This window comes from Chamaea fasciata, unplaced genomic scaffold, assembly GCF_029207755.1.
Source record: "Chamaea fasciata isolate MVZ Bird 193981 ecotype frontalis unplaced genomic scaffold, bChaFas1.0.hap1 SCAF_10, whole genome shotgun sequence".
Classification (NCBI taxonomy): Eukaryota; Metazoa; Chordata; class Aves; order Passeriformes; family Sylviidae; genus Chamaea; species Chamaea fasciata.
The window spans coordinates 2,179,345-2,249,733 of NW_027094095.1; the positions used below are offsets into that span (position 1 = coordinate 2,179,345).

Sequence of the window (70,389 nt, forward strand, 5' to 3'; positions counted from 1 at the left end):
AGTACTGCTGGCCAGAGGGGTTTTCCCCGGCTGGCAGGGACGAGCACAGGCAGGAGGTCCTCGCTGGTGCAGCACAGCATCAGGAATTCCCAGGGGATGCTCTGGGATGTGAGAGGGAACTCAGCCACAGCGGCTCTGGATCCTTCACTCTGGAAGTTCTTTCAGTGCCTTCGCCCAGGGACAGAGGGCAAATTTTTCAAGAGCACCTAAAAAGCTCAGGAAGTTGTGATGCCCCCAGTCTTACAAATACGCCCCAGCACCAGGGACGGGTGATGGGACCCGAGCAGGCTCCAGATCCTGCTGCCCCTCCTTCCCCTCGCCAGGAAGGCAAGGCCACAGCCACAGCAGCTGCAGGGGCACCATGGCGCCATGAAATGCCAGGGGCCTCCCTCTCTGCATTTCCCTCATCAGCATGACCTACGTCCTCCAAATATTTTCTCACCCCTCTCCAGCTCTGGCAATCCGTTGCCTGTGAAGGCAGCAATGCTGGTGCCCAGGATGACTTTTGTAGTAGGGCACCTGGGTTGCTCCACGCTGGCAAAGGTGTGCAGAGCCCTGCTGCGAAATTCAGGAGATCCTCATCCGTCTTCCCAGCTAAAGCGAGTTCCAGGTAGCTCTCAGATGTGTTTTGGGTCCTTGTCAGCTCCAGCAGAGGAGACCAACCACAGCCTGGGGGTGGGTGGGGGGTGGGTGGTTGTTTACCAGCCCACACACTGATCTGGGCTCTGTTCATCATAGGTCAGGGAGCAAACACACCATCCAGACTGCTCCAGCAGCTGAGAACTGCCTCAAAAATGCAGCCCACAGTTGGAAAACAGGACACAGTCAGGCCTTCCTTTTTTGGGCACAGAAGTTCTCCTTTTCCTCTCCTAATTTGGGGGCATTCTGGGGAATTCTGACATTATGGCTGTAAGAGAAAATGCAGCATTTTGTTTTCCACAAGAACTGGTAGTTTGCCAAGAGGACATATCTCTATGAGAAATCCATACCCTCTCCTGTGCCTCCAGCTGAACACTTTTAAGCAGTGCTGAGCCAGCCCTGTGCCATTGTTGCTTCCCTCCACTCGCCTGCTCACAGTGAGGAAGAGGAGGAGGATTTGGGCTGGATTCTGTGGTTTTGCTGCCTGCTTTTCCCTGACTTTGCAGAAACACGAGCCCCTGAAAAGGACACAGAGGAGCATAATTAAGGAAGAGAGGAGCTCCAGATGACACTGGCTCTGGAGAGCAGTGCTTTCCCCTTGCTCTTGGTGCTCACTTACTGCATCTGTCTCTTGCTGGGGGCATGAGTCACATTGGTTCTGGTGATGGATGAAATTGGCTCCAATGTGGAACGGGAAATAAAAAGCCATTCACCGACAAGACATCTGCACAGGCATGGAGCTCAGGGCAAGGATCCTCTCTGCCTTTTTCTGCTCTTGCGCTTTTCGGAAGCAGCTCCCTTTTAATTAGATGGGACTCAGTTCTAAGTCAACTATAAATGATACTATCAAACTAATAGAGTGTGATCATATCTTGGCTTTTATTGGTCTGGGAGCCGCTGCTGGCTGCCATGGGAACAGTGTATTTCACAAAGCTCCTCAGCTCCGGCTTGTAGGCATCAAAAGGCGGTCAGGGGAGAGGTGATGGACCCCTGGGATGTCCTTGACTTTGCAAAGGACCAAGGAGTGGTTCTCCTCAGACACTCATCCCTTGGGATGTTTTCATCCCCTCTTTCCTGGTCAAGGCTGTTCTTCAGCATTGGCATCCATCTCCCGCTGCCCTCCCCTCTTGTGTCTTACTGCTCATTAGCCCCCTCGCTGCATCCAGACTGGGCAAAACCAAGAGCGAGCGAGAAGGAAAGCAGAAGAGAAAAAGAAGGACACACACAGCCTGCATGTGAGTGTGGGATGGAGCAGCATTTGCACCATACTGGGCTGCCCTCAGGACCAAACCCATTGTCCCCAGCTGTGCAGCCCACAGGAGCTCGTCCTGCTGCCCTGTACCTCTGGGGGATGTGAAAAACAGAGGCTTCCTGAAAGTTATCCGAGGGGAATGAGAGCAGTAGCAAAGGGGAGGCTTTTCCTGGTTCTTGCAGCTGCCGCACTCCTGCAGTGCCAGGTGGGGAGTTGGGCAGCAGCAGGAGGGCAGCACGGGGGCTGGAGCCTGCCCCCCGCATCCAGCTGGCGAGCAGCGGAGAGGGAGCAGTGTAGGATGCACCTGCCAAGGCAGGCACGTGGGCAGGAAGAAGAGACAGGAGAGAAATGCATGACTCGGTCCTGGCCATGGCTGATGTTCCAAGCCTGACAGGAGGTTGCAGGATCCAGGTCAGGCTCTTGGAGGATCAGAAGATGGCACAGTGGGTGTGCACCCTCATGGGCATGAGGGGCAGCTGCAGGGACATGGGATCCACAGGGGTTGGGGGACTCAGTGAAAAGAAGGCTTCTCTGCCAAGTGTGTTCCTGTCTTTCTGTGGCAAGAGATTCAGGTCCACTCTAAGAGCAGGGCTTGTGGGGAATCATGGCTGTGAGTGACCAAGGGGACAAGGGACAGCCTGGCCGTCATCCCAACAAGCTCCTCGGCTCAGTCCTGCCTGCTTCCCTGCTCCTGCTGCCCGTAACGACGCAGCTCAGACTGCTGCCTTGGCCTCACCTTGCCTGGTTAGCTGCTCTCCCCTTCTTCCAGCATTTGGGAAATTCTTCTCCAGAGAAAACCGACCCTGAGCAGGAGGGGTTTGTTCTAACAGGCTCCTTCCCTGCCGGCTGACCTCTTCTCCTTGACGTCCCTCTGAAAAGATGTGTCCATGCTCTGTGAACAGAGGCAGCGTGAAGTCTCAGGGCCCAGCCGAGATCTCAAACCACCCCCTGCTGCATTGACTTTTTTGCATGGGACTAATTTTTTAATCAGAGCGATGTAGAACACGATCAGAAGCAATTAAAGGCTGGCAGGCTAATTAGTGTCAATCAGCATGGTTTATGGGTATTGGCCTTGTCAATCAAACTTGATATTGTATGTTAGTGAGATTGCTTTTGGATCTCAGAGCTAATGCTTCACAGAGAGCTTTTCTTTCTTGAGATGTTTATTAAAATTGTAAAAGTCCTTCAGAAACCAGTTAAAGGACATATTTAATAGTCCTCTAGGCACTGACAATTACAGGTAGATCCTTTGCTAAATCCCACTTCGGGCTGCAGCAGATTAAATGCCAAGTTTGCTCCCGTGCTCCTGAAAACTGTGCTGGGTTCATCCCACCCCTCCTGAGGCTGTTGTGGTCCTGGGCATGTGTTTGCAAAAGTTGGGGCTGCAGGAGATGGGTGTGGCAAGCTGCTCAGCCCAAGAAAGGAGGGATTAATGGGTCATGATGGCAAGGCTTAAGCAGGAGAAGGGCAGGATTTCTTCCAGGCACACACTGGAAATGTGATAAGGGTCACTGGGTGGTGTTCAGTGGGATGTCAGGGAAAAAGAAAAAAAAAGCAGAAACCCGTCGTAAGCTTGATCCTGACAGAAGCAAATCCCCAGGGTATGTCCTTTGGAAAGGTTGGGTTTGGAAGCAAGAAGACCAACTGCAGCCAGGGCATTCCCAGCACTGCTGCTGCTATCTCCACAAGGCTCCACATTTTGGCTGACTGGGGGTATTGGCAGCGTTTCCAGGATCCCACATGAACCCACGGAAGAAGAGGAAAGCCAGCGATTAAAACACATCCCTTCTCTTGCAAGTCCATATGCCCCCGAGCCTGGTGCTGCCCTTTTTAATACAAAAGAATCAAGGGGTCGGTGTTAGGATGGCACAGGCACAGCAGCCATGAGTACACGCTGCCTTTCAAACCCTGAGCCCCACAGCATTCATGTTCTTTGCACTTAACAGTGTAGATGTAATTTTCTACTTGTAAGAAAAATAAAGGAAGAGCTCCATCAGGCAGAGCCCCTGGGAAGTGCCTGACAGAGGTGTGAGGTACAAGAGAGATGAGAGTGCCAGCCAGAGCCAGCCAGGGAAGCAATGCTCAGAGCTCCCAGCAGCCCAAAGCAGGGATGGCACGAGCCACCAGACTGACGGCATTGTCTTCCCAGCAGAAAACACCTGGCCTGCTGTCAGCATCATGTTTGGGAGGGCTAAGACTCACGGCAGCATCATGCCAGCTCCTCCCTGCACAGCCCTGGAGAGGGTTGAAGTGCTGGTCCACACCCTGCTGGCTTTTACAGGCCTCCCTGGGTCTGAGAAAGACTGATGTGCTGCTCAGCATCCTCATCAAATATTGCAGCTCAGCCAGCAGGTCTCTGGGTGGGCTACATTAAATTGGTCTCTGTTGGGGCTCGTGTTACTAAACTATGGAGCTGGATAATTGTGTCCTTCCTGAAGGGCTCACAGCCTTCCAGGTGGAGGTGTCTGAAGCACCATGGTGAGCTGAGAGCTCTGGTCACCAGCCAGCTGGGAGCTGGGGCACTGAGTCAGGCAATGCTCCCCAGCTCCAGCATGCAGGGAGCTGCTGCAGTGCCCCAGGAATGAGGAGAAAGCAGCCATGGCATGGCAGCAGAGGGATTTTTACCACACAATCAGTTCCACGGTACAAAGTCACATCTTGATATCGTAGTAGTAGAAGATCCTTTACCTGGTTATCGCCCAAAGACATACATTTTATCTAAGGGAATGCTTAATTGCTCCTCATTGGGCACTGCTTATGGAACATTAGGCATCAATAAAAGGCAACTCTTAAAATCCAGGCTGAATACCCTTCCGGCGGGTTGTGGTGGTTACAGTCATGGAACGCGGCTTTGCTTCACTGCATTTTTATTTTTTTCTAACTTTCCCATTTGGGCAAAGTGGGTGGTATCCCTGCCATAACCATGTCCCTGCTTCTCAGCCCCATCCTTTGCCCTGAAGCTTTCCTGATACAAAATGCCCCATCCCATCGGGGGCCACTGTGGACAGAACCACAAATTTTAATTCCTAGCTGATGTGGGAAGAGCCCGGCTCCAAGACAGAAGATGAGGCTGCATGATCCTTAGCAAAAACGTGGACATGCCAGTTGCTCTGAGGACATGGATGCTGGAGGAAGCATTATTATTCTAGGCTGCCATGCCTCCCTACCATCTGTTGCACCAAAACAAAGGATGCCCAAAAAAATTTCAAAATCCCCTGCAAGGGAGAACACTCTGGATGCCGTTTCTACATGGAGCTGTTCAAGACTTGCTAAATCATCTGTCTCCTTTCCCAACGTTTTTCAGAGCTGTCCTGCCTCACAGAGGTGGCTTTGGTGGCTGTGTCCCACTCACAGAAGTGTGATGGAAGTTCACGGTGCTCCAGCACAGCCAGTCCAGCTTACTGCCAGGAGGAGGATGAGACGGAAACCTACTGTCCAGACAACATCCCAGCAACATGGCTGCTGCTTCTTCGTGTCCAGAGCAGCTGGTTGGGATCAGGCAGGGATCTGCAAGCTGGCAGTTCTTGTGAAGCAGCTTGCTCCTGAGCTGACAGCACCATTTGAAGTTTTCGGAATTTCCTGATATGTCCAATGGAAAGGTGGTGCCCGCAGAACACCTGCAGGATGCTGAAGGCCCTTGTGCTGCCCCTACCTCCTTCTAAAATCTCTTCCTCCAAGGATCCATCTCCTCCAAAAGTTGATGTCCTCTTGCCAGGAGGAGATCAAGTGGAAAATTTTATGAGGATTTCTTCTTTATTTGCTGTTTGGGACTCTCCCATTATAACACACTTTCTGATGATGGCCCATTCCCCTGTTTCCTACTATGTGCACGTAAAGATTTATGCAATTCCAGGTGCCAGCCTCACTTGAGAGATTAACGAGAGATAATGTCTCACAAAGAGGTTTATTGAGTTCTCCGAGTTCACTCACCAGCTGTGAAGTGAAACATCTGAAAACAGTTTTTGAATACCAAGTTCTCCCTGGCACCAGCACAGGAAAGGGAAACAGTGCATTTTTCTGCTTGAGGTACTTATTCTGCTGGGCAGAGCTGGCTTCATGTGAGCAGCCCTGGGAGCTGGGATGTCGGGTTTTTAGCTGCCTGCTGGCCTGGCCCATCTGGGGTGCAAGAGGATGTGCCTGGCATGCTCAAGGTGCTGCACTGTGGCTTTCAGCATCCTCAGTCCCATGAGTGATGAGTTGCTATTTCATGGCAGATTTGAAGAGGCAGGGGAGCCCTGGTGAGCAAGGCCAGGGTGATCACTCACCTACAGCCATGGAAAGACACTAGAAAATGTATTTGTGCCTGTGGAACCCTGCAGACCTCATGTCTGCTGGCTTTATGGCACAAAATTGATTTGGTGTCACAACAATGTCCCTTCAAGGGTGGAGAAGGAAGGTCCTTCCTTGGATCTCAGTCTGCGCCGGTCACCACTGAATGTGTTTTGTTCATTTGCTTCTTGGGACACCAGGAAGCATCTTGCTCCTTCCTTGTGCCCTACCCAGAAGCCAAGTGCTGGCTCGTGCACCTGCACGCTGGGCTGGTCAGAAGGCAGAGCCAGCCTGGCATCACCCAGCAGCACATCTCCTGGCCATACAGGCAGAGCTGCTGTTGGTTGGGGCAGCTGGTTTTCTTCCTTGGTCCATGGCTCCTTTGAACAGAAGGCACCCCTGCCTGGGTTGGAGGAATTGGGTTGCAATTAGTGAACTGCCTTTAAAAAGATTCTGCCATCAGCAATTGGGCAGGTGGCTGTGCAAGGGCCTCTTGGGTGCATCTCAGTGTGCAAATGTTGGCCGTGAGAAGATAATTATTCTGCTCTCCCATCTCAAGCACCTTCCTACCTTGTCAATGGATCATTCTGCTAATTTTTATCTCTGTTGCACTTAGCATAACATGCCCACAATGCATTTGTGTTTTCACACAGACATTGGGGTACGTTAACTGGGAAGAGTCCAAGGGGAAACCCACAGCTCCAAGGACAGATTTTGGTAGATGATTTTCCCTTTCCTTCAACATGTTACAGCAAGTCCCCAGTGAGGCATGAGGGCTTTTCCTCTGGGATGCACCACTGGGGAGGACCTGGGCATCTTCGTCACTTATTTATTAACACTTTGACATCCCTTCCTTGAAGGTCACTTTTCTGCTGCCTGCAGGATTTTTCCTTGAAAATCGCCCTCCTGACAACATCCCAGCAACATGACTGCTGCTTCTTCATGTCCTGACGAAGAGCTTGCAGATATGTGTTTGCAAATGCCTTTTGTTGTAACATCGGGGAAGCTCACATAAAAACAAAACACACTATTTGCTCTTTCCTATAACTGGTCTTTGTCTTCAAGCAGCTGTAAAAGCAGGCAATCAATAAACCATGCCAGGGTCTTTTTAATGCTTTTTGAGCCATTATGGTCATAATGCTTCTTCAGGCTGCTGTGTCAATACACTCGAGACACTGGATATGTCAAAACCACATAAAATCTTTATTAAGATGAAATTAAATGAGCAAGCCCAAATGAACAATTTAAATGGATATTGTTCTTCAAGGATGCCAGACCCAAAAATCAGACACAACTGAAGAATTCAGGGCATTCAGTTAGGATTAAATTGGTGTGAAACTCAAACTTTTGCTACAGTTCCTGCTCAGGAGGAATTTAGGAGGATGGGAATTGCTGTCAAGGTGGTCTGGACACCTGCCCTGTGTTTTCTGTTGCAGCATTGGCCTGAGCTAAAAAAGTGAAGTAAATCTGGGGCGGGTGGGAGGAAAACAGTTATTGGCATGAAAGTTCAGTCTGTCTCTGCTCATCAGATCAACCCAGAGTGATCCAAAGGAAAAAAAATCCTTTATTTATGTATGGTTCCAGGTGCTTGGAGCTTCACCACATGGCACTGCTGAGAGTCCATCCTTGTGCTGCATGGCCCTGGTGGGTGTATTTCTTCTCCCAAATCCTCCCAAGCCCTTTTGGGCCCTGCAAAGTCACCAGAGCCATGGTCACATGGAGAATGTGGCAGCAGAACCGTGGGGTGCCTTCAGCTCAGTGACTGAACCCTTCTCCAGCCCTGCATAGAGACTACATAGAGCATCAGAGATTTTCACCTGCCAAAAGGAGGTGAGGACAAGCAGGACATGTGAGAGCTGCCAGCACCCTGGGAAAGAAAAGCTACAGCTCGAGCCCCACGCAGCACCCTCCCAGCACACAGCTGAATGCAGCAGCATGAAGCTGAGGCTGCCGTGGGCTGGATGTGAGCTCCCTGGAGGGTGCAAACCTGTGGTTCAGCCCAAGGCAGTGAGGAGGTACTGCAGGTACCATGAGGCTGTTGGGGCACGGTAGCTTGGGTCCGGGTTCTTTTCACAGATGGTGTCAGGCATGCAGCGGTTCAAGCCCCTTGCTGCCACTTCGCCCAAATTTTGGACAGGGGGACAGGACCCAGGTGGATTTGTTTGGGCTTGATGCATTCGAACAGCCTGCATGGCTTGCTTTGCTCCATTTGGGAGTTCCTGTTTTGCAGTTCCACAATGCCTGGGAGGTGAGTGGGTATGGCCTAGCCCTTTGCCACTGGCCAGCAGGTGATATCAGATCCTCTGTGCCTGTGCAGGAACCAGGACAGTTTTCTGGCCCTTGGGACCAGCCCGACAGAAAGGCTCGGAGGGGCTCAGGTTTTGCATCTCCAGAGGGTGCCATGACTCTGATGTGCCCTGCAAGCTACACAGTCAGCCTGGCTCCCCCAAAGCTTGTCCCTTGGAAGGAGGCATAGCCTCAGCACTGACCAGTGGGATGGTAATAGGTAGGACAGCACCACCTGGGTCCCCAAAGCACCATCAGCCTTCCCTGTCAAGGGCATGGGCTGCCTTGTGCTCGTGGCTTGGTTCTGATGGCAGAACCAAGGGACACCACCCCCGTGGATTTTCCACTGCAGCACAGGGAATTTGCATCCCTTCTGCATTTAAATTGTGCAGCTTTTGCTTCATCAGGTGGGATTCTACAGCTTGCCAGGAGGATTTCACTGTTCACAAAGGAGCTCTTTTTCTTCTCAGTGGAAAGCTGAAAAATTGCTCGGTTCCAGCCTATTTAGTTTTAATTGTTTCCTTTAGTTCTCATTGCCCAGAGCAAAATATCACCTTCCCCTAACAACCAGCCAGGCTGGGAGCCAGCCGCCCTGCCCAGCCACAGGCACATCCCTCCTGCTGGTCCTGTGGCTCCCGGGGGTCCTGTCTGTGATGGCAGGGCTGGATTTTGGGGACGAGGCGTCACCCTCACCAAGCAGCGGGCAGGAACAGCTGCAGTGCTGCCCTTGCTGTGCTGTCTCCATGCCCCAAGGGCTTTGCTGACTGCTCTGGCTGTCCCCACTGCTTGCAGATATCCTCCTTTCCCTACTAGCTCACCTCTCCCTGCTCCCCAGCCTTCCTCTGGCAGCTGCTGAGGAGGGGCCAGCTCATCATTCTTGCCTCCAAGGTGGCTTTGAAAAGAAAGGGCTGTGTTGCTGAGGCAGAATGCGATGCACACAGAGCCCTGGGGATCACGAACAGCAGAAGATGAGAAAAGCCTCTTTTCCCTCCCTTCACCAGTGTGAAGCACCTGTGGCTTTTTGGGAATTATGTGGTGCACTGCATGCCAGGTGAACATCTGGACCTGTGCTCTGGACCCAGGACCTCTGCTTCTGCTGCAGTTCCTAATGCAGCCCTTCTACAGGGACACCCCGCTCCACAAAGACAAAAACCTCACATCAGTAGTAGAAAGCAGGGTCTTGCAAGCTCAAGAAAAGCTTGTGGGGGCCTCCTAAACCTTCTTGGAAGTTATGGGACCAGGAGGATAAAGCAACATTCCCTTCCCATGCAGGCTGCCTTCAGGGAGCACAGCCAGACACCCCCAAGCAACATTGGCAAGAGATCAGGCTCAAGGGAATATTAACATATTCCAGTATAAGGCAAGGATGCAGAGCTAGCTATCGGGGTGAAACAGAACAAAAATACACGCAACCCATCAGAGTAACCCACCAGATCATTGATTTTATCCCCAGGATCAAAGATCTCTGCATCAGGGCTCAGTCTGATGCCAGGCACTGCCTCAGCTGGCACGTCCCAGCCCCCAGCGTTCACAGCACCACGCCAGAGGTTTCCCTGAAGGTTTTCTTCTGCTCAGTTCTGGGGAAGAACTATAAAACAAAGGCTCATAAATTAATTACCTAATAGAGCAGCAGAATGTTATTAGATACCTGGGAGTTAATTGCACTGATGCTAAGTGAATGTATTTTAAAGGCATCAGCAGAGATGTAATATGTAATTCCATAGGTATTCCAGAACAATTTAGCAATTTAATTATTTTCTGCTAATACCTTTTCAATCACCTGCTCACTTCCTCTCATGTTTCCTGAGAGAAAGGGGGAAGAAACTTTTCCAATTGGCCAAATCTGTTGCAAACTCGCTTTTGTTGGCAAAGATACTGCTTTATTTCTCAGTGGATTTAATTAACATTAGAGTTATCCCTGGGTGACAGGGTGGCCAAGCAAGACTGCGATTGCCTGGTCCTAAAATTGGAAGTCTGGATCAGGGATGGTTGAAATGCTTTGGACAGACTGTGATGGGCTGAGAAGATGGAAACTGAAATGATTTGTGGGTTTAGGTCAAATCTGGTAAGCAGAGCCAGGGGAAAATGTGGAAGAGAAATGTAAACAGCACCAGGCATTTTATTCCATCTCCTCGAAATGCAACATTTTGTTTAGAAAAAGCAAAAATATCCCATTTCAGCATGTTTGAGATGCAGGTTTTCTGCTTGTCTCTTTGTGCCTCCCCCCAGGGTCAGGCAGCTGAGACGCACCCAGCCCTGGCACAGCATTGCAGCTGGAAAAATGATTTATTTCCTTTCTGGGCCCACTGTTCAGTGAGTGTTGGCCACAGAACCTTGGGATGGCACTTGGGAGTCCAGGGGAGGTGGACAGAAGAGGAGACAAATGATTTGGGCTGTATGACAGCTGAGCCCCACCCTCCCCACACTGGCAGAGAAGAGACCACCAGAAGCCATTGCTCTCATGGGGCTTTTATTGTCTGGCTGGCCCTTGCCTCCCACCCTGCTGCCCATGGCTGAGCCCCTCATCACCACCCATGCCTGCAGAGGAGAGCCCAGCCCAGCTCATCCCCATCCCAGCCACCTGCCTGGGACAGCACATCCTTCCCAGTTCAGCCCAGCCCCACCCCAGCCACCTGCCCAGGGCAGCACATCCTTCCCAGCTCTTTTTCAGGGTTTGTTGTTTTGGGTTTTTTTTTCTTCTTTTTTTTTTTTTTTTTTTAATATTTATTTTAAAAATATAATAGCTGTGGAAAGCAGCCCTCTTTTTATAAACCCTTGATGCCAGAGTGAAATGCATCATCGCCATCCTTGTTCCTAATCCCTCCTGGGTGCCCGTGCCTGCCAGCAGCAGTGCTGGGGGGTGGGGAGGCTGCTCAGGCTGCTGCAGGCAGGGAGAGGGAGAGAGAGAGAGAGGGAGAGAGAGAGGGACCCTTCTAAAAATAGAAATATTGTGCTGAGTCGTTTGGAGTGAATGAAATACACGAAACACCAGCATTAGATTAGCTTTAGCTCATCAGATATTGCTCCCGGCAGAGTTGGCGCAGGGCACTGGTGGAGGCTCAGCCCCCCTCGGCCCCGGCCGGGGCAGTCACGCCAGCCCCAGCCCTGCTCCCCCCACTGCAGGGCTCCCTGCTCTTGCCTACCATGAGGACACTGACCCACAGGGCAGCCTGAGAGCCCCTGGAGCCGATATAAATAGGAAACTGTAAACACGACCATTGGAGATAAGAGACATCTACAATCACAGGGTTTACTGCTTCAAACATCCCACCCTCCCCACCCCCCAATCCGCACCCCTGTGCCCTTGTCCCCACTCCGTAAAAAGGTCTCCAGTAACAAAATCTTCGATCCAGGCTCGGAGTAAAGGTGAGGTGCTCAGGGAGTAAAAAGGGATGTTGCAACCTTAGCAGTCTTTGCTCAGGAGGGGAGATGGTGGCAGGAGGGGGAGAGGGGGTCAGCTGGTTCAGGTCCTTTGCAAGTCCATTTGGTTTGTCTGGAGGACTCCTAGGGTTATACCTGAGATGAAGACGTCTAGAGGACACTCCATAGCTCAATTAGAACGCGGTTGGTGTTTCTGTGCCTAGAAGAGCCCTCACTGCCGGGATTTGTCTGTCGTGCTTGCGCCGGGCAGCAGGAAAAGCAGCATCATCCCTCTTCTGCTCGGCACGGGGCTGTCTGAACCAACGCTGGGCTGGGGGGTCCCTCATGTGTCCAGGATCTCGCTGGTGGGCGACGGCTCGTGGGGGATGCCCTGTGCGCTGTGGATGGTCTGGTTGTGTGAGAGGGAGTTCTGCTGGAGCTCCAGGGCGATGGCGTTCTGCGGGAACTCCTTCACCTGCCGCTTGTACTCCAGGAAGGTGCACGCCTTGGTGGCGATGGCAATGATGTTCTTGCCGATAAAGATGGTGGAGACCCTGCTGTCCTGGAACAAGATCATGTTGATGGCCCGGATGAAGATGGTGACGATGTTGATGGTGACCAGGCTGAGGACGGGGTAGAGCATCATTTTTTGCGGGGCAATGTGCTCCCCTTGCATACTGATCTCACTGAGGGACACGCAAGGCAGGATCAGGAGGAGTATGTAGCAGTAGAAGAACATAAGCCCCTCTGCCCAGATGGGCAGGCCAGTCCTGTGTGGCTCCCACAGGTTGGCCTGGATGTCTAAGATATCCAGCAGGTCGAGGGCCACCCAGAAGAGGCGTCCCCGCAAGTCCTCTTTCTTCCGAAAAGTCCGTATGTACTCCATGCTGTCCAAGGCCACCAGCACCAGGTAGAGCCCCGGCACACAGATGGAGAGCAGTAGGGTCAGAGCTTTCCTGGCCACTGTCTCCAGGTTCTTCTTGTCTGCTTTGTAATTCTGAAAGATGAAATACAGCTTGATCTCCAGCACGAAGATGTAGAGGAACCACAGGATCATGGCATAGCCCCGCTTGGCCGTCTTCACCTCGGCGCCCACCCACACGGCCACGTATCGCAGCACGATGAGGAAGCAGATGTCCCCCACCAGCACGATGATGCAGACGCCAATCTTGCGGGGCCCCTGGTTCTGCTCCACCAGGTAGGCGTCCATGAAGGCCATGCTGGTCATGATGACGATGGTGGTCAGGCAGACGTGGCGCTTGTCAGGCGGCGGCAGCACCATGGCGAGGCGGGCGGCCCTGCGCCCCTCGGCGCCGGCACTAGGGGAGCGGTCCCGCCGGCGCGGCGTGGGAGCGCATCCGCGGCCAGCCCAGGGGCCGAGCACGGCTCTGTCCCCCACTGCCACCCCAGGGAGAGGTGCCTGGAGGAGCAGTGGCTCAGCTGGCAGCCCCGCTGTCCCGGGGCTTGGGGCTGCCCCTGCAGACCCCACTCCAGCCCTTCGCCCCTCAGTGGCTGTGCCCTGCAGGCACTGTGGCTCTGCCCCCAGCCCAGGGCTGGCTGAGCAGCCCAGCCCCAGGCACCCTCCGCCACCAGCAGCCAGGGCTCACAGGTGTGCAGGGCCTCCTGGAGGAATGTCCCTCCTCTGTGGTGGGTTGCCCATCACTGCCAGGCTCTCCAGAGATCCTATGGCGCTAACATGCCTCCAGGCTCCACGCCCTAAATCCCGCTGTAGATCCCTGGAAACACAGAAGTCGACGGCAGAGAAGGGGAGTTCTTCCTGTTCCCAGTGAGATCCCACGTTCCTCCAGGGTCTGGGGGGCTCCTGCTGTGTCCTCACAGGGAACCACCTTCACGCCTACCCCGACAGGGCTGCGCTGATGTCCTGCTGTTCCCAGCTGTACATGCATCCCTCCATTCCTGGAAAAGATAACAGAGAACAAGCGTTAGGGTCCCTGTGTGTGCTGACCACATAATGGTGGCAATGATGATCCCCTCAGCTCCCAGCACGCTGCAGTGTGAGCTGGGCTCCCACCAGGTGCCATAACACCACTGGTGCACCACCACCACCATGGCCTGTGCGTGAGGATGCAGAGCAGCATCTCACTGAGTGCAAGCACAGCACAGGGTGTCCCGCAGGGAAATGCGGCCTGCTGCCCTTTCCAAAGGCACTGCCTGTCCAGAACCCCTCAGCAAGCTCATGCCCTGTGTGCTTCTGCTCTTTCAGCAGCACAGACACAAAACCACAACCCCAGTGGGGACACACAGGTTCACAGCATTCCCAGCTCCAGGTATCCCAGCCTAGCTGTGTCTCAGCTCCAGCAGGGAGACAGACCCACAAGTTACTGCAGAGGTTTCAGCCTGGACAGTTCTGCCTAACTACAGCCATGGGATTCTCCCAGTTACTGAGCAGCTCACAGGGTGCGGGCACTCCCTCCTCAAGCAGGGGTGAGCACAGGGCTGGCACATGGGGGACAGAGCAAAGCTGTTTCCAGGGTGTCACGAGGTCCCAGGAGCTTTCTGGATGGGTTCAGCTGCTCATGGACACAGCTCCTCCTCACCATGCTGTGATTGCCCAGTTAATTTGTTAATCTTTTCTGTGCAGGGAATGCACTCCCAGAAACGAACAGGGAGGTCCCAGTGCATGCAAAAATGTCACTGAACTGCTTATGTGGGGACAGATCACGATCACAGCCACAGAGGTCTTCTTGGGAAGAAGCCAAGCCCAAGGAGGTGTAAGCCATTAAAAACCTGCCCTACTTTGCAGCTGCTGATGTTTATAGGGCCTTTAAATAAAAGCTGGATTCTCTCCTGCTTCAGGGAGACAAGAAGAACAAAGAAGAGAAAGTGGGAAGCCTCATGAGTCAGAGCCAGCCCTGCCTTGTGCCTGAGTAGGTGGACAGCAGGGATGCATGTACCTGTGCCCTGGTTTCCAAAGGATGTGGTGCTCAGCAAACATTAGCAAGGGACTTGAAGCTGCTGCTCCAGCCAGGACCCTTGGGATGCTCTTCTGAGTCTGCTGCCAGCAAGGAAAATTGGCACGTTAAAATAATTTCTCAAGCAGGATTGCTCAGAAAGAAACTGAAAAGATGTGCTGGGAATTCATGAGAACTGCTGTATGGTGCTTCCCGGGCAAGGCGGTCCCTGCAGCCCCACTCTCACTAGTGTGGCTCTCTGCAACAATTCAGAGCTGCCATTTGGGGCTTCAATTTGTTCTTTCTCGAGGTTTTGGATAAAAATATACATTCATTGCTGTAACTGCCTTAAAACTTGTGCCAAGATTTACAGGGGATTTATAGCCATGGATAGATAATTTCAGATAAATTAGGTCTTTCAGGAGGGAACAGTGGCTTTTTTTTTTTTTTCCTTTCATCCTGTAAGTATTTATGCCTCTAAAAGGCAGCGGTTATTTAAAGGGCAGTGGGTTGCATCACAGCACGGTAAGGTTAGGAAGCAGCTTGCCTGTAAATCCTGCCCCTCTGCCCTGTGAATTACTGGTGTGGTCTGGGGAGCTGGGGGAAGGCACAGCTCTCTCCTCATGCCTACATGAAACCAGACAGAAACCCCCTTCCCGCCTCCTGGTGAACACCCAGGGCACCAAAATATGTTAATTCACAGTGTTCACAACGGCGGCCAGCAGGTCTTTAACCACTGGTGCTGAGCAGATGGCTTTTAGGGGGAAAAAAAAATCCGCTTAAATGGCAGATCCTTCCCCGATGTCTGCTCTTGAAGGGCTCACGGTGGGTTTGACAAATATTTGTGGCGGTGACCTTTCCGAGGGGAGGAAGGGACTGAGTCACAGGGCTCGAGCACTGCTTCCTCCGCGGTCAAATCCCGCACGACCCAGGGTGAGCAACTCTCTTGCCTTTTCCAAATTGTTTCCAAGCACTTGCTGCAGTGCAAGCTCTTCTCCTGGTTTTCCAAGAGCTGGTGTTTTCCCTACCCCTCGCACCCCTGGAGCTGTATTGAAATACGGAGTGCTTTGCAGATCCATGGAGCAGAGCCTGGCAATTTGAGTGATGCCTGACCAGCCTGTCGGGGAGTGGGCACATAAAACTCTCCTTGGAGGACTATTAGAGAAAAGCAGGTAGTTTTTAAACAACCCTTACTTTGTAACTTTTAAATGAGCGCATCGGGCAGTACATTCAAAACTGCCTGAGAACTCTGCTGAATAAACATGACAATAACCACGTCAGACAGCCACAAGAGCACATCCGAGGCAAATATTTATTTAGACAAGTATTCAGAGAACTTTCTTCCTGCAGGAATTCTTGTAAATGAAAGGCAGCCCACCTGAACATAATGAGCTTGGAGCGCTATGGATGTCAGTGAGCCAGGCTGGCAGCTTCCTATGGGAAGGAATCTAACAGCTTTTGCATCCCTCTTGGTGCCAGCACGCCCACGAGCAGGTACTGAAGTGATACTTCACTCTTGACAACTATGGGCCTCCTTACCAGGACAAAATTCAATCTCTAATTGCTTATTCTCCTCTACTTCTACCCTACTCAAACAGCTCCACTGCACTGGAGTGAGCAAGTGCCCCCAGTGACACCCGCAGCAGTGTGTCACCAGCTAACAAGGCACAGCCCAAGGCCAGCATCCAGCCCCACCAGTGATGGCCAGCAGCAGGGAGTGCAGACACCCCATTTCCCAGTCCAACCTGCCCTTTCCCAGCTTTCCTGCAGGATGGGAGAGGCTTCAGTGGGAATGGAGAGGGCTGCTGATTTCCTGGGGAGCCTCAGGGGTCCTGCAGGGACCCGAAGGGCAGGGTTTGCACTCTCACCACTGCCCTGCTTCCTCGGGCATCGAGGGAAAGGCGCAGCACTGGTGCAGCCAGCCCTTGCCCTGTTCCTCCGGTGCCTTTTCTCTGTCTGAGAAGTTATTTCTTGGTCTTGCACCTCCTCTTCCCGGCTCTCCCGGACACTATAAAGCACTCGTGGTTACCCAAGGACATGCAGTCACAGCCTTGCTCCACCACCAGCCCAGGCAGCTCGGAAGAAAACCAAACAGCGCTTTTGCCTGCGATGCCGGGGTTAAAGCCAACTCTGCCCTTCCCGGCCGCCCATCACAGCGCCCTCTCCTGCCTCTGCCCGGCCCCTCCTGGCACAGCAGCCAGCATCACCGGGGAGCTGCGGGATGCAGGAGATGCCGGGGTCCCCGCACAAAATCCCATCTCCCCTGTCCAGGGAGCCAGCAGCTGCAGACAGCCTGGAGGGCTCCCGGAGCCACTGGCAAAACAGCGTCATTAAAGCCAGCAGGCGCTTCCCAAAGCCCAGCTCTACCTGGCAAATTAATTTAAATTATTTATGTAATTTGAACACCGTCTATTTTTTTAAAAGGGAGTGAGACAGAAGTATACACAGCGCGCTTCCCAGGTAATTAGGATGCCGCATTGCTTAAAACTTCATTTGCACTTTAATTGCTTTGATTTATTCCAGTTTTCCCGGATGTCAATCCAAAGCTCCCCCTCACTCGGTCCTTCAGCCCCCCCCCGAGAGCTGCTGCTCCACCAGGGCCTTTCCCCACCCACCCAGCAGCGTGGGGCGAGAGGAGGCGATGGGCAAAACCACCTTTGCTCGGGACTCCAGGGCAGCTGTGGCGGAGCCACCAAGGCGATGGCATCGTTCCCCAGCAGCCGGCTGTGCTCCAGGGAGACGCTGAACTGCAGCCAAGTGCCCTGCTCCCAGCAGAGGCCGGGGACAGGGGGCTGCTGTTCGTTGCTTACAGGATTCGCGGCCCCCTGAATTACCTGTGACTCTGTGCACCACGGAAGGATGGGGCTTACAGGCAGGGCAAGCTCTGCTTTGACTAAGAAGAAACTCCAAATCAGCTTGTCCCCGAGCCTTTGCCTGTTCCTGCCGCTGGTTCAGCCTCCCTAACCTGGAGGCTGCGGTTTCACCTTCCCCGCCCCGGACAGTCCCTGGGAACCATCAGAGGGAGAGAGGGATGCTCCTACCCCGAGGAACAGGGAAGATCGCTCTGGGCAGCGGCTGTGCCCTGCCTCCTCCAAGGCAGCACCGGGCTCTCAAGTGCATCCTGTGAAGGAAATGAGATTGAGGAAGATTTTTCCGGACCCTGCCCACTAATTGTGTCTGAAGGAGGAAGCAGCCCACTTGCTAATGATTACAGATGATTTACTCTGTTGGCACATCAAGAGGGAGAAAGAGCTGCAAACCGTTCCTAGAACCTGTTCAAAATAATGCAATGTCAGACGAAACCAGCTCCTGCTTATACCAGTGAGTGCATCAACTGTGCTCTCCTGCTGCAAACCCCCTCAGTCCCCTCTGGGGTTCATTTCAGCCCCCTTTCCCAAAAACAAACACAAGCAGAAGGTACCAGAACGGTTGCCTGAATAAGAAAAAAAATAAAAACACTTCTCAATCACGTCACTTTGGTGACGAGGTGGGGAAATGCTGCTTGCCCAAAGCAGAGTCCTGCACAGGCTGGCTCCATGGATGGATGGATGGTCATTTTGTTCCCAGTTCTGTCCTCCACAGCCATCCTAGTCAGGGCTCTCCTGCTGATGCAGGCAGCTGCAGCGAACATCTCCCCATTCACAAACACGCTGAGTTCAATGATATTTGACAGACGTGTCAAAAAAAAAAAAAAAAAAAGCAGCCTTTTTGGATGTTTTGCATGTTTAAAACTAGTTAAAGAAGGTAAATGATTCATTTTGACTTGTACATAAAACATGAAATTATAATACCGCGTTTTGACTCTACCAAAACAATTTACCATTTTCCCAGCAAAACGTTTCTGCAGAGGAATTTCTTGGCGTTTCCAAGTTGGGTGCATTTTCAAGATTTTGATCTAATCTGGACCAATCCCCAGATATAAAAACATCAGAATCCCCCACGGTTCGTTGGTTTGTTGCCAAAAAGGGCACATCTGGCAAACATCCGTCTGAATATATGTTTGCCACAGTGAGATATGTACACGGAGTTCAGTGGAGTGCAGGTTCTGCTCACAGAGCTGCCCCCCATCCTCCTGTCCCTACTGCAGTCTTCTGGCACTCTTTATCACTCTTCAGCAGAGTTTTTCCCAGTGGTCCTGGGACATTTCCCTCTCTGCTGCCTCGAGGGTCCTCCTGGGCTTGCTTCTCCTCTGCCCAATTATCAGCATTTTCCCTGTACTGCTGCCCTCCTAGTACCAGGGCTCCTGCAAATGCAGGATTTGCCCCTGCTCAGGGAATTTGACCCAACAATAGTCTCTTTTTTGCTTTTTTGGTCCGGGTTTTTTGTTTGGGTTTTTTGTTTTCCAGGCTTTCCCCCCACTTTTTGGAGATGCTGTTGCATTTTCTGTGTTTCCTCCAGCATTCTCCAAGGTCACCCCACAGAGTGCTCTCTGTAGGTATAACCAACACCCTCACTGGTCCTGTCCCCTTCCTAGGAAACTGTTTGGCTTGCAGCTGAAGGAGCTGTGCCATTTTTGGGCTGGGAACAAAAGTGTTTCCTGTCCCAGGCACAGCAGGGCTGACAATGCACCTGCAACTTGCAGTTGAACAAATCATCTCAGTAAAATCCAGCAGCACACCAATAGCTCACCTCTGCTGGTGCCCTCCTGGAGAGAAAGGCCTCACTAAGCGGTCAACAAGTTTCACCTGCACACAAAGACCACAGCTTGGATTTTTCCTGTGCCATCAATAGGCATGAGTGCAAACAGCAGGAGCGAGCCAGGCCAGGAGCAGAAAACTTGGATCTGGTTTCAGTAGCCTGAGGATGTACTTTTGTGTGTGAATCACAACCGTATCCTCAAATAACCTCACAATGTCAGTGCTGGGGGAAAGGAAATCATGGAGCCAGAGCAGAGTCCTCACGCAGATGCTTTCCCCTACTGCCTGCTGGAAATCCCTAGATACGGAGGATGGAAAGCTTCCTGCTCCTGCTCATCCTTGTCCTCACTCTCCTGGGTGCTGGCAGAGAGGTACAAACTTTCCTCAGTGCTGCTCTCAGGATCCTCATCCAATCCACCAGGTGCCTGAGAGACAGGTGGGAGAGGGAATCAGCTAATTAAAATAAAATGAAAACTGGAGTGTGAAGCTATAAATAGGAGAGCGCTGGGAGTTTCCTGGTGCTAAACACATGCTTGTGGGGAAGGAGATGCTGGAAGCTCTGGGGCAGAACTCTGGAGATCTACCAGGGAAGATGCCTCTGAGATCTGCTGGCACCGCCTTTCTGTGTGAGAGGGTGTTCAGACAGGGATGACTCTGCAGCACTGGCGGGAAGGATGAGGGCTGGCTTGTAGGTTTTTGTAGAGACCTGGGCAGAGTCACCTGCAGGACCCTCTGACCTGGGCCAGGCTGGCTGTCAGCCTTAAGACAGTAGGAGAGGGACCTCTCCTCCCCTCCCTCAACCACACAATGCAAGGAAAGGCTATGGGAGAAAGTGCCTGATTGAAGTAACGCAAGGCAAGCTCCAAAGGGAAGAGCTGGGAGGACAAAGAGGTCTGACTCCCGAACTACAATCCTGGAGACCTCTGCTCTACTTGATGGTGAAGCTGTTGAGGACGTTCTGCACTCAAGTAGCTTTTGTAAGGTGCTGTTCCAGCACCTGTGTTAGGGTGGCAGGACAGCGAGAATGGCTGCGTGTGTCCTGCTCTCACAAGAACTCTTATTCCTCTCGTGTCCCCAGGCGAGCAGAGGGCCTGGGTGCTCGGGGGGAGGGGGTGGTTTCAGCATCACAGAGCTGGGGAGGTGCCTCTGGAGGCCAATCAGCTCCTACACAAAGCAAGTGGTATCTCTGACCTCCCTAGGAGTGGCCTCCAGCTTGTCCCTGCTGCCAGGCTGTGGTGGCACACTGCACCACAATTGCATAGGAACAATTGTGCCCCTGTTATTCCCTCTGGCATGAGCACAGGGTCAGTGGAGGTGGGATGAGCTTGGCCGGCTGCTACTGCTGCTATCAGTCTGGCCTTTGATTAAGAGAGATTGTTCTGCTCTTAATTAACAGGAGGCAGCTGCTGGCTGTTCTGGTGGAATGGAGAAGCAGAGCCCAGTGGCTGTGATAAAAGGAGATTGTGTCTGCTGGCTCCCACTGAGCCTGGCACGGCCACCCTGTGTCCAGCCACTCACCTGGGCTGTGGGACATGTCACTGGGAGTGACTCAGCACTCCAGGGTTCAGCCTCTGCATGAACAGCAGATATGGGGCATCCAGATAACCCCTGGGGTGATTTTGCTGCTCTCTGCTCTCCCAGGACACCCTGAGGTGGTACTGCTGGTGATGCCTGCATGGTTCCCACAGGGTTTATTTCTCAATCTGCCCCTCAGAGACCTTCCTGAGGCAGAGCCTCTCCTGTGACAACAGGTCTCATGCTCTGGTGACATCTGGCATTCCGCTGCTCCCCCAGGTTTAAGGCAGCCACCTGCCCTGGGAGCAAACGTGCTGCTGCTCAGCCGGTTGTGCTGAGCAGTTCCCCAGGAGATGAGAAGGAATCTCAGCTTCTTCTGCTCCCCAGGGCAGTGACTCTTGAGCAGCAGCAGGGTGTATCCCAGTAAAATCTACACCAAGAACATCACGCCATTTTTCTGAGTGCAAAGCTCATCTCAAATCTTTGCAATGCAGGGACAGCACAAGGCAGAAGTGCCAGGTAGCTTGTAAAATCAAGGGACCTTTGCCTTGCCATACAACTGCTGAATTTATTTTGGCAAGGCGGTCCAATGTTAATTATTGATGAGAGTAGCTTGATGCTGGTTATCATGAACCCTTAGCTGCATGAGAACTGGTGGTGCACCCCCAGCAAACAGTTATTGACCTGTTTGAAACCACAGTCGAGTCATGGTAGGGGCTGGTGGTGCCACAGGCTGGAGATGGGCCTTGGTGGGTTCTGCTCTACACTTGTTCTCCGTCATGGAGTCCATGCCACTGTCAGTTCCTTCTGGCACAGGCTCTCTGGCACTGAGCTCAAGGTCTCCCTCCTCATCCTGCCCATGCCTCGGCCTCTGGGATGGGGGCAATGCTGGCATCTGCTGCTCTGTCATCACCTGGGAGATGACACTGCACCCATCTGACACAATGCAATAAAAATAATGCCAGCCCTGAGGTCGCTGGGGAGACACTTCCTTTCCTCTGGTTTCTAGCCTTCTCTCTACCAGCCATCTAATAAATCTAATAAAATCTGTCTTGTTGATGTCTAATTCAATTCCAACACCCAGAGACCAGGCTCTTACATCACTCACAAACCTAACCAGCTCCCTCCTTGCCATGGGAGCCAGGCCAGGGGCTGCTGCAGGCTACTCCAGAAGAGTGCAATTACCTGGGATCAGGACACACTCTCCCAATTAATTGTATGTTTATAGGTTTTCCTTGGGTCACACCTAATTGAACTTTTAGGTGCTTGAACACTCTGGTCAGAGGCAGCTGGTGACTTCTAGGCTGAAGTCTGGGAACTACATGAGGTGCCTTTAGTGTCACCTCAAAGAAAATCTCCACAGCACCTCCTGTTCATACCTGGGAGCCAGACAGGAATGGTGTTGGGAACTGCCACAGCCCCTTGCACATGTGCCAGCCAGCATGCAGCAGGAAGGGCTTGGCATGGCTGAGATGGGCATGACCGGGGCAATTTGAAGCAGTAACTTCTGTATTCCAGTATTCCCTCTCCTTTGCATCCATCCCCAGCCAGGTGGGGACAACTCCACCAGAGCAGATCAGACCACCAGCAAATGCCCCTGCAGGGGTCTGAGCTGTTGGTCAGACAGCACCCCAAGGTGCAGAGGTGTGTGCTGCTTCTTGGGGCTAAGCCATTTGTTTGCACGAACTGTTGGGTTTCCAGGCTTTCCTTGCTAATGAAATTCTTTCCGTCCTTCAAAAACAACCAGGAGCAGGGGCCGTGCCCATGGTGTGGGAAGCTCCCAGTTTCCTCGTTGCCAGGTCCCAGGCAAGGAGAGAACTCAGCATGGAGGCAGCATGGAAATTGGGAGATGGCTTCCTCACCCGACAGCGCGGGCAGGTCCTCTCCCCCAGGAGGATGTGACAATTTGCTGCGCTGGAGCTCATTGCCGAAGAGATAAAATAGTTACGGCTGCTCTCTTTAGTTTCCTGTTTCAAGCCACGGTGACTTATTTGTTACAAATTTACACGCATGTTTAAAGGCATCTTTATGTTCCTTCTAAGTATAAAAGGTATATTTCTTGGTGTAACGTTTTGCCAGTCAGAATTAGATACCCATCTACTGTGTGACTGCGTTTGTGCCCAGCTTCAGTGCTCATTTTCCTCTTGGTAATGATTATCATTATATGAAGAAAAATGGGTCATTTACAGCGGTTTCTCCCCAAATGAAAGGCTGTGGGATACAGGATATCATTAAAATTCTAAACCTGACTTCCAACCTCAAAAGGAGGCTCTTGCTATTCGGGTGTCTGTGTGGAGGGAGGGAGGGAGGGAGGGAGGTGGGGAGAGGGCGCATGATGAATGTGCTTTGGCCATGAAATCTCTGGCTGACATCTGCACTGGCATCGAGACCCCGGGGCTGAGGATATCTCTGCTGCTCACACACGGGCTCCCTGGCTGATCGTCGAGGGCACAGGCTGCCTCCCATTCTTTCCAAGACTTTCTCCTGGCCAGCACATTCCCAGGGCTCCCATTCCAGCCACGCTGTGCATGGGACAGTACAGCCAGAGCAGGTGACGGGAGTTAATTCCTGCCATAAAAAGAGCAATTTAGCTCCTGCCAGCAGGATGTGGCTGGGTGAGGTCCCCTGCAAAAGGGGAGGCTGGCAAGCTTAAAAGCTGGTGCTTGGACAAGGGAGAAAGCAAGATGAAGTGCTGAGACACAGCAGCCCTGGCCCTGCCCTTGCCCATTGCTAGGGCTGAAACAACCCCCTTTGAGAGTGTCACTGCTGTCCCATGGGCAGGACCTGCCACCAGCCCCTCCAAACACCCCTGTCCCCACAACTGCAGGTGCCTGGGGATGGAGAAGATGCTCACCCAAGGACTCTGTCCATCTCCTCCGCCCTAGATCCAGGCTCCCAGCACCAGGGTCTCCACCAGGCTTCCGGCTGACACCTTCCCTCCTCATTCCTGATGACAGGAAAATGGGCCCTGCCCACATCCAGTGCTGCCTTTGTACATGGGAGCAGATCTCCCACCTCCTGGTGTTCTCCACTCCCTGCTCCCCAGCATGCTGCTGCTCATTTCCATCTCCTGGTATCCCCAGAAGGGGCTTCACGGGAAATGTTTTGCTTGGAAAGGCTATGCAACTCCTGTGCAAGCCTGAAATTGCTGTGTACAGAGCTGTAAGGCGAAGTTAATCCATTTTGCAGCTTAGCCAGCTGCTGAAAGATGCTATTTAAGAGTGGGGAATGGCTAACTGTTTTTCTCCCATCCATGAAATGGGGGGGACAAGGGATATTCAGAGGCTGAGAGATGGAGACTGACCCAAAATGGCTAATTTAGAAGCATTTTTTAAAAGGGAGACTTGCCCTGAGTTGTTAACTTTTGAAGCCATTCCTTTCTAAACATGCTCAGAATGGACTAATTTTTCATTCTCTTTTCCAGCATTTGAAATCAAAATGTGCATGGGAAACTCTCTTGCTGCTGATCCCAGCCAAGCAGTCAGGCCATGGCTAATGCCAAACCTCATCCTGGCACTCGGGAACAACCACAGCAGCCCATGCCAGCGAGGGCATTAAGCAGCTCCAGGTCACAGCAGTGGTTTTGCACGGTCACAGCCATGGGGTTATGGGTGTGCATCACAGGTGGGATTTGGGGTATCCCCAGGGCAGCACAGAGCGTTTCTCTCCTCCTTGGGGCTGGTCTATATTAGGGGTGTCAGGATGACAAGTTAGTTTTGGTCTGGCAGATAGGCTGAAAATCCAATATAGATTATTTCTGTTTGGCATTTAATTATTTTCACTTGGGTTTTTGAGCAAAATAAACTATGAAGAGTGGCTAGGAGCAATCCTGGGATGCTTTGTTCAGCCTCAGAAATATTTCCTTTCCCTCTGGGGTCATTTTACCCTCCTCCTTCCCTCCCCTCTGCTGATAATGTTAGATTGTGTTTAAAGTGGCAAATGGCTTGAACTTTTCAGGAACAATGAATGTGGTTTGCTAGAAAACACAGATCCAGGGGAAGAGTGTTCAACCCTCATTCCCAACTGATGCCAGACAAAGGGGAGAGCAATAAAACCCCTTTCTATCCACTTACGGCCACAAAGTCATCACGCACATTCTCCCTCACTGGGAAGGAATCCCTTCCCTGGGAAAGGGGGAGGAAGTGTGGAACAGAGCAGACATTTCCCTGTTTACCAGAGAAAACAAGAAATGTGGAAAATGGCAGGAGTTTCTCACTGAATTTTCAACTGCACAAGGCACAGGAAAGCTGGTGTTTGCAGAGCATCCCTTCCGTACAAAACAGGCAGTGATGAAACCCTGCTAAGGAAGTGGTGAGATTTGGGGAGGCTGGGAGACACTGGAGGAGACTGGGGGCTGTGGCAGCCAGGGCCACTGCTGGGCTGGCAAAAAACCCACCCGGCTGCAGAGGCACAGTGAGTGCACTTGCAATCAGCTGCTATTTTAATTTACATTCTGAAACTGCTTCTGGGAGCCCTCCCTAGGCACCATGCCAACCTCTTGCACTGATTTTTGCAGCACCATTTTCCCTCCCCCACCCTTGCTCAGCCTTAGCCTTTTCCACCCTCTGGCTGGGACCACCAGTGTTCTCCCATGGGATCCCCCATGGCCTCATCAGGCAACCATTTCTCATGAGGAATCGTGGAAGCCCAAGTCCCCCTGGAACCATGTGAGACCCAGGGGATCCCCCACCACCACCACACCTCCAGGGGTGCTCGTCTGCTGTGTCCCTGTGCATTCCAGCTCTTCCCTGTATTTATAGATTTGCATGAAGTAAGGATAGCCCCACTCTGGGTGGTTAATTGCTGTGTAATTAGGCAGCCAATATCTGCCACAGTGCCACGTAAAGCCTGCACCTTGTAGCCACCAGCATGCCCAACTCCTCCCTGCAGGGATGTCCCTAGGTCCTCTGCAACTCAGAGGGGCTGGGTACGACAACCGAGGCCAAAGACGGGACAGACAGTCATGAATTTCTGAGGTCTGTGGGGTGCAGCAGGAATTGTGCCGTGGAGAGGGGAATCCTCCCAGCCCCTGGTCCTCCCCCAGTGCCTCGCTGGCCCCTCTGAGCTGGGTGGAGCAGCTTTGAGGCAGGGTGCCAAAGACTGGCCAAAGACTCAGCTCGCCGCAAACCCCACTGCCAGGTGTTCCCACCTATGGAAACAATGCTGAGGACCAGGGCCGTGCCGCTGGGAACAGCTTTGCAGCATTAACCCCGCTCTTCCAGGGCAAGTACCAGCAGCTTTCTGCCCTCTCCAGACATGGAGCATCTCTAGCCCCCTGGGGACTGATTTCAGTGTGATTTCTGTTATTTCAGCTTTGCTGAACCGAGTGAGTGGAGAATGCAAGCTGGGTTGCTTGCTCCTGGGTTGTCTGAGGGTGCCCCAGTCTGGGGGTGACAGTGTTGCCCGCTGTGGTGCTCCCTCAGCATGTCTGGGGCCCGGATGCTCTGCTAAGGGAAACCCCACCAGGGAAAGCTCTGTTTTTGAGATGGAGCTGCCCCACTCCCCAGCCAAGCAAAACCCATCACCAGGACACTGCTGCAGGGCATGGTGGGACCTGCTTTCACCTTGTGCTATATCCTGCAGAGCCCCCTGAATCTCTCCTTTCCAAACATCTCTTGCTGGCCCCATTGTGTGTCACCCTGCTCCTGTAGGATGGGCTGGAGCTGGTGACAGTCTACCTTGCCTGTAGTACCAGATAGGGGTTTCTAACCACATCACCAAACCCTGATGTCCTGCCAGAGGAACAGAGTCATGTCCTGCCAGAGTGAGCTGGCCCAGGCAGGATATGTTTTCCACCTCCTGGACTGGAGGGCAGCTCCAGCTTGCAGAGTGAGCTGGGGGTGGGTACAACGTCCCCTCCAGTGCCCAGCCCTGCCTTGTGCCCGGCGTAGGGGGTCCTCTGACCCTCCAAACCTCCCTGGCCCCGGCGGAATGAGGACTACACTGGTTTGAGTGTTCCTATAAGAATACTGAGTCACCTGTGAGTTTTTGGGTGCATCTTTGTATTCTCTTCCCAGGGAAAGCTGATTTCTTCGTGCTGCACTCCAAAACAGCTCAAGTGCACTCGTAGGAGAGACTGCAGAGAGCTGGCTTTTCTTTCCTCTGAGGTGGAACACAAGTAAAATTCTACATGATGTTTGTGTGAGCTACGCCCTGCAGGACACCCTGTAAGCCTCGGGGCCCGGGCTATGGCAGGATGGGGACAGCACAGCCAGAATCAGGCTTGCACTAATTTGATCTCAGTTCAGCTTTAAACTGATTAGGACACACACAGTGCAATGTTGAATTACTCCAGTTTATGCTTAAATAATAGCTATATACAGCTTTCCACTGAACGAATTACACGTGTGTAAACACACCCCTTCTGTAAATCCAAACAAGGTCTTGAAACACAGCTAACCATTCATCACCACACAAATCTGCCACTTCAGATTGCTGCTAGTGCTGGGATTCCCCTCCTCTGCTGAGCAGCAAGCCAGCCCTCCAGCTCGTACATGGCTCGTACAGCTGAGCATCACCAGCAGGAAAACAACACAGATAAGCAGGAAGGAGAGAAGGAACCTTGTACAATGAACACGGGGCACATCTGTCCCCTCCCTGCCAGCTGATAGACCTGCCACAGCAATCAGCTCCTGGGAAGTCATCACTTATCCCTGTGTCCTGCTGGACAACATCTGCTGCAGGCGGGATTATGGATGGGCTGATGGAAGGGACTGTAGATGGTAAGATACCATTACAGGTGTCATTTCTTCTGTCAGCACGTGGAGAACTGGGATCTGCAGCTTCTGTTTGCTGATGGTGAGCTCCAGAGACAAGGAGGCTCCTCAGTGTCAAGCCCTGCACGTTTCTGTGGGCTGGAGACAACCCCCAGCAGCAGTGAGCATTTTGGAATCCTGCAGCAAGGAACAGCATTACTCATTTTGGGCAGTCCCTGGGAAAGTCTCCATTTTTGGTACAAACACTACGGATCAGGAACACGGGAATGATTCATGAAGTCTAAGCCGAGCAAGGATGCTCCACCTTCCCTTCCTCTACTGCTCTGAACGCAATAGGAAACAGATTTTTGGGTTTTTTTTCATTATCAAGCTGGGAAAAGACCCCGAAAATGGAACAATCTATGCTAGGTTCATGTTCAGCTGTGCGCCCTGAACCTGACTCTTACACTACATCCCCAAGTTACCCAGGAACCAGCTCACTGCCTAAGAGCACCCAGCAGCCAGCAGGGTTTTGCTGGCAGCTGCTGCCTTTGGCACTCTATATCCCTGCATACTAATATAAAGTAAAATGGGATGGTAATTTAATCCTATGCCACTAGAAGCAAAGCATCACACAAGCCTGCTCATCCTCTCCTCTAAGTTTAGCCCAACAGTGTATTAAAAAGCTGCTACTGGCGTCTCGCCAGCCCCTACTTAGCTAAACTACCTGACTCTGCAGAAAAGCAGAAAATTCTCCATTCTGTGTTATTTCTGATCCTTGGGAGAACAACCCACATCCATGAGGGAACTTGACCCCCCACAGGGTCCGCAGGAAGCCGGTGTAATTTGGAGAAATGCGTGGAGTGACAAAGGCTTTCTTGTGACATTGGGCATGTTTCCTGCTGCCTGGAGCTGGGCTGCTGGAATCTCAGCTTGGAGCTCATTCCATCCCTCCACTGCAAGCCCATACACAGGAAAGAATAAATCTGCCCCTGCTCATTTATAAATAGTTTATAAGAGGTTCATAAATAATTTCTAGATGTTTTAATGAATAGTTAATCAATTGTTGCTGGGCCAAACAGGTCAGCAGATTGCTTAAATCCGTCAGCTGCAATGGCTGCTGATGAACTTATGAGCATCAGCAGGACACCACCGATGTCTGTGATGGGCTTCTAGCAACTACAAAGGGTTAATAAGTAATTAATAAATGATGCAAGTGCTCTTTTAATTAAAAGCTGTAGAAGGCCATTGAAAAATGCATTCCTGGAAAGCCACAGGCAACACAGCAAGCAAACATCTGGACCTGGTTTTGTAACCCTGCCTCTGAGGAGCAAAGGTGGAGAGATGCCAGCCTGGCCCAGCAGGCAACCCGGCTGCCTGAAGAGCAGCAAATTTCCTTCATTCAAGCTGATCCCAAAGAAGCATGGCCTGCTCCTGGTGCCCTCTTTGAGCCTGGAGCCTGCACCAGGGAGTTCAGTCACCTCATCCCCAGCTGCTGCAGGAGCATCCTCCGTGCTCCAGCTGCCACGGGTGAGGTACCAGAAAGGCAGGGGACATGGATGCTTGGGAAAACAAGACAGTTCCCACTTTGTGGGGCTCTGGCCTTGCCCTTCCCTCCTGGGGAGTCTGGGGTGTGGGTGACACGTGAAGTGCCACACGGAGGAGTGGTGCCCCGGCAGTAACACACTTGGTGTTTGGCCTCCTTAGCAGAGGCTCTTTATTATCATTAAGCACTGAATATTTCTCGATGATAAAAGCAATTAAGCGCAAAAAAAGGTAATGATCCATCCCATATTGCATCCAAAAGATATGAAAATCCCTCATAAAATTATCACCCTAGCACAGAATGGGACCTAAATATCTTTATAATGTAAGACAGAGAACTTTGCTTACAGGCAGAACATTTATAAGGCGTTCAATTAGCCACTGGAGGGTCTCTTAGTATTACCCAATTCTCCACGAGCACAGAGGCAATTACAGAAGATTCTAACTCTTAAAATTAAAGACAAAAGGCAGGAGAATTTGGATAAAACCTGTTCCCAGGTTCATCCTGGAACATACATGCAGAGGAAATTTCATGCAGATCAGGCTTAATTTACTGCACAATTTAGCTCAGAGCAAAGCAAGACTCTTCCCACTCCTTTGCTGGAAGATCCTTCTGCATGGGAAGGGGACCAGTACGTGATGTACTGCGCTGTGAGCTGGTCCAGGGGACGCCAGGGCAGAGTGCCATCCCTCATCCCACCCCCTTTACAATGTCCCCAAGCCCTTGGGCAGGGATCCCAACCCCAGCTGCTCTGAGGGATCCCTGTGCCTCCTATTCCTGGCCTCTGGGTGCTGGCAGTGGGTGTCTGTGCCTTCAGCCTGTGCTGGCCCAGGGCCACTCAGCCGCTGCACACCCCTCCAGGCATCACTGGGCCATGCTGCCATGCCCAGGGACTAATTTAGGCTGGAAATAAGGTGTGTATCTGTAACAGGCAGTTAATGGTGAGGGTAATCAATCACAGCAGCAGATTAGCGAGGGACATGATGGATTTCCTGATTCCGACACCTTTAAATCACGATCAGTTTCTCCTTCCAGAACTGCTCGGGCTGAGCCAGAAGGGATAGGCTCAGTGATGCATCACCCTGTCAAACCTCCCCACAAACTGGCGCTGTGCTGGGAGCCCCCATTCACATCCACCCCACCCACACCCAACCTGCCATGAGGTACCAGGGCTCTCCCGCCCTGGCAGAGGGCAGCAGCAGGAGGAGAAACTCTCCCTGCATGGGGGCTTTAATCGCATCCTCCTGATTTATATTTTGAGAACGTTTCAATGGATCAAGGTGTCAGGTCTGTACTGCTGCCAGCAAACACTATTTTCTTTTAATAAGGAGAGAGCCACAGGTCATTTCATCTGCTGTACCTGCTCTGCCCCTCCGTTGGGGAGGTAGGGCTGCACCTTCCCAGCACCAGCACCTCTCTTCTCTTCTCAGGGTGGCTGCGGCAGCCCTTTTCCCCTCAGCAGGAAGGCAGCAGCATCCCAGCACAGCTGCTTCCCTGCAGCTTGTGAGGATCCACAACCCCCTACACATTCCTAAGGGTGTTTGCTTCTTCAGAGCTGCCCCATACCACCGCGACCTCACAAAAGCACCAGTGGCTGCTCCCAAGCATGTGCTCCCCAGGACGGATGTGCCACGAGTGGCTTCACCATCTAGGCAATAGTCTACAAAGGGGTCCAAAGCCATGCCTTTCACTTTGCTTTTGGCTGCCAAGCCTGCCAGCCTGTTTTGGCTCACAGGCAGAGCCTTGTCTCCAGCCACCAGTGCCAGACACTCCTCGCCGGCTGCCAGTGCAAGCCAAAATCCGCCCGCAGCCGCACGCCAGCCTGGTGCCTTCCCAGGCAGCAGAGAGCACAAGGCTCCTGGGGCAGCCGTGGGGGCCACCAGCCCCACAGCCACATCCCAAAGGAGCTGGACAGGCAGAAGCACCACGGGGAGCAGCCCTCAAGCTGGCACAGACCACTGAGAGTCACTGCGTGGTGGGGAAGGGATGAGATGGGCTCCTCCTGACACCGCCCTGCTGCTGCACATCCAAACTTTTTGTAAAACCAGCCCTGGTGGAGGAGTCTGGGCTGTTCCTAGGACAAAGTGTGCGGGGGAAGGAAGCAGCACAGAAAGGTGAAGTGAAAGTTAATATAGCTGCGTAAACCAACTCAGACACCGCACGGGGAGGATGCAGGAAAGCGTAATGCTGGAAAGGAGTTGAGTTGGGGGTTCTTTATTTGTTTTTTTTTCTTTTTTTGGGGGGGGGAGGGGGTGTTGTTCTGTTTTGGGGTTTTTTGGTTTTGGTTTTGTTTGTTTGGTTGGTTTGGTTTGGTTTTTTGTTTGGTTTTTTTGTTTTGTTTTGTTTTGTTTTTTCTGAAAAGCAAAGCTCTCTACTACTTTTTCCAAAGCACTTGGAAAACCTGAGCATATCATGACTCCCTCAGGGCATTCCCTCACAGCCTCTGGCATTCTCCACACTCTCTCTCCGTGGGTATCAGGCAAAGGGCGTGCACACTGATGAACTCCACGCTGCAGAGCATTTTGATGCTGCTGCTTTGCCAGCACTGAGATCACTACAGTGGGGCCAGATGTGAGAGGCAGGGCTGTGGGCAGCATCCCCAGAAGCTGACACCCATCAGCATTTCATTCTATCCAGTTGAACCCAGTCACCATTAAAGCCATGCTTTGGCATTTCTTAGCTGCTGCTGCTCTATGCATAACATGGCAGAGCTGGGTGTCCATGATGCCTTCCCCATGCCTAGGTGAGGGAGAGAAGGGCTGTGAGTGTGCAGAGAGATTCCTCGCTGAGACAGCCAGTTCTGCCTCTTGGGGCACTCACATTCAGCAAAAAATAGGGAGGGAAAGAGCGTGTTTACAAATCTATATATTCATACCTATATGGATGTCATTATGCTAAGTCATGGTGAGACAAAATGGATTGGCTACAGTCTCGACGTGCTAAAATTAGGTTTTGTGTAAAATAAGTATTTGCTTCATGTAGGGCATGTTGGTATAAAGATTTATTTTCACCCTGACTTGTATTACTGCTTGGTATGATTGGGCAAAGCCCAGGGCACATGCATATCGTTTCCATTCATAACATCTACATGGATTCATGACCTAGCTAGCGAGCTGAATTGCCTTGCAATCTTTTTTCCACTGCAGAAAGCTTAATAGCCGTATCAGTCTTAGAGCAAAAAGAGACTCCGCGTATTTGCTCTGCAAGAAGAGCTCTTCAATAGAGTTGTAGGAGGTAGGGAAAGCATCACACCAACTCCCTAACACCCATTACCCATGTGGACTCATTTCCACGAGCAGGTGTCTGTGGGACTAACAGTGGATGCCAGGGCAATAAATGTTAGTGGAGTGCTTGCATAAGCTCCCAGGAAAAAAAAAAATCCAGTGAGTTTATTTACTTCAACTGTTTAACTAAATGGCTTTTGCAAAGGCAGTTTAGTGTTGTGAAAAAAGCATAAATTGAATGCTTACAGACGTGGGCATGAGGGCCCCCCTGTTCCTGCAGCAATAGAAATAGTTACCATCGACAGGTGGAAACAGTGAGTTAAATAATAACTTTTATGTCTCCTGGGGCTTTCCTGAGGAACATTCCCTCCCTGGGGCAGGGCTGTGAGCAGTTAGAGCCCAGGGGTGTCTCTGGTGGGGACGCAGCATTTATCTCATGGGAACAAAAAGTCCATTGCTAACAGCGGCCAGGGAACTGAGGCTGCCCGTGGGGAGCAAGGAGAGGAGATGAGAACAGGGTAGGACGAAGCATCTGCTTATCTGCACAAGATGGGAAAACAGGCAGTTTGGTTTCTGCTGCAGAGGAGCAGGGATGGCGGGAAAGGCAGGGAGTGCACCAGGGACACTGCTGAGAAACAGCCCCTTCCAGAGACCTCTGCTCATCCTTCAGAGAAAAAAACTCCTGCCTGCAGACCGGAGAGTCACAAATAGTTTAGTAGAAGGAAGATGGGCAGACATCCATAAAGGACTGGCTAAAGGCAGGGGTTTCTGGGGTCAAGGTTGAGGTGTGACACCCTGATGCAAGGGAGAACATGATGTACTCACTGAGAGAGTCTGGCCAGGTGTTTGGAGGAACTGGGGTCACTGGCTCAGCTGAGAGACCAGGTAGTTTTGTAATAAAAGGACCACACTGAGGGCTGGTTTTACATCTCCCTGAGAGTCATTTTGGAGCACTGCTGCTGGAGACAGCAATGCTGCTGGGACTGTGAAGAGTTTTGCGAGAGGCTGCTTTCCAGGTGGAGGCTGAGGTGCAGATGCTCAAACCAGTTCTCCTTGGATGTGGCTGAAGCAGGCTTCTTATGTGCCAGTTACAGAACTGACATGAGGAGATGCTGCTTTTGTTTGCTTTTTAAGAAGAAAGAATGTTATCAGAAAAAGCCAGCTGTGGAAAGTAAGCTTCTATTGGACGCTTCTGGAGCAATCACCACTGGCTTCAGTATAATTAAACAGAAAGGTATGAAAAGACAGGCTGGTACGTGAGGGCTTCATCCTGAAGAGGAGAAAATGGATGACAGGATCTCCAGCCTCTTCCATGTGAGTACTTTTCTTCTCCTTTGGCTTATTGTCCGCTTTTCCAAGAAGATGCCAGGATGCAGCACCCAGGGCACCGAAGCTGTGGGCTCTACAAGCCCAGAAGCCTCAGCCCACAGAGCTGCTATCACCTGCCATGGCCCCTTCCCCTCCTCCTGCTGTCCTGGGCCTGGAGACTCCCTGCAGGACACTGCACCTTGCTCCTAGCTCCACTGGAACACATAAACACTGCTTCATTCCATGCACGTGGCTTTTTAAATACATCCATGGCATTCCCTCACAAGTGTCAGCATCGACCTTCACAGCTGCCATGGTGATGAGCACCACAGAGAAGCCTATAAATAACATCAATGTGCCACACACTGGCCCTTTTATCAGCCCCACTCTTTTTGATTTACTTATATGCAAGATATTTTACAGGACAACCCAATTAAGCATGGCAGATGGCTGACAATGACTGTGATGACTCGTAAGCACTTTGTTTTAAACCAAATAAAAGGATGCAGAAGACCAGTGGAAGCAACTGGTGTGATTTTGTATTACCCTACAACCTCAGCAGCACCAGCCACTGGAGAATACCCCAGTGCAGGAGATGGGCAGAGCTCACCAGGCTGCACCACGCTGGAGGTTTAGGAGTACTCTGAGTTTCTAGGATGCTACAAGAACCCTGCAGCCTGGCTGCACACATTTTTGTCTATGGCTCAACCTGAGCAGGTCACTCTGCTGTCAATGGAATGCAAAAGTGTGCTTGGCCACCCTGTGCTGGACAGCAGCCATGAATTTTGTGTCAGGCCACTGTGGAACCGAAAGCCCCTCGCTTAGGGGTGCTTTGGTGGCATCGGCAGCCACTGTGCGTCGAAACTCCGTCATTTTTCCTGCAGCCTGGCTGCTCAACCAGGCTTCCACCACTTCTTCAACATGGGCATCCTCAGCCAGCAGCCACCAAAAGTAATGCTTCACTTGGCAGTTTCATCTGACGCTGCCATCCCAGCAGTAATTTCTATATTCCAGATAAGCAACACAGACATGGAACAGAAGACTCAGGGCTTGCATGGCATGTCTCTCTCAGCCCCTGACAAATCACAGCTATCCTGGGAAAGCCTTTCACTCTTTAGACCTGCTTCCATTTTCTCTCCCAAACAAACAGCCGTGATAGACAGCCCTCATCCCAGAACTACTCGAGCCAGATGATTTTCCCATCTTGATGGCATCTTTCTTTTGCTCTGCCTGTACACCACTGTACCTCTGGGTCAGGGGAGAGCATTCCCAGCAGATACAGGAGGGAAAAAAAGGTTATTCACCGTAGAAATTACTGAAGTTGCTTTCTGTGTTGCTCTCTGGGAAAGACAGTGCCTGGATCCTGCCTGAGCTTCAAGGGCAAGAACCCCTCCATGGCACATGGGGAAAAATACAGGTTCCTCACTGACAAATAAACGCAGCAGCATTTTTTTTTCAGCTCTTTTTGGCTGGAGCCCAGAATTGGATTCAGGCCCAAATATCCATTTTTAGATTTTTGATATTGAATGATTTAACAATATTGAGGAAGGCAGGGGCCTCATAAAATCCCATTCAGTCACTTGAAAACCCTATTTCCCCACAGTTTTTCAAACAGAGGAAGTTTTGATCAGCTGTGGTTTGATGTTGAGTTGACACCTGAACCCAGGTGGCTGGAAGGTTAATGAAGACCAATGAGTCCCAACAGTCACCTAAACTACCCAAGCTCTGTGATTACTTGGCTTCAGGGGTATAAATTCCCCCCGAATCCACATTAAGGCTGTCAGCTCTGCCCTCCCATTCAGCATCCTCTCCGTTTATGTCTGCAGCATTTTTCTCCACTCTTTATTCCCTTCTCCCTGCATGGTTTTATTCTGCTTTTGCCAAGGAAATGGAGCGTAATACAACTTTGCAAAGTTCTTTTGCAACTATAAATTTCCTATGCTCCCCCTGCTAGACTTGGGTGTGAAGAAGGACTTCAAAGCAATGCTAGTCTCATGAAACTCCCATGAATTTGACACAGGATCCATGTAAGATTGCAAGGATTCATTGCCAAAGCCTGCTTATGAAGAGGACAGAATTAGTTACGAAGTTATGAGCCCCACCATGACCTCCACCCAGAGCAAGGGAGGCACAAGCATTGCCTGAGGTCTGAGGGCACACAAGGCTACCCGAGGTGGAAAACCATGCTGGCTATTAGTTTGGATGAGTTGTGTAGCTGCAGAAAGGGTGGGAAGATCAGAAAAGCCAAGAAATCAAAGGAGGAACCAAAGACGATACGAGATTGATTTCTGTCAGGGAAATACGAACTGGGCAAGCCAGTGATTATATTGCTGCACCTTGCAGAGGACGGGGAGGACTGGAAGGAAGAGGCTCCCATTCCCAGGAAGCCCAGGGTGGTTTGCTGCTGCGCTGCATGCTGAAAACCAGCAGACATGCTCCCCAAAATTTAAGATACGTAAGGGGAACTCAAACAAGAGTAAACAAGAACCTGGGTGTTTTGCAAAGTGATTAAAAGAAAGGTTGAAAACAGGAGCCCGTAGCTCCACAGGTAAATTATGTGGAAGCTACCCAGGAAAAGGATGTGTAGCAGCAGCATAAACCTCAGTAGCATCCTTGGTGAGCGGTACCAGGAAACTGAGGGCAAGGGGAAGTGCTGCTCAGCAGAGCCACGATGCAGTAGGTTCTCCTGGAAAAAAACAGAGAAGCTGTTGCCAGGCAGGACTTTGCTCACAGAGACAAACTTCAGCGGGAGCTTAAAGACCAGTTCTAGAAGAGAATCACAGGGTTACAGTCCGCAGCAGGAAGCACTTGCTCAGACACAGAACTTGACCAGACTTAGCATGAGGTGCTGCTGGCACATCTATACGAATTTCCTTTGCTTCATAAATGCAGGCATGAAGTTCACATGGGTCAGCCCAGGCTGTCCTACCTTTAATAACTCAGGAACTCAGGACCTTTAATAATAAAGTTGATTTCAGATTACAATTTAACCTCCCCGTGTAAATGATGCCAAGGGCAAGGCGTGGCTATAAAAAAGTGAACCCGCATTGCCTGGCTCTGCTGCTGTTGCAGAAATGAGCCCACAGAGAACAGAGAAGTCATCCCAGGGCAGCAGCAGTGGCAGCTGGAGCTCTTTGCTAATTGCTGAGGACAACCAGGGACCTGCCATTTGCTTGCTGCCTTGCTGTGTCTGTGTGTGGGAAGGGTGAGGGCACGCTCGCACTCTGCCTGGTTTGCAAACAGCACAGGGGGAAAAGTTCAGCTGGAATGCCTGAGTCGGAAAAAAAACCCCAGCTACATATGAGGATTAGTAACACAGCTTTCCTCTTAACTGCAGCTACTAGCAAGACTCCAGAGATGGACTCGCCTAAGCAGGTAACGCTCTGAGCCATTTAATGGTGCTGGCCCACAAGCAGATACCTGGGGCCTGTAACACCTGGAGAGTGAGCAAGGCCAGAGTGCCTCCAGCTATTCCAGAAGGGTGTAAACACCAGGAACGTGTCACGGCCTGAAAACACACACGTCCCCATCTACTTGTGCAACAGCCAGTGCCGCAGTGGGACACGGAGAGGTTTCTTTCATTTGGGACATTTGGGAGGCTGGTGTTTCTCTGACCCTTCTAGCCCTGAGACCGTGAGAAGTCTGGATGCTTACAAGATGCTCATCTGTTTGTTCATTCCACCTTCATAACCTGAGAAACCCACTCGAGGAACCCAGGGAAGCTGAGGGTTTGTTGCCTCTATGGGTGCAAGGACCTGGATCCCTTCCAGATGCTTCCTCTGGGAGAAGGAAAAGGTGCGATGGGCTCGTGCAAACCCACAAAGATTTCCTTATGTATCCCAAGCATCAAATCCACATTCAAAGCAAGTTCTCTGCACAGCTGGACTCTCACATGGGCTTGTCTGCAGAGCTGTCACAGTCTGAGCCTCTGCTTTGCAGCCAGATTTTTGTATGCTGTGCTGATTTCCCAAGGGTCTTCATTTGGGTTTATCATCCCCACAGGGATCAATAGGACTGCAGCTGCTGTCCTAGCATCTGCAGCCAGCTCTGCTGAGCAGCAGTGTGGTCTGCTGGATAATGCAGGGGCTGAGAGCCAGGAGCACTGAAAGCCAGCCCAGCTCTGCCAGGAGCCTCTGCTGAGGGCTTGGTCATGCTGATCAATGTCTTCAGAGGCATCCCCGGCATGTCCCAGCCAGGCACTGACACCAGTGACCTCGTGTCTGCCTGATCATCAGGGAGAGCACTGAGGAGCCCCGTGGGTGGAGCAGGCAGAGGAGAGCAGGCAGGGTCCACTCCTTCCACATCCCTTCCCTTGGCTCCGACATGTGAAGCTGAGCGCTGAAAGTCTGCAGCATCCATGGCCAGCATCAGGTGGGAGGAATGGAATTAAAATAGCCAGGGCAGGCCTACACTGTGGCAATGGGCAGGTGGCTGAAACACCTCCTCTGCCCCAGCTCCACATTTTGGGACACACCTGGCTAGGAGTCCTTCTGCAGAGAAGCCTTGTGGCTGCAGAGCCAAGCACTGCTCACTAGCAGAGCCTTTCCAATCTCCCTGAGTGCTTCTGGCCTTTGCCAACCTCTTCTTGGAGTTACAATTCCATTGAGTTACCGGTCCAACATCAGGCTGGAACAGCCATACCAGAGACCAGTAGCCACCTAAGCTGAGGTGGACCCATAACTCTGGGTTAAAATCTTGATTGGCATCAGCTGCATTCCTTTTTGCGGTGATTCTGAGATCCACAACCGATGCACAGTTTCTGTTTTGCCACCACCTTCGAAATATCTATATTAATGCCTCCGTGTCCTCCTTCACTCTTTGCTGCATGGTCACTTCCCAGCACAGGCATTCAAACCTGATTAGCAGCAGCAAAAGCTTTGTTGATACAAAACAAATTGATTCAGCCTGGAGGAGCTGGACCCACAGGTGCCACAACATCACCCGTGGCACCGCTGGAGCCAGGCCCACCAGCACGTTTCCCTGCTACCACACTCCTTCAGATCTGTAATAACATTCCAGTGGAATTATGGATGGACTTTGCCAGGTGCGTGTGTTTGCAGTGATGGATTCTGCATCTGGTTATTAACCTCTTGCGAGAGCTCCTTGTTATCTTGCATGGAAGTAATATTAAGTCAAACAGCTGTTGATAACTAATCTCCCATTATCCATGGCTTCATTCAAGGCTGATATTTACTCACATCCCAGGAGCATTGTTGCATTTCCAATGGCACTGTTTGTGGAGTCAAATGAGAGCAACTTTTAATAGGTCTTAGGTACTCAGAGGACCATGTTACCCAAGTGCCTCCTAATTCTGAATGTGCAACACAAGAAAACTCTGCAGGAGTACAAGGCCTGGACACGGTGCACTATCTGCAGAGGAAAACTAATCCGGAGGAGGAAACCTAACTGGGGGAGGAAACCCAGCTTGGGGAACATCTCCTGAAGCCACAAAGGCGCTAATCCAAATTCCCCATCGCCCACATCCTGCACCAACCCCTTGCCATGCTGCGGTTTCTCATTCTCCCTCCCTCGGAAGGCAGGTCAGCCATGGGCCAGCAGGTCCCAAAAGGTCCTAGCCATCAGTGTGATCCTTTCCCTTCCCTTTTTCATCCTCTAATTCAACCGAAAGGTCAGAAGAGACATCCCCTGCCACTTCACTCAGTCACTCAGACTAGTATAGGTAGGTTACTCTTAGCTGAAGAAAAGAATTCTCTGGGTTTTCACTGTGGACACTGTCAGGAATGTGTCAGTGGTTTGCTTCATGGTATTTTTCCAGGGAGTCCATTCTCTTCTTTATTACTTTTGCTGATGCTATAACAGTGTGGCAAACCCTTAGGCAGACTTAGACCCTGCTGTGCTGGACGTGGCAGAAGCAATGATCAGAGAACAGAATTTGCATCCAAAAAAATAAGATCTCTGCAGTATAACTTCTCCCACCACTATCAAAAGGACTGGAATGGAGACCAGGCATTCTGGGATGAGTTCCCAGGTGTTTCCCACCTGCAGAGGCACTGCTATGCACACAGAAGAGCTCCTGCTGCCCCTGCCTCAAGTTTTTAGGTATGAAGGCAGTTTCCCAGTGAGCTGCACAGCCCAGGCTCCACTCATGACCTCTCCTCTCCTCCACACCACCACTGGTCCACACTGCAATGAGAAATCAGACCGTGGCCACCACTGGGCTGTTTTATGATGCCACTGGAGCTGGTGGAGTCAGCAGAGCTGAACCCCTGATCTGTGAGCAAGTGGCAGCCCTTGGAATGGCCAAGGACTGGCAAGAGACCACAGTTAATGCCAAGTCCAAGCTGCAAGTGGCAGGTACATTTTAAGTATGTCCTCTGACTCAGTACCCAGCTGGGGTGAGTTTATAGCCTTTGATATCATTACATTAATCATAAGGAATCTCCCAGTTCCTTGGAAATACAGCCTCAAGCTCTCCAGGGCTAGTTTCAGTCATTTTATTCCCAGGTAATAGCCCTCTCCCTCATTTATAGCTATGTCTAGACACATAGTGAGGAAGGTGCTATAAACACTTTGACGGCAAAACCCCGTCTACCTCCTAATTCCTGCATTTCACATCCCGACTGTGCATGGAGTACATGGTTGTAAAGTCTGTGCTCACACACCTTCCTGTGCCACCAGCCCTGTGTGACAGCAGCTCACGGTCCCCAGCACAGGGACACAGCCCAGAGGGTGCCAGGGGCAGGAGGCTGTTTGCTCAGATCCTACCTCAGGTCTGCCTCAAGGAAATGGCCAAGCAAGAAGGGAAGAAGGAAGAGAGGCTGAAAATCTCCTTGGGAAGATGCAGCAGGAGCAGCTCTGCTCCTCGTGGCATTTCTCAGCACCGCCCCTCCAAGCACCAGGCAGGACGGTGTGAAGAGGAAGAAATCAAACTCATATGTAAACAAGAGGAAGGGGAGGACATGTTTATTCCTTTTTTGGGGATGCTGATTCAATATTAATCAAACCCAAGAAAATTAACACAGTGGGATGAAATCCTACAATGTTCAAGGCCTCTATGAATGTCAAAAAATCATTCACTAAGTTTAAATACTGTGTTTAATGCACCCATAATTCCAGTGGCTCCGCTCCAGTTACACCTTGTGCAGAGTCTGACTATCTATTTTACATCTCCCCAGGGCACAGGAAATAACTGAGGCCTCTGAGCAGGGTGAGAGTGTTCAGTGCGAACACATGCTGAAGCCTGGGGATGACCCCATGTCACTGAGACAGAGCACATCACGGGGAAGGAGAATTAAATCACAGCCCCTTGGAAGATGGTGGTGGTTCTGCTGACCAGGACCAAGCACACATGGGAAGGGGCTTGGGATTAGCAACATCACACCTTGGCTGTGGAATCACAGAATCATTTAGGCTGGGAAAAGCTGCTAAGATTGTAGAGTCCAACCACTAACCTGGCACTGCCAAATTCACCACTAAATGACATCCCTAAGTGACACATCTACACATCTTTTAAGTCCCTCCAGGGGTGGTGACTCAACCACTTCCTTGGGAAGCATGTTCCAGTGCTTGACAATTCTTTCAATGAAGAAGTTTTCCCTAAAATCCATCCCAAACCTCCCCTGGTGAACCTTGAGGCCATTACCTGGAAGAACTGGGCCACTCCCACCTTTTTACAGCCTCTTCAGGTGGTTGTAGAGAGCTGTAAGGTCCCCCCTGAGCCTCCCTTTCTCCAGCCTGAGCCCCCCAGCTCCCTCAGCCACTCCTCATCAGATTTGTGCTCCGGACCCTTCACCACCTTCTTTGTCCTCCTCTGGATTTCGTCCAGCACCTCAATGTCCTTCTTTGAGTGAGTGGCCCAAAAATGAACTCAGACAAAGCAGAGAGGCAGTCAGGGACTGATGGTGAGTGAGCCTGTGACCCACCTGGGGTGACTCTGCTGCCAGCAAAGGTGGTGGCGCCAGATGTTGTCGACTATTTTTCAGCTCTTATGTGTATTAATGCACTGCACAGCACTTGGAGCCTTCAAGATAAAAGGTACTTTCACCAGCGGTGAAAGCCACTTCGGTGGCTTGTTTCCTATTATAGGTCTGGTTTTGACACGCCCCCACCCTCTTATCTAACTTTCTCGACAAAGCTCTTCTCACTTTTTCATCTCTCTTCTGTGGTCCCTAGCCAAGGAAAAAAACAAAACAACAAAAACAATACCAACATATTCATTTCCTTTTCGGAGAGCTTGAGCTTTAGACAGACACAATGATCTAGAGACAGGAGACTTTCACAAAGGTGATTCTCTAACAAAGAAATGCGCATACTTTGCTGTAAACTCCTCTCTTCAAAGTGGCTTGGTACTTAAGGAAAAAAGGCCTTTGTTTTTTCTCTTTTTGTTTTTAACGAGCCTAGTGAATATTTTAATTAAGTTGGATAGAAATTTTCACAGTGACTTGATGTGAAAATGTGAGCCTTTAAGAGTCGCCTTTGATGCTTGAGTTATGTTTTAAACACTTGATGAGTCCTGCAGAGCTGTTAATCCTTTTAGCATAGCTAATGGCTGTTGCTGGAGTGCTCCTGAAATCCTGTTTTGTTTCTGTCTTCCGGGCTCGAGGCTCCCTCCAGAATGGCAGCAGTCTACCCTGGAGCTGTTTGCAGCTGCCAGACCCAGGAGCCCCCCACACCACTGAGGACACCTGAAGACCCCAGGGCTGGTGGATCTCGGATGGGAGCCACGGGAGTCTTCCCACACACATAACAGGGAGATGCTGGACAGCTCCAGGATCCCCATGCAGGAATGCACACATCCCGGGGGCATTTCAGAGTTGTGCCAGGGGGAGGTCAGAGGAATTTATCCTCCCCATCACCCTTCTAGATGGGTCAGCTGCATGAAATTGTGCAGAGCAGGAGCTCAGGAATGGTCCCCCGACCCTGCACTCAGCAGGGGAGCATACGCTGCAGTCTGTGTGTGCCATCCTCTGCTGTGTTCAGTGTTGCTACCTTAAAGTAAGACTTTTCATTATCAAATATTTTTACTTCAGCTCTCTCCAGATCTGCAAGCCACCCCACACCTTGTAAACAGGCTTTCCTCTGCTCTCTAGCTCTGGATTTGCTTGAAGGATAGGTAGCAAACTGACTTTGGGGAAATGCAAATGCCTTCTACAAAGGATGCTGCAGGGAGAGATGAAAGCCAACTCCATTTGCATTAGTTCTGTAACTGGATGTTTTCCCTCTCCCGTTTAGACTGTAGTTCACACACACACACACACACACACACATATTTTTGCCACTGAGCTATTTGTTGTCAGCTGCTCCTCCCAGGAGTTTCGAAGAAATCTCCATTTACACACAAAGCTACTTGTCAGGGCACCAACAGCAAGCTGCAGAGGCAAAAGGAGCACCCCGGGAGCAGGGATCCAGCAGAGCCCTGAGGAGGGCTGGTTGCCCTGCTTTTGGGCAAAGGCCACCTTGCTCCGTACCCCTGTGCAGACCCCGAGCCTGCAGCAGAACCAGCAGGACCCTCCTGCCACCGCCCTTGGGCAGCATTACTGTCGGAATAACTACAAGAAAACCAAGTTGATGAGCTCCGACCCGGTACACGGGCTGTGCTTTTAGGCGTCCCACAGCAAAACAGCAAGCTCTCAGTTTGTTAAAGCAGAGAAGCAGACAGGGAAGCACTCTCTCTCCAACAGAATGAGCAGGGCTGTCTCGCAGGCCGGTGTGTGTACACGGCACGCCTGGGGATGGGTATTCACTCCTCTGCTGCTGCCTCTCCTCCGCAAGGGCCCAGATCCGCCTCTGAGTTTCCTCTGAAGAGCTCCTTGGAATGCCTGCAGGGCACAGCAAGGCACCCAGAGCCCGACGAGGACACGGGGAAGCAGCCCTGTGGACTCAGTACCAGACCAGAGCTCCAGCTGAGCTGCTGTGCCAAGCCATGCTCACTTCACTCAGCGCATTGCTCTGAGACCCCCCTCCACCATTTGCACCGCTTTTTGTATATCTTTTCCTCATTGTTTTTTAGAGGGAGCAGGGGGGGGGATGCCTCTCCGGCAGCAACCAGAGGAGTTTAAGAACACTTGTGCTCAGGCAGCTTTTGAAGCCACTGAGGTAAAGGGGATGGGGCTGGAGATCCTAGTACTGCTAGCATCCTAGCCAGAGGCGTTTCTGGCTTAAACAGGCAGCCAAACATCTGCTTTCATTCTGACAGCAAGAGCTTTGCATCGGGAAACAGATAAAAACCCAGGGAAACGGATAAAAACCCAGTTTATATTCAGCCCCGTCTACCGTTGGTTGCGGCAAAACCCGTAGAGAGCCCTAAAATTGCAGAATCGGTGCTCAATTCACCTTCTGTCAGCGACGCTCAGGAGAAGGGGATTTCTGGAGGAGGATTTTTGCGTGCAGTGGTCAGACCCCTGTTCCACTCGCATCCGTTCTCGCAGATAAACCCAGGGCACCCTTTGGTACGCAACAGGCACCTGGGGGAAGCCCGGTGCCACCTGTGATCCGTGGCCACAGGGTGGACACCCTGCAGCCAGGACGCAGCCTCGCTCAGCATCAGCGCCGGCAGATCAAGGGGCCGCGCAGGACCCGCGGGGCACGGCAAGCCTGGGAGGTGTGGAGGGGGTCCTGCCGGGAGTGGGCACCACTGCGGGCCCACGTGAAGGTAGCTCACAGCTCCAGCCACCCAGCTTCCCGGCACAAACTGCCACGGGACACCTAAATCCCCGTGCCAGCTGCCCGAGGAGAAGTGTGACAGCGGCTTGTCCAGAGCGAGGAGTCCAGATGTGACATCTCTCCAGGGCAGGAGCACAGGAGCAGGCGCCCCAGGCGATGCATTGGGCTGAGCACACCTTCCCTCCGCAGGGCAGAGCCACGGATCGATACCCCACGCCCATGGGAAGCCACAGCTCAGCCGCACAGCCCGTCTGCACGGTCCATGGCGACAGTCTGCCACCGTGCAGGGAAAAGAGGGAAAAGGCTGCAAACAGGGATCTTCCACGCACGGGGAAGCACCCCGGTAACATCCGCACCCGATGGCACCGCCAAGGCAGGACCCCCAGCAGGACCCACCGCCCTTGGGGCACGTCAGGTCTGCAGGTGGGCAGTGCCTCCTCCACGGCGGTAGGAGAGGGGAAGTCCCACTCAGAATATGTTCAGCAGTCTCGGGAAAACCTGGCCCCCTCCTCACGTCCCCGGCTGTGCTGCCTCTCCCATGGGCTATGTCCCCTCTCCCACACTCGCTTCCTGAGGTCGATTGCGAAGGGACGCGCTCCCAAGGCGGAAACGGGAGCATCCCGAACCTCCCAGCACTCAGCCCTGCCACAAGGCTGGAAGGAGTCCGCGTTCCCTGCGGAGAACCGAGCTCCGAAACGGTGTTCAGCCTCCAGCCAAGGCCTAGCGGGGAGCATCCCCAGGAGCGGGATGGGCCCCGCGGGGAGAGATGCCCGCACCCTGAGCAGCAGCAGGCTCCGGGCATGTCCTTCGGGGCTCCCCCGTCCCACGGGTCCCTCCCGGGGCTCCCACCCCGAGGCCAGGTTCCCCGAAGCCAAGTTTGGTGCAAGAGCAACAGAACCTTCTCCCGCAGCAGCCCGAGCAGCCGACTCCGCTCTCCCCCCGGCCCCGGCCGCATCCCTCCGGCCCCTCGCCACTACGGCCGGTCCCGAGGGGCCCCCGGGCCGCGGCGCTGTCCCGCCGTGGGGCTCGGAGCTGCGGGCTCGGCGGGGAGCGGAGGGGAGGACGAGCGGCCGGCGGAGGCGCGCAGCCCGGGGCAGCCCCATCGCAGCGGCATCCGCCGGCGGAGCGGCGAGGCGGCGAAAGCAGGGAGCCGGCGCCCGCCGGGACCGCAACGGGGGAAACTTGTGCCGCGTCCGGAGCCCGGCGAGACGATACCGCGGCGGATGAGGAGGGATGCGCAGCGGGGGCGGCGAGGCCGCCGGGTGCCGCCGGCCGTGCCTTACCTGCCTGGCCGCTCCGGAGGCTGCAGTCCGCGCCGTAAATCCTTGTGCCGGGGTGCGGAGCCGGGTGCGGCGCCGGGCGGGCGGGCTGGTGCCCCCCGCCCCGGGGCCGAGGAGCCCCGGCCGCCCGGCGCTCAGCCCCGCCGCCCCCGCCGCGCTGCCCGCCGCCCCGCCTCGCCTCCCGCCGCCCCGCGTCGCCACATCGCCGCCGCTGCCGTCGGGGGCTGCGGCCGCCCCGCCGCCGCTCGCCGGCCCCGCGGCCCCGCGCCGCGCTCCGCCGTCCGCGGGAGGCGCGCTGGGGGCGGGCGGGGGGCGGCGCGGCGAGGGGGCCGTGCCCACCGCCCTCCGCCCCGCACCGCCGGCGCTGCGGGCAGCGGCCGCCGCCGGGAGGGGCCGGCGGGACCCCCTAGTCCGCCGCTCCGGCCGCCGGCCCGTGCCCCGGGACCCCCGACACCGGGAGCCGGGCGTTCGTCCGCCGCCGTCCTGCGGCAGGGGTCCCTCATCCCCGCTCTCGGTATCCGGGAGACTTGTCCAAGACCTCGGCAAGGCCGATACCATTCCTGGGACCGAAGAGCGGCATCAGAATCCGGACCCTTTCCCTCCTTCCTCCCGCCTCCATCCCTGCTGGCTGCGGTCAGTCCCTGAGCCCCGGAGTCTTCAGCGCCGACCTCTGGAACCGATGCCGCTGCCAGAGCCCAGGACTCCCTGTCCCTACCCTGGGGAGCCCTCTGGTCAGCCCCAGAGCCCAGGACGCTGGACCTCTCCTGGCTGTGCCCCGGGTGTGGCTCAGCAGCTCTAAGGGGAAATGGGAAAGGGGCTGCCCAGTCTTTTCCCGCACCGCACAGCCTGGCCCGCGCTTCCCACCGCAGAGGTGGCACACCATCCTGCGGGCAGCCCGAGTCAGGCTCATGCCCTGTCTCAGTACCCATTTGCAGTGCCCCTCTCGCCGCAGCTCTGAAGTTCCTACCTCTCCCAACCCTGCCCAGGCACAGGTACGATGCTTCGCCGGCAGCATTGCAGCAGTACCTCCAACCCCAGCAGCACTGAAACCACCCTGCCATAGGTGGGCTTTGCGTGTGGGTGACAGGGATGGGAACAGATGCTGCAGGAAACCTCTTAACTCTACAGATTTTGGCCTTTGACAACAATGGCTAAAGATTGGTGAGCCCTGTCCTAGATATCTAGCCTCAGTTTGAGGGTTTTCCAGTGATCCAGGGGAAGTGACCCCTCGGTTGGCTGTCCTCATCACCAAGGATGTGCAGCACTGAAAATCGGGGAGCAGAGGGACACCAGTCTGAGCCCTCCTCACAGCCTCACCTGCAGGCTCACAGCCCATCACTGAGAGGCAAAAAATTCACCTTCACACCCGACAAAGGGAAGAATTGTCCCTTCATGGCAGGAATGGGGGACCCATCTGGGATGCAGAATGGTCCGGCCCAGGGGCTCCCACTCCTCCCAAGCTGCAGCTGCCCCTGTCACGGCTCACTGCCTCAGCTCCCTGTGGTGGCTACAGTTCTGGGATGCACTGGGATGCTAACTGTGGGAGAATTAGCAAACCCAGAGAAACCAAGCACTGCTGGAAGTAAAACCTGGCGGCTGCTCTGCACCGGGTCACCATGCAGAAGATGGGTGTCTTCACAGCCGCTTACCTGTAGCCAAAGCTGCTACAGCTGAAAGAACCCTGTGGAGTTACGGATGGGACTTTTCGAGAAGGGAGCCCTCCCAAGCAGCGGGATGAAAGCAGATTAAGGCTGCAAGTGTATTGCGAGACAAATATGAGCTTAATCCACCAACCAGATCAATCAAAGCTGCAAGTGATGCTTTCCCCCTGGAGTATCTTGCTGTTCCTGCACCTGTTCACTGCAGGACAAGCTCTGCCTGGCATGTACAGCAGTTGCCCTCCTATATCTGGACTCACTTTATCTGTGCAAGGCAGCCACAACCCCAATTTCCAACCATATTAACAAGCACTACTGTAGATTGCCATGAGGGACCTGTGTCCATGCCAAGGATGGCAGGCAGGCGTCACTTCTGAGTTGCAGCACTAGCGTGGTTGGAATGGGAAGTCTTGCAAAGCAGAGCAATTTGGAGATATCTCTGTGCAGTTCTGGTCACTAATCACACTTATGCTGAATTATGCTTCACTTATGCAAACCCTAATGGTCTTACTCCAGCAAGGCAAAGCCAGCTCTTATGCTAATTTGACTATTTGTTAGTCTCATAACCCTTACTTACATTTACTGTACAGCTTAATATTGTCAACATGCCTTAATTTTGGTGTGAGAGTGCTTTTATGGGGAATTATAACAGTAGAGGTTAAATTGCACAATTGCAACTTCCCAACAGGTCTGTAACTGTGGAGTTTATAGCTGGAGAGATTTGTACGTTGTCACATCTGACCTTATGCACACCACTGGTTACTTCTGCATCAAGTCTTGTGACTGACTTGGCCATATCTAGTAATTTATTCATCGAGGGGTGTTTCCAGATCACTTGTGAGCCCTGCTGAGCCCCCTGAGACCTTGCCCACAGGTCTACACTGCCTCACCTCCCAAGAGTGCTGAGTGACAGGCCACTTTACAGAGCAGGCAGCACACAGGGCATGAGCTCGGAGAGTTTAACTGTGAGTCACAGCACGGGGTCATTTTAGCCAGTGCAGAACAAGGTTTATGGATCTTAAGGGTCCCTGTTTGGAAATACACATTAGTTGGTTTGTGTCACAAATCTCCCCATTTATCCCGCTCAAGTTGGATGAATAATTGGAGAGAGGTTTGTGGCTAATTGATTTGCTGATCAGTGGAAAGAAATCATGAATAATTTATTTGATGAATATTCCTCAACCATCCATGAAGCTGGTCAGTTACTGAAAATAATGAGCTACAAACACTCCATTTTTCAGCCAATGGCTTTGTTCATTTACAGGAGCACCTCACACTTCTCATCCTCCAGAGCGGGTCCCTGTGGGTTTCTCCCGGGTCCGTGTGGAGACTGTTCTTCAAAGCAGCCTGAGGACTTCACCATGGCTGTTCTGTCCATCCACTCTTCTGCAGTTCACACTGCAAAGCCCCCTCTTCCTCCCCGTGTCTTCGCAGGCACGGATCCTCCAGGCTGCACAGAACTTCCCAAGTGGGGTTCCGCTGACACCCTCCACTTGGGATCCAGGCATGGAGCAGTTTTGCCAGTGGAAGGGGAGGATGCAGGTACAAATATCTGTTACACCATCAGCTCCTGGCACTTTCTGCACAGCAGTTTTGCCATCTTGGATGAGTCCCACACAAGGTACCCATGAAGCCAACCTTTGGAGCAGAGGTGCTGCCTCTCACCCACACGGCTGGGCCAGCTAAGGGCTGGAGCAAAGGGCTGGGATAAGCACAACAGCGGAAGAGCATCCTACACCAGCCGAGCCCTGCTTCCATTTTCTGAGCATAAACCCTTAAGCAGGCCACACAAGAGTGTCATTTTTCCTGCATCTGCATCAGTCCTGGTCCCCCCTTTGCCGACATCCTTGCAGCACCTGGCACAGCAATCAGGGCAAGACCTGCGTGGCTGCCCCTTCTGGGCTCTAAAAAAAAAAAAAAAAAAAAAAAAAAAAAAAAAAAAAAAAAGCAAAAAAGAGACTCTTTGGTTTCCCTAAAATTGCTGTTTATTTGCCAGTTTTTGCATGTTAAGATTTCTGAGAAAACAAACAATCTCCAGAGGCTTCTTGATGTTATTTGCCTCCTAGCAGAAATCCTATCAGCTTCTCCTGTGGTTCTCAGATCTGGCGGGGGCAGCTTCCCTCCTTCCTCTTTTTTCACTCCTAAGCAACGTGCAGGCACCCTCCCCACTGAATTAACATAATCTTTCCCCTGCAATATCATCTCGGAGTGACTTTCTTGGCTCACAGTTGCAAATTTGTTCTCTCCCGTGCTGGGGATTCCGAGCAGCAGGAGTCAGGATCTGCCTGGAGTGTATGCGATCCTGTGCCAGCCTGCACTTGTTTGGGAATGAGAATCTCTTCTTCCCGTGGAACCTGGGGCGATTCAGAAACCCCTACACAAGTCCTGCTGTGTTTAAGTTTAACGGGAATAGGACACTTGAGAGCACATTAGCTGTCCCTGACCGCGCAGGGAGAGCTCCCCCCCTGTGGGAGTTTGTGCCAGCATCCGCAAGCCTTGTGTGGTTTGGGGGAGGGATTTTTTGCGGGCGCTCAGCAGCTGCCCAGCCCGGAGCAGGGCTGCTGAATGCCCTGGAAGCTGAGCTGGCTCTGCTGCGGGAGCCTCGGGGGGCCGCTCCCGCCCGCTCGGCAGGAAGTTCACGGCCTGACACCGAGGGGCTGATTTCATTATGCAATGTTTGTAGCCAGAGTCAGGACTTTAATTATGTCTTCCCTCTCGTTGCTGGCTCTTAGCAAAGTCACGTCTGCTCTGCTCTGTGCGATGCTCAGCCGCGGCTGGGAGAAAGTGGGATTCTTGCACAGCGCGGAGATGGGGACGGAGGCTGCACACCTGAGGGTTTGCAGTTTCAATCCCTGCCTCGGGCGCTTACCCCGGTCACTGGTATCTGCTGCCGGACTGGGAATTCCCACGTGGTCCTTGTGACCCGGAGAGAGGGGATGTCAGGGAGCGTGCCCCGTGCTGAGCCGCAGCAGCTCTGCTGCTGTGGGGGTCCACAAGGGTCGGGGTGCAGCCCGGGATGCATCCCCACTGACAGCAGGGACCAGGGGACCAGCCAGCGCTCCTTCTCCTTCCTCCGCTCGGGGATGTTCTCCCTCTTGTTGCTTCCAGGGATGGCCAGCCCTGGCTGCTGAGGAGTGGGGCTGAGAAGCCCCTCCACCACCTGGATTTACGGTGCTTTAATGCATTCCTCCCTTCCCGTCGCAGCAGATGCTCCGTGTAAATCAGCGCCGCAGGTGAGCCGCGTCGTTCCGCACCAGCTGGGACTTTTGGCCCTGGAAGACTTTGCTGTGGCCTCCAATAAATACACCAAGACATCCACCCGGGTGGGGAGGGTGGCAGTTGTCTGTCAGCACAGCCTGCACACCCAGAGAGGATCCCGCAGCCTGTGCCGGTGTTGGGCGAATCAGGGTGGTCCCCAGAGCGATGGAGAGGAGCTGTCTTGTGTGTGCGCCTCCTTCCTGAGGAGAAAAGAGCTCTGAGAGAGATGTCCTGAATGCCCACCCTGCCTCGTCGCCTTTATCTTTGCAGCGCTTTGGAGAGAGCTTGCCTGGAAGCAAAGCACTGGTGTGTGGGTATTTTTCACCTTCAGATTTACCGTCGAGTTTGTTTAGGTGGAGGATGGGCTGAACGGTCCAGGCTTAGCAGAAAGAAAGGGGCAAGTTTCCTCAAGACAACCTAATTGATCTTAATGAGACAGGAAGGGCTTTGTGCTGCAAACACCAGTGTTTGTTTTGTGAGTTTAATGCATTTTCTGGCTGGGTTTGATTACTCTGGGGAAGTCCTCTGGCCTAATAAATGGAGCCATAGGGAATTAGAACTGATAATTTCAGTTGCTGCTCTCAGCCCAAAACAGCTCAGCCTTCCAGGGGGGAAGCAGAACTGGGGAAAAGGTAATTGCTGTGGAGTCAATTAGCTCCCAATTATCAGCCAGCTTTGGCTCTGGTGGGTGGGCAGCAGCCAGGGCTGGGTGCCCAGGGACAGGGCACATTGACTTGTGTCCTCCAGCGGGGTGACACCGAGCCCACTTGGGCGCCTCTCAAAGAGCCAGGAAACTGTGGAAAGATTTGTGGATTTTACGTCCAGCTGATAATGATGGAAATGGTTGTTGTCAGAGGGAAAATTATTTTCAAAGCCTGGCCATTTGGATCGTGACTTTCCTAGAAAATGGTGCCATTGCTGCTTTCCTCTACGCTGAAAAATGGAGCCACAATGTGGTTTTGTGCTTTTTATTCGTATCTCCTTAAATGGAAGGGGAAAAAATTACTTCGAATCTAGCTGCTGTTGCTGAAAAGGGGGTTCTCTGGAGAGCAATGTTTCCTCTGAGAGGTTTCTTCGTGCCTGTTAACAGCTGCCTGCCCCCGTGGATTTCCTGGGAGGCGACCATATTCAAACCTGTTCCGAGCCAGGACTGGGACAAGGAGGTGCTGAGCTCATGCCAGCACCATATGACTGCTGCAGCCATAGCTGAGAAACGCCCCTGGAGATGCCAAGACCTGTCTTGTCTTGGGGAAACAAGGGCAAGAAGAGGGGCGAGTCAAAGCACAGTAAGGAGGGGTTGGCAACACAAAGCAAGGCAAGGGAGGAATTGATAAGGCAAGGTAGTGGAGGGGTAGGCAAGGAATGGTGCATGGGGAAGGTCAGCACAGCTCCCACAACATCCCTCCAGCCACTGGGGTCAAGTAATGCCTTCTCATGGCAAGGGAAGGAGTTGGTGGAAGTGCAGCAGCTTCTCAGTGCTTCCCTTCTACACAAGCAAAACATGGAGAAAAAAATCACTGCAAGATCTCCTTGCTTCCATCAGCAGGAAGGAAAAGAAAATACTCTTTGCCTTCTTTTCTTCCCTTCCTTTCTTTCTTCCGTTTTTTACCTTTGCAAACAGAACTCACTTAAAGGGTCTCCCTCCCGGGAGCTCCTTCCCCCTGCTCCAAACCCATCCCTGTGGGGTGCAGCCCGTGGCCAGTATGCCGCTCTGCACAGCTGTGGGGACAAAACAAAGCCACCTCCCCGTTGTCCCCAGCTCAGCCTGCTGGGGGACACGCAGCTCAGCCACCTGCCAGAGACACGCCATCGCCCCAGGGACAGGGAGAGTCCCAGTGCCAGGGGCTGAGGAGAGCCGAGGGGCTGAGTCACGGGGACGCCATGCCTCTGCATCCCAGGGAATGTCATGGGAAGAGCAGAGAGGGAGAGGAAGATTATTTATAGCTGCAAGAGCAATTACACGGAGCTGGTGTGGAGCAGCTGGCAGGCTGCTGGCTGTGCAGGCACAGGCACACAGCAGTGGAATGGGGGGCTGGGAGCTCACGGTGGGATGGAGGGCAAGGGGCTGTTCCTCAACCACCTGGCTGGCTGCACTCTATAGGCAAAGCAGGAGTAGTCACTGCCCGTCTCTGCCTTTTTCACCTCAGTACAGCTCTGGGTTCCAGTCGCCAGCACCCCATCACTCAGCTTCCTTCAGAGCCTGGAAAATCCCCTTTGCTACTTTCTTGCCCACTTGGACCAGAGATTTGTTCTGCTCATCGCTTCTGCTTCCCAGACCTATTTGCTGCTTCTCACATTGATTGCTGTCTATTTTCCCACTCTGCCTCTTCATGGATTTGGGGTTTTTATTGCTAATTACTCTTCCTGCTCCTCTGCTGGGGGAAATACCTCCCAATCCATCTTTAACTGATGTTAAGGGCATTAAACAATACTTGATAGAGATAGACATTTTTAAATCAGTCAGTCTGGACAGGTTGCTTAGGCTTGCAGCCCTTGTCAGAGGCTAGTGATGCCCTAAAATACTCTCTTGTACCCAAACCTGTCAGGGCTGAGACAAGGCACAGTCTCACTGTGCAATTTATGGTCGGAGACCAAATGGCTGAGTAGGGAATGCACGACTGGAGACTGTGCGGGCGAGACAAAAGCTCCCTGCAGAAGCTCAGGCAGCTGCAAAGTTCGGCTATATTTAATTTCAAATGCCTGGAGGGCTCCCTTTGATTTCTGTGAGGATTTCAGACTGAGAGCTATTAGGGATATAGTTGAGGTACATCTAAGGCTCTTTGCAAAGAGCGTATGGGCACCTTTCAGGAGAAGCTGGGGTGGTGCTGATTTCTCTGATCAGCGAGGAGTAGTCCCAGGCAGGAGGAATGCCAAAGGAAGGGAGGTTGCGCAGGCTGTGGTTACTCCAGCACCACACAACCCCCGGGCAGGGCAGAGGGCAGGCAGGCTTCAGCCCTGGCAAGACAAACTGCCCAGGAACAGCCTTGGAGGCAACTCATGGCCTTTGGATGCACTTGAGAGAATGACAAATTAATCAGGCCCAGAGCTGTTTGGGTCGCGAGAACTTCTCTTTGTGTGGGAGCTCCATCAGCTGAGGTTTATTATTCCAAAGCCCGGGTTGAAGCTGTCGGGTCAGCCAAGCCCTGGAGCTGCTGGCCTTGCTCCTCGCCCAGCTTGCCGAGGCACAGGCCCAGGAAGGCTCTGCACATCAGTGCTCCTGCCCCCGAGGGCTTTTCAGTCACTGGAAAACTTAAAGAAAAGAGGTTGGGAAAGCTCGCCAACCTCTCTGTTAGAAGGTTGCTAGCTCAAGCATCAGGAGGTAGGCAGGTCTAGCTTTATGGTAGTTGGTTTGACCTCTGTTCTTCCCCCATCTACATTACCATGCGGTGTTCAGTTAAATGATCACTTACTCCTTCCTCCTGGGGCTTTTCACTCATTTCAGTGCACATGGAGCAAAATTAAAGTTGCAGAGGAACCACAAACCTGACCTTTCCCAACATTTGAGTACTTATCTCGCTGCCTGAGCAATGTTTTTTTAACAGAGCTTTTTTGTCTGCAGGATCTTAAATAATTTGGTGTAAGTTCCAGTCCCACTGAACTCAGTGGATAATTAGCTCCTGGTTGTAACTGAGCAGCACATGGCATCGTTACCATGCCTCCCCCAGTGCGAGGCTTGGCCTGTGCTGGGTTTCTTCTATTAAAGCAGCCTGGCTGTTAAATGCCCCGAGAGGCTCCTGATTCACATGCTGCGGGCCAGGCATTATAAAACTCATTTAAAGTTCCCCGGCAAAACGCGTCAGTCAGAAAAGTTAAATTGTGTTAATTCTGTCTTGAATGTCCCAAGGACAAGCAAGGCCAGGACGCTGCTCTCAGGTTCCATACCCTGCCCTGTGCTAATGTGCACTAATTTTCCTGGGGAGCTGGAGATATCGCTGTCAAGCAGGGCTATTACAAATAGGTTAGGGGAGCCTTGTGCAGGGGAAAGTGTGTTTATTTTCTGCAGAGAGCATGGTGAATTTGCATCTCAAGGAATGCTTTTTCCTTGAAGGAATTTTCCATTAGGGGAGAAATAATTTCTTCTCACGGGTAAACTGCTCCAACCACCTCATCCATGGGATGTATTTTGCCAGACCTTGCAGCCTCTTCACAGGGGTGCTGGCAGAGTAGCCCTGGCCTGGCCAGGGGGTGCTGTGAGGAGGGAAGGAGTGAAGCCAGCCCACCCTGCTCTGTGCCCTGACTGCACTGAACAGGGGGCTGGGCTGGACATGACTTCTCCGGTGGCAGAGCTACCCAGTGCCTACCCGTTGCAGATAGGTGAAAGATGTTATAAAAGAAAGATCTTATAAAATATGGATTAGTCCCTGCTACTTTAGCTAAGCAGCTAGCAATAGCTTCCAGGTTCCCAGTTGAAACAATATTGGGAATGAAAATCAGTTAATAACTATTCCTAGGTGAAAACCAGACTGCATGTGTACAAACAATAAGATTTGTCCCATGACAATCAGTAGAAAAGGTATGTAAGCGAACTAAAAATACAGAAGTTTGATAAATATGCACAATACCATGTACCAGCCAATGAACTGAGGGTATTGCTAACCAATCAAGTTCAACACGGTGCCTTCTGATAGTCCTATAAAATAAGATTTGTACAGTAAAGATTGGGCTGCCCTGCATGAAGAAACTGAGTCCCGTCTGCTTATTATTGTAACACCTACATGAGGCTGAAAATATCCCAGCAGCTGGAGGGGGCTGGGAATTTTAGCTGCATGGGAAGACACGGCTCTGGAAAGGAGCAGATAATCGTGGTGGTGATGAACTGCATGAATCATTTAGAAGGAGGCAATCTTGAGCCATATGTTATGTGTCAGTATGTGGAGAACGTGTCACATCCATTAGGATAATAATTGCATAGTCCATCTTTTTTTTCTTTTTTTTTTTTGAAAAAAAAAATTAAAATCATTTCTCAACTCATCAGCATTTGCAGGGCAGAGCCAGGCTGTGTTCCCGTGGTGGAGAGACTGGGTGCCGAGGGCAGGCACCTGAGGAAGCCTCAAGCCGTATCAAAGAAGAAGAGAAAGAGGCAGCTGGGTGGAAAGGAGGGAGAGGAGAGGAAATACTGCTTCAGTAGGCCAAGAGGGCTAAATAAAACATGAGCCTTTCCCTGGGCATCTATGAGGAGGTCAGGATGGATGCCAAGCCCTGGGTGTAGGAAAACCAAAGGCTTTCGAAGGCTCACATCTTCCCCATTTCCAGAAAAAAAAAATGCTCTAGACTCTGAATTTTGTTAAGGTTTTCCTGTGAGATTAAAAGCACCCCTGCTGCTCAGAGATGCCCCCCTTGCTAGGAAGGGCCCTGCAGCCGTGGGGCATCCCTGCCCTCCTGCAGCTCCCTGGAGCCCTGTGCTGGAGAGGCCTGGGAGCAGCGGGGCTGACACGGCACGGAGCCAGCCCCTGTGTTCCCAGAGGATGCCCCGTGCCGTGGGGCAGGGTAGGGCTGGCAGCTCCTGTGGGCAGCACGTCCAGCAGGCATGGCCGAGCTTGTGGCCGAATTGCCCTCCCGTGAGTGCCACGGCTCCGGCCAGAAATTAGTTTTTATTAGCAGTTTTTCCAGGCTTTTAGCAAGCCAAGCAGCCATGCCTGAAAGACTCTGGGGTGAGCTGTCATTACTGCACAAAGGTAGCTAAGCTCCCAAATCCTATTAGTGCAGAGGAAAGGAACACTGGGAATGACCCGAGGCGAGGCAGAACCCAGCTGTGACAGCCAGGGAAGGGCAGCATCACCTTCCTCACACCTCTCTCACCCCACACCAGAAAGGCTGATTGTTCTTTCTCCCTCAGGCAGCTGACCTGGTGCAGCCTGCATCCTTCCCAAGCTACCTGACCTCTGTGGTACCCACCATCCACGCTGGAACTGTCTATTCCATCCACCTCCTGGCACCATTCCCGAGGCTCCTCTGCCTGCTCCTTCCTCCACAAGTGCCGTTATACATGGAGGAGCTAAAATGCAGCCCTAGGCTCCCCCGTCAAGCACGGCTCTCCTGCTAACATTGGTTTGGCAGGTGAAGGTTACTGTGCAAATTAACTGTATTTAGCCCCCCAGGTTTTTGCAAGACACTTGATTCAAGCATTGCATGACATTTCTATTTTTAAACAATAATGCTGCCTAACATCAATGAAGCTTAAGTCAAGAGGCAGAAAAATTGGCCAGGTTGGAAACAGCCACGAGCAGGGAGTCATCACCCATGCATGGCTGCTGCCCCTGACCCAGGAAGGTCCCCAGGATGTCCCAGACCGTGGGCAGGGAGAGATGCCAGGGGTGAGCAGTGCCCAGGAGAGGTCCTGTGGGCAGACACGGGCACACACACACACACACACACACACACAAGGCTGCTCGATGGGACAGGGCTGCACTTTCACCCCAGGAAGCAGAAGGAGGACTCTTGTGCACGGCCTCTCCTGCCTTGTGCTGCCCATCCCACTGCAGGGGCTCCCTGCCCTCTCTGCGAGTCCTGCTAAGAGCGCTCGCTGAGATCCTTCAGATTTCACAGGTCTAATTCACCCCCTCTTCTCCTCCTTCTGTCCAACAGCATAAGCCCATGAGGCTTTTAAAAGTGCAGCAGCATCAAGAGACCTTCAAAATAACACATTCCCTGCAGCAAGCAAGCTCTGCTTTCCAAAAATCCCAGCAGTGAGACATGCTGAATCCCTCCCAAAATGAGAAGCCCTGTGGGACAGGGCTCTGCTGAGCTCCCACACTGCCATCTTCCACTCCCCAGCACTGACTTCCAGGTCCAAAGGGCTGAAAAGAGTCACAAAAAGGAATGCTGGGCTGACATTTCTCTTCAAGCAACTTTTATACTTCTCTGATTGCCTGGAGTGTCCCTTGGACCTTTAAGTGATAAACTGCCCCCACCAAAATAATAATAATAATAAAAAAAAGCTAGTCATTTTTGTTTCCCTCATCATGGCAGAGCACTGCCAAGGGCTTAACAAGCCACCCCACAGGGCACAAGGGAACAGTGTCTGTCCTGCATCTCAGCTCCTAAACTGTGGAGACTGGGAAAGTTTTTCATTCACCAGAAATTCCAGCAGAACTTTGAAGAAGAAAACGCCATTGCCCAGGAGGGACCGTGGCTGTGACTGGAGATGGAGAGCGAGGACTAGCTGGGAATTTGCCAAGGAAATGCCTGCTTGTCAGAGACATGTGGGGCTTCCTTACGGGCCCAGCACCAGATTTTGGGGAGCAGATGCCAATATCACACCTCCCAGAGCCCTTTTACTTTGTATTTCCCACCCTGACAGTGCAGCTGAGTGCACAGCCACATCTAGTGAGCTTTCTGACACTTGCTGCATGTAATACTCTCCGTCAAGTGATTTTCACCCCCAGCAAGTTCGAGGCAGCGTGGTGTGCAGTGAAGAATACAATAAAATTGAATTATTCTGGCGCAAAAAGTTTCCCTCCTCCCCATTTGTCAAGCTTTCTGCATCTCATTCCAGAGCAAAGAAAAATCACCCAGCAATCCATCAGGAAGGGAAAAGAGCAGAAAACCTCCACAGCAGGTGTGTTGGATCATACAGCATCTGAGCAGTCCCTGGGGTGCTCGGGGCCCCTGCCAGGTTCCTGCATTTCCCATCTCCCTGAAGCTGTGCCCCCCTGTCCCCGGTGCCAGGTGATTTCTGACAAAACATTCTGCAGCGGAATAGCTGCTGTGTGCTGCAGGCCAGTCCCCGGTGAGGGTGTTTCTAGGGGCAGGTTTCCACTGCCCCCAGGGAGAGACTGCAAGTGGGATGGTTTTGCAAGATGTTGTGCTCTCTGAGCTCCCCCTCCGCATGCAGCATGCCAGAGAACTCAGCTGCAAAGATGAATTTCATATTGATTTCTATAGCTCTGCTGAAATTCTTTATTAGGGAGCTGAGCAGCACACGGTGATGGAAAACTGCAAGGATGGCCTGAACTGCTGAAGGGTTTTCTGAAAATCCTGGTAAAGCCACTGAGGAGGAGGAAAGTACTCTGCTCTAAAAGGCACAAATGGGAAGATAAAGAGTTTTGCAGGCTACATGGCTCTTCTTTCTTCTAAAGGGAAATTATAACCAAATTCGCATCTTCCTCCAGAAGCTTTTGATGAAAGAGCAATTTTTGTATTGAATGACTGTGTTAAAAGGTGTCCAGTCAACTCTGCTCTGCTTTACCGCATCTGTTTTATCTGTGAACACAGACCAAGGACTTCCTTTCCATTTCCCTTTTTTCTTTGTTTTTTTTTGGGACTAGAAAAGGTCAAACTCACAGTTTGTTTGAGCTTCATAAAAGAAGCTGTCAGGTGTCCTGGGGGTGAAGGAAGCAGCAAGACATGGCCCAGGGGCTGGAGGGGTGAAGGTCTGGGCAACAGGACAATTCAGCCCTCAAGGCAAGGCCGGGAGCTGGGCTCGATGATCCATGTGGGTCCCTTCCAACCCAGGATATTCCATGATTCCGTGATTCTTTAAGCAGAATATCAATGGTGCCAGAGAACTTAATCCTTTCCTTGCAAAGGGTAGGCTTTGCCTCCTAAGTTTTGTTCCCTGCCCACCCTTCCAGCTCCCTGTGTCTCCTGCAGTGCAGTCCATCTCTGTTTGAGCTGAGGCTGCCTGCACTCTGCCAGCTGGCAGGAGTTCCCTTTGCCAGCCTGAAATGGTCAGCAGCCAAATACCTTGAACTCTGGAAGGTGTTGTTATAGACATTAAAGCAAAATAAAGGGGCTGTCCTTCCAAAGGATTCATTAAAAAAAAAAAAAAAAAGTCACAAGCATTTTTTCTGTTTAAATAAATTTTAAAGTCAGTGCTTTTTTGGTTTGGTCTGTGTAATGCTGTTCTTAAAAATTGGCTTTCAGAGAGGTGCTTTGCCTTCACCCAGAGATGGTACCCAGGGCTCTGCCTCAGCACCACTTTGGTTTCTCTGGGTGCAGAGCTGGACAAGGCAACAAATCTCTGCTCTTTTTCTCCTCTGATAATTTTGAAGGGTAGGAATGACCTCCCATGGTTATTTTGTTTCATTGTCAACAAAACAGAATATTTCTTCCGTGGCTTGCAAACAGCAAATAACTTAATAGTGTCATACCATTATGCAAGAAACCATTTCCTTGACTCTTGAATGAAAGAGGCTTTCCAATGTGACCACTTTGTCACTATCCTTTGTGATTTCCTTTGAACGGAACCAAGAATTCTATTGCTTCCAATTAAAAAAAAAAAAAAAAAAGGAAAGATTACTGAGGACAGGGGGAGGGAGGGTGTCACTGAATGCTTCACCACTTTTCTTCTCTTCTTTGAACAGGAGGAGGCAAATCCAACTTCCCAAATGCTCCTCCGAGACATTTGGCCAAAGGTTTCCCCCACTCCTGGGCAGCAATGCTAAGGAACCCCTGGCTGGGAAAGCAATACCAGGAGCTTTGCTGCTGCCTTCTGTAGTTCTAGTTGGTGCTTGAGATGTTTGAGTTTTCTGAAATTCTTTTCTCAGGGAATTTCTTGTAAAGGAGAAACGTGGTTTTGTAACTGTAACTTTGTTTACATTCTTTTTTTAGGAGGGACTTCTTGATGTCCCTCTTGTCTGACCAACGTGATTGAAGTAGTTTGTCTTTGTTTCACCAATCAAATTGGTCTGTGTAAAAAAGTGTATAAGGGAGACACATCTCAAAAATAAAGGAGTCATTTTCAGTCTTCTGAAGATGAAGTCTGTGTCATTGTGGTGTACAACAGCGTCAGCCCTCCATCTCTTCCATCCCCTCCATCCTCTCTCTCCTCTCTCCTGGACAGCTGTGGAGAAATGCTGCTGCTCCTTGGAGGTCACAGGCACACGTACCACAACATCTGTGCCCACCAAACCCACTCTCAGATAAGCAAGGAATACACATTAATCTAATTATAAGCATCCTGTAGGAGCAAATATTTAGCTAACCAAATCAAGGTAAGGAAAAAAAAGGAGCTTGTTTAAAATAGAGCTGACCAGGCTTTATACAAATGGCATCCTTCCTAACAGCAATGTCATTCTCTGAGCTCAGGGAGATGCCGTGTTCCCAGCACAGCCCCTCTGGCTGGCCAGGGACCTCAGCCAGCTGAGACCAAGCCTGAGGGACCTCAACACCCTTGTGCTCACAGAGCAGGGCCAATTAGGCCCACATGTCACTGATGCTGTTTTGGTTTTACCCATTTTTTCTTTTCTATATTCTCTGGATCCTTTACACATATACTTGTAGCTTTGTAGCTCCATGTTGTAGGTTAGTTTCAACACTTTCCTAGGCAGAAAGATGAAACAAATTCCAGGATCCTTGTGCTGTCTTGGTTCTCCTTAGAAACCAAGGCTGAAAACAGCTTTCCGAGACAGACTTTTGTAAACAGGGCCTGGATCTCATCATAAGGGGGAGAATCCGGAAGAGCCAGAGAAAAAGGCATCGCCAGAGGTGACATCTGGGAAGCACAGCTCTGTCCAAGGCTGCCACAGCCAGAGTGCTCCAGCCCCAAGAAGCCATGAGCAGGGCCAGAAGGGCTGCTGTTCTGGCACTCAGCCCCCAAGCACCACCCAGAGGTGCCAGGATGTGTCCCCTGGCATCCTCTCTGTTGGGCTGTGCTGGCTCAACTCCTTAAACTCAGTGATTTCTCCGGGTATTTCATGTTTCTCTGCAGCCCCAAATAACACCTCAGTGAGGATTAGAAGAGCCATTGCTCTGCCACGTTCCCTGCAAGACCAATTCTCTGCATCCCTCACAGACCCCAGGCAACGAACGAGAGGGACTGTCTACAGGGAAAGCAGGAGCAAAGCCTTTATAGAGAACTGGCCTTAACTGCACACTAAATTTGGGTTAATTATGAACACATGCTCCAAGATAAAACTTGAAGGAAGAGCTGAGCATCAAATACACAATGAATCTAATTAACGTGAACAGAGCTAATTAGATTTGAATCTGTTCGCAATATTGCATGTGTGCTCGAAACTGCTGGCTTTATGGGAGTAATTAAAAAAGTTAAGTAGGGTTGGATTCAGAAATTCAGCAGCCCCAGTGATTTCTTTTTAGGCACGTGATCCTTCCATAAATTATTGTTTTATTTTATTTTATTTCTTGAAGAAACTCTTACATGTGGATCATTTGCTCCCCCAGAACCTGACGGATTCGAGTTCCCAGAGATGCTGCTGCTACTCTTGTTCCGGGAGATGGGGATTTGCAGGAGGAGCCATTTGGCACATCTATTTGGGGAGAAAAATATCTCCTGCCTGGGAGATTGCCTGCAGAGCAGCAAGGGAAGGAGCCCAGCAGCTGTTTGGCCAGACAGCTTGGGATGGTCAGATCCAAACTTGGCTTCCAGGGGCTTGCTGCTCTTGCAGGCTATCTTCCCTGCCATGAGCCTGCCGCGCTCTGGAGCCTGGGCTGTGGCTGCTGAGCACATCTGGGCAGCACTGGGAGGAAGTGGAAATGTCCCAGGGCCAGCCTAAGTGATGGGAATTGGTATGGGGCAGCATTGCTGGGGGAGAAAAGGCAGCTCCAGTCTTACGGGGGTATTTTAGTGATGGGAGTTGGCTTGGGGATGTAGGACAGGCTCCCAGAAAGAATCAGCAGCTGATGTAAGGTCCTCACACCAGCTCTGAGAGGCTGCAGGGGGAGAAGCTGGTGAATTGATGGCTGAAAACATGATTTTTTTGCTAATTCTCATGGTATCTGTGGGTTAAGCAGCCTCCTGGGACAGCCCCTCTCCCTGGGAGGAAGCAACCAAGGGATGAAGCAACATAGAGCCCCGCTGGGCTGAGCCCACAGGTGAGAATGCTCCTGGAGAAGGGCTGTGTGGGACAGTCAGCAAATTCCACTAGCCCAGCCCGAAGGCCAGTGAAGCTCCTGGGGTCCCTTGCAGTGTGCTGCTAGTGATGGAGAGGGTCTCTGTATGTCAGGGAGTACATGTGTTAAATGAGACGTATCACTGATCTTAGAAAGGCTTAGCCCCCTAACAAGATTGGACTGAGTCCTTAAAGCTGTTTCTTTCACAAATTTTTCAGGGTTTTTTACATCAATTCTAAAGGTGAGACTTTTTGAAAGGAATTGTGCTTTTGGTACGTGTTTTATGCTTCTTACTCCTGCTGCTGCTTTTCACTGTCACATAAAGACTGCTCTGGTTAAGGCTCCTGTCGGTCTCTTTATGGCTGGAAATCCACTGCAGCTGATGCTGTCGGTAAAAGGTTGCCCTTGTGATATCATCCTCTGATCAGTGGATCCAGCCTGGACCAAAGCCCTACACAAACTCTGCACAGTGTGCACAGCCCCTGATCTGCAGTTCATGCCCCATTCCTGCTGCCTCAGGAGCCTCCTGCCTGCTTCTGGGTTTGTTATGTCCTACCTGAGGAAAAAAATCGGATTTTTGTTCCAGCTCAGTGTTTACAAAGCAGAGGAAATGAACAGGGTGGGGGAGATGCAATGGAAACTTGCCTGGGAATTTTGGATGCTAGCACATCCAGCAGAGGCAGTTGGCTTTACTTAATTAAAATGATCGTTGTGCTGAGATACCTAATTAGATTCAGGCACCTGTAGCCAGACAACCGCAGCACTGTGCGTTGGCTCTCATGGCAGTGCTGCTGCTGCTCTCCCGCCTGGCACCGTGTCAGATGGATGCTCTGCTTCACTGAGCTTCTGCACGTGGTGGGCCCCTCTCAGGGGCAGCCCTGCAGAGCAATTTTCCAGCATGGAAAAAAAATCAACTTGACCTTTTGCATGCACCTTTCAGCCAAAGTGCTCGAGAGTTAAGTTGATCAAGAAAGATCTTCAGTCACCACCCTGGTAGCAAACATTCAGTGACCACTGAGACAGCCCTCGCTGGTTTCAGGGAAGTTGGGGTTTTAAAACTCGCAGCCCCGAGGTCGGAGGGTGGAAAGCTTGGATTCAAGGGATACGTGTCTTGTTGGGAATGCTCAGCTCATACAAACACCTCTAGGACTGCAAGGAGCTGGGCCAGTCACTCGTGGTCCTGGGGATGGGCAGTGCCCTGAAGTGGCCATGGCCTGTGGCCATGTGCTGACCCTGGGGTTTGTGTCACTGCCTGCCACCACCGTGCCTCTGGCAGCACATCCCAGAGCCTGCAAGCTGCCTGTGCAGCCCTGCCATTGCACACTGACCCTCACGGCACCCTGTGTGGCACCCTGCAGACCCTGTGGACTTCTCCCAAGGTGGGACAGGGGTCTCCAGGCCCTGGCTGGAGTGGCTGGGCTCAGACAGCTCTGTCAGGCCACGTGTGTGGGAGCTGGCTGCACTCAGGACCAGGAGATTGCCAAGTGCTGATGCGCAGCTTTATCTTACGATTGATGCGGAGGCAGAGGGAGCTGGGAGTTAATGAAGCTGCCTGTGGATTTAGACAGGTGAGGATTGCTCGTGTTCCCTTAATAGGCATGAATCACCCGTGATGGCTTCCCATTCCTTGCTGTTGGAATGCAAAGGGCTCCCGCAGCCCCTTGAGCCCCTCGTGTAGTGCCGTAAGGTCACGATGAAGCTTTTGGGCCAGGTAGCTGCTGCGAGGGGGACATCCCCACCTCTGGGGATGCCGTGCAGAGAGCAGCAACCGGGGCACAATTTTGGGTGCTTGGGACACAGAGTGACACCCCTGAGCTGCTGGAGCAATTTCATGAGTCACCACATCCTGAATTTCACTCCAGCCCACCCCCCTGTCATGACTTGGCTGCAAGACAGAGACATGAATGAGCGATCTTCCCACACAGAGCAGAGCAGAAACAGACGGGAATCCGCCCTGTGTTTCCAAAGTGGAGGTTTTGATTACCACAGAGCGCAATAACTGACAAGCTCCTAGCGGAGTAATGATTGTTGTGGAAGTAAAACCACCAGCGCTTGCCTTCGCACGTGCTGTGAGCGCTGCTTTTGTCAGCACGGGGAGCAGCCCCAAAAGGGGGATGTGTACACGCAGTGAGTGTCTTTGGGGAAGAGGAACACGGGAGCTAACGGGGCGAGGGAAATGTGGCCACAGAGCACTGGAGACTTTGTCGCTGCGGGCCATGCGAGCTCCTCTGGGAATGCAGCCAGGACGTGGCAGGGCTCCAGCAAGAGATCCTGTAGATCATTGTAATGTGCCCGTGTCTTACAACTGCACAGTGTGTGCAGGGAAGGGATGTTGGGATCGGCTGAGCTTTGTCCTTCCCGAGGCTGTGATCCATCTCCCTGCTGGAAGCCCTCTGACAGCGCGGTGATGCTCACAAGCCCTGATGCTGGCAGCAGTGCACGAGGAGGCTGCAGGAGATGGCCGTGCGGTTTTCTCCTCCTGCCCAGCCCTCTCCCTCCTGTCAGATGCACAAATTGGAGTTATTGCCACAGTATTTCCTAGTCTTCTTGGAGCCAAAAGCACATCAGTACTTATTTTGTTTAATTTACGCTTAGTTTCCTGCGCAGCGCTTCTCGCAGTTCTATCCCCAAAAATATGTTCGGAGGAAAAGGTCAGCTCTTCAGGGCCCAGCACTCTATAAAGCCCACAGTAAGGGAATATAATAGAGCAGATAGAGCGAAATTGGTTTCTCTGTTACTGAAAACCCCTCAGGTCACTGGCTTGTTTGCCAGGCTCTGACTAAATCATTTCTCTCCATTTCAAGTGTTTCCCAAAGTACTTCCCAGGGGGTGCCCAGCACCTCCACTGCCCAGCTCAGAGCTGCAGGGTGCAAAAGCCTTGCTCCCAAGTCTGACAGTAGGATATAACTGGGTTTGGAAATTTTATTTGACCTTCCTTGCTCACAAAGGCTTTGCTAGCAGCAAAGTGATGTTTCTGTAGGGGAGAACGCCCTCCTCATCACTTGGTGAACAGCTCACACACTCACTGCTACTGCTTGGGTAGTACCAGGCAATTCTGGAATCAGTTCTTGTCCAAAGTCCATTCCATTTCAGAGCAAATCAAACTCTGGCTGTTGTCTACCAATTGTGTTTCTGGCGTGTCAGGTGCAGAGGCATTTCCAAACAGAGATCTTCCCCTTGAATGCTAATGAATACTGGATTTTACAGAGCCATCAGAGACCTTCCAAGAAGGCTCAACGTACTGGGCTTTCTTAAAAGGGGTGGGGGAGAGATTATTCTTTTCTCTCCTACCTCAGGCATCCTTTTCAAACCAGCAGTGGGGTAGGATGGCTCCCAACCCCCCGATAATTCCGCACATCATGCTGGGACACCCAAGGACACCTTGTCTTTCCCAAGAAAAAGAAGCTGGTCCATCCTCCAGTGACTGCCAAGCTGGGGAAGGATGTACAGAGAAGCTGACATGAACCTGGGTGCTTGGGGGAAAAACTGGTTGTCAGGCTGAGTCCTGTTTCCCAAGAGTCTGGGTAAAACCTTGAACTTGTATTCAAGAAGCATCCAAACACGGATGTGTTATTAACCAGCTTCCCTCCCTAAACTCATTTGCAGAAATTAATTTCAAGAAGTGTTCTGGAAAAAATGAAATTCTTACTGTTTCAATGACCAGAGATGTGTTTTTAAAAAATGAAATCCTTATTTCACATTGAATGGAGCACTTTATTCAACTCGTAAGTAAACATGTTGGTAAGTACTGCAGAACAAACCCATTCTCATTTAAATTTAGCTTGATTTCTAAATGAAACATTTCTAATAGATCACTGGAGCCTTTCAGGATTGTTTCTATTTAACATTACGACTTAGCGACTACCACATTTGGTGAAAGGAAAACACTTTGCCAAATGTACAGTCATTTAGGCGAGCCTGAAATGGTGAACAGCCTCTGAACAGATGGCCATGTTTTCTGAGCCTTGTTTGGGGCCCACTGCCACTGAGGCCGAGCTGCTGTCCTGCATGTTTCTCCCAAGCATGGAAAAGTCCCAGGTTTTTCTCTTCACCATGAGAGGCTGGGTGATGTTTGGCAAGCCATGCAGGCAGGGGACCAGTCATCCTGGGGAGGGCTTTAAGCCTCTTCCCCATCTACCCCCCTGCCTCCCATAAATTATTCACTTCATTGCAGAGATCTCATGAATTATTGATCTCAAATTTGGTGTCTCCTAGCAACACGTTTACTTATTCCACTGCCATCCTTGTCCATCTCTTGGACACATGGGATGCCTCTGGCCCCTCTCCCAGGGGCTCCCCTCGCTCCCCCTGCCCCGAGCCAGGTGTCACAGCATGGCTGAGCCCCTCTCTCTTGCTCTATGGGACACGTGGGAAGAGTTTTCTTGAAGCTCTGGAGTTAAACTCTCTTCTAAGGACAAAACCCGTGGGCTTTGTGCCATCCCAGGAAGGGTCAGTGCTATGCTCCACAGGGGATGCTCCTGCCTGTCTTGATCTGGATCTGCTTCTCCAAAGCTGCCCCCAGAGCCCAGGTCGCTGCGTTTGGATCTGGGAGTTGCCTCTAGGAGCTTCCTGCCTCTTGAAAAACGGGGAAAGGAGGATCAAGGAAGGTGAACCAGCAAGGCTGAACTTTTTCAAATAGTATAGCTGGAAGGGGAAAAAAGACCCCCAAGTCACCTCTGTCTTTTAGCAAACTCTTTTGTTTGGTCATTTCCCTAAGAAAGCAGATGAGAAGGAGCTTTGCAGCATCTCCCAGCCATAGACTCCCCCAGTACCTCCATCCCTGCAGCCTGCATGGCCATTGCTGAAAACCTGCCTGCAGCTGGATAGCTGTGCAGGTGGGCAGCAGCTGGACCCACCTCTGGCAGCTCTTGGGAGCTGACCTCTCCACTCAGCTGTGGGGGCATCCCAAGGAGGCAGGGTGAGCACTGGAGGATGGAGCTGGGCTTCCCTGCTGAGTGCTGCTTCAAGCCATGCCTAGTTAGGCAGCTCCTTGGCACAGTTTTCTGCCTGCAGACACCATGCTCAGATGAGGGGGATCCAAGTTTGTTGGGACTGTCCCTGTGCCACGCAGGACTGGTGGCCACTGAGCAAAGGGAATCTTGTGTCCCCATCCAGTGATCCTTTATAGATCCCCTCTGAGCTTCCCTGTGCTTGAAATGGAGCTTGGTTTGGGGGCTGGCATGGGTCTGGAGGGTGTGCTTGCAGCAAATCTTTCCTTCCAGCTCCTACTGGAGCAGTTCCACACTCCACAGGTACCTGACTGGATACACAGTGCCTGTGTTAAGAAGGGGCTGATGCAGCCCCATGCTACAATCTCCTCTAAAATTCCACCTCTCATGCATAATTCAGAGTAAAAATAAAGTTCCTCAGGCAGCCTCTGAAGTCTGAGTAATTTGCCCCCCCGATCACGGGAGAGGTGAAGAGCTCTGGTCTCCCTTGGGGCCACTTCCTTGAGGTCTGGCTGAGGTCCCAGCCCTGCTCTCGCTGCTGGTGCAGCTCAGGGAGCTCCTGGCACAGGGCAGGATCACAGCCACTGCTGTGTGACTGGGCTCTGCCTTTCTCTTTCTGCAGGGACAGCAGCCCATGAAAAACATCCTCTGACCCTTGTTATTTTTTCCTTCCTTGTGCTGTCTTACCCGTGACCTGCAGTGACAGTAACGCTGTGGGGGTTCCAGGGGACCATGTTGTGCAGAGCAAGAGCAGCAGAGGTGGTTTGCTAACAAGACAACAGCAACGAGACGACTGCATTGGGCTGTTACACGTTGACACAAATGCCTGCTACCAAATCGAGGGCTGTGCAAAGTAGAACACAGGACGTCTGCCCATGGGAAAGTGTTTTGAGTGTGCTGCATCACCCCCAATGCAAGGTTTAATATCCCTAGATCAGTTTTAATAAAAAATGAAATCTCAGCCTTCCTCCAAGACCTCCAGCTCCTCTGAGATATTTTGATGGTGTTTTACTTGACTGAACCCAGGTAGGCACCTAGGTCCTAATATGCAGCTGGTGGTCATTGTTATTCATATTTAGTGAGACTCAGTATAACATCTGAAAGACCGGAAAACTCTGTTCCCTCTTGTTTGGTAGGGTTGTTTTTTAGCATGCTGCCAACCCAGAGGTTATGGCTAGAAATCCTTTTCTGTTCAATGGACTGATAAACACCTTCCTTATGCTGTCCATGACACCAATTTTGTTTCCCTCTGCCTAGGAAGAGATCCCTGCCAGTTTGCCTGCAAATCTGCAGCAATGGCAGGCATTTCCATGGGTGGGGGTGGCAGGTGGGCAGCGGGAAGGAAGCCAGCCCTTGCTTTGGTTAATGGCCTTGCTGGCAAATCCCAAGAAATGCAGAGCATGACCAAAGCAGCCCAGCAGCGCTGCTGTTTGGCCCTTGCTGTTTCCACCCTGAGCAGCCAAGAAAGGATGGATTGCTCAGGAACAGGAAAATGAAGGGCAGCAGAAAAGAGCTCCTTTGCATTTTCTGCAGGTCTGTTAGTCACTTCCTGATTTCCCAAAACAGCAAGCAAATGAAATAGGTCTTTTGCATTGGCATGACAATAATAAATAGGTCTGGAGTGGCTCTGTGCTCTGCTTGGGCAGGGTTGCAATCCTGGGATCCTCTGAATAAAGCATTCTGCTGCATGTGCCAGCGTGGTCCCCAGGGCCAGCCCAGGAGTCTGTGCTGGAGACAGGGGGAAGGGCAGGACAAATTCCTGCATATTGGACATTCTGAATCCTTTCCCCATGGCAGGGACTCAAGCAGTGGGCCCAGCACCACAGGGTGCAGTGAGTGCTGAGCATCTGCATGGCTTTGAAATGTTACTAAGCAAGTAATTGAAAAGAACCCTGGCCCAGACACTCGCACGCCTCCTGTGGCCTCCATCTGCAGGACTCTGTGCCACGCAGGTGTGTGGGGATGGCTGTTGCAGACTAACAGATCAGGGGACTGTAGATGTAGATGAGAAAGCAGATGGGGATTAGGTAGACAATTACTCTTAATTTAAAATGCTGTTTCCAGACTGTGGCTGTTGGCGTGGGACTTCTCCTCCTGACACTTTTGAAGCTGACCTCATCTCATTTTTCCTGTTTTGCTGTGAGCTAACTCCCTGGCAGGCAGTGGGGTGAGCCAGGGTCTTGCTGGAGGTCAGGGGCCTCCTTGCCCAACCTAAGGGTGGGTCCACAGCCCCACACTGTGGCTTCAGGGAGGCTGGGAAGTGGCTGAGATATATCTCGTTGGACAGGAAATCAATACCTAGTTTTAAGATACTTTTCTATTGCTGTTGATTGCTTTATATTATATTAGGAGCCCTTCAGGGCTCTGTCTTGGAAACAGTGCTCTTTAATGTCTTTATCAATGGCAGAGACAGTGAGATGGGGTGCACCTCAGTGAGTTTGCAAATGACAAAAAGCCAAGCGTGCGTGACTCAACGAAAGGAAGGGACGCCATCGAGGTGGACCTGGACAACATTGGGAAGAGGGATGGGAGACACTGAGGTGTGGGACAGCGTCCAGCAAAGGGCAACGAGTCTGGGGAAGGGTCTGGAGCATAAGTCTGAGGAGGAGCGACTGGAGAAAAGGAGGTTCGGGGGGAACTTTATCACTCTATAAGTTCTTGAAAGGAGGTTGTAGGCAGGTAGGGGTCAGGCTTTTCTCTCAGGTAATAAGAGACAGGATAAAAGGAAATGGCCCCATGTTGTGCCAGAGGCGGTTTAGGCTGGATACCATGGAAAATGTCTTCCCTGGTTGTCAAGCAGGGAAATAGGCTGCTTAAGGAAGTAGGAATTCTTCCTCATCCCCTGACCTTCTCTGTTAGCCAAAATAATGCTTCTCGCTTTGCAGCTATTGGTTTCAGCATGGAAAACATATGTAATTGAATTGGAGACAGCTGCTGGGATTTGTAGAGAGCCTAAAAGAGTTACTGCAAGTTACACAGCTGTGTGCACTAGGCTGTGCTCCTAATCACAGTGCAGGCAGCACCTTCATTGCTTTCATTGGCGTGTCCACAGAAGAAAAGATCAGATAGTAGAGCTGTAACACAGGAAAAGGAAGGAGGCAGGAGGTGAGGAGATGTGTCAGCTCAGCCGCACCGTCTGATAGATGAAGATATTGAAGAAATATCCCCGGGTCCTTGGGTATTTC

At 51.9% G+C, this 70,389-nt stretch overlaps 1 protein-coding gene and 1 long non-coding RNA gene across 3 annotated transcripts; one reads left to right on the top strand and one right to left on the bottom strand.

Moving 5' to 3' along the window:
* Positions 1-11,134: 11,134 nt before the first annotated feature.
* TMEM121 (transmembrane protein 121) lies at positions 11,135-45,676 on the bottom strand. 2 transcript variants are annotated; one of them, XM_066191998.1, is made up of 2 exons: positions 45,550-45,676; positions 11,135-13,723 (listed from the first exon to the last, which is right to left on the bottom strand). In XM_066191998.1, exon 2 carries the CDS (start codon positions 13,086-13,088, stop codon positions 12,150-12,152), a length of 939 nt encoding a protein of 312 aa, XP_066048095.1. In that variant the 5' UTR covers positions 13,089-13,723; positions 45,550-45,676; the 3' UTR covers positions 11,135-12,149. The 2 variants fall into 2 exon arrangements, with proteins under 2 accessions (XP_066048095.1, XP_066048096.1); XM_066191999.1 differs by lacking the exon at positions 45,550-45,676 and adding an exon at positions 14,722-14,788.
* On the top strand, positions 19,890-22,106 carry LOC136294890 (uncharacterized). Its single transcript, XR_010722513.1, has 2 exons — positions 19,890-20,433; positions 20,752-22,106. It is a non-coding gene; the product is annotated as an uncharacterized lncRNA (long non-coding RNA).
* Positions 45,677-70,389: the final 24,713 nt, after the last annotated feature.

Coding starts and splice junctions, on each gene's coding strand:
- TMEM121 (XM_066191998.1), bottom strand. CDS start 13,088: ATGGTGCTGCCGCCGCCTGACAAGCGCCACGTCTGCCTGACCACCATC.